Source organism: Oryctolagus cuniculus, chromosome 19, assembly GCF_051225735.1.
Source record: "Oryctolagus cuniculus isolate XC-2025 breed Fujian yellow rabbit chromosome 19, ASM5122573v1, whole genome shotgun sequence".
Classification (NCBI taxonomy): domain Eukaryota; kingdom Metazoa; phylum Chordata; class Mammalia; order Lagomorpha; family Leporidae; genus Oryctolagus; species Oryctolagus cuniculus.
Window position 1 is genome coordinate 32,674,006 of NC_142885.1, and position 59,113 is coordinate 32,733,118.

General features: G+C 41.5%; 1 long non-coding RNA gene across 3 annotated transcripts; it reads right to left on the bottom strand.

Moving 5' to 3' along the window:
* Positions 1-33,569: 33,569 nt before the first annotated feature.
* On the bottom strand, positions 33,570-54,017 carry LOC149120470 (uncharacterized). Of its 3 annotated transcripts, none has more exons than XR_016225638.1 (3): positions 53,751-54,017; positions 40,185-40,296; positions 33,570-33,807 (listed from the first exon to the last, which is right to left on the bottom strand). It is a non-coding gene; the product is annotated as an uncharacterized LOC149120470 (long non-coding RNA). The 3 variants fall into 3 exon arrangements; XR_016225637.1 differs by having other exon boundaries at positions 33,570-33,989; positions 53,751-54,016; XR_016225636.1 differs by lacking the exon at positions 33,570-33,807 and adding an exon at positions 35,314-35,855 and having other exon boundaries at positions 53,751-54,016.
* Between the last annotated feature and the right edge of the window lie 5,096 nt (positions 54,018-59,113).

Here is a 59,113-nt window from a genome sequence, read left to right on the forward strand (position 1 = left end):
AGCTCCTGGGACCTGGATGGAGCTCCTGGCTCCTGGGTGCAGCCTGGCCCCGCCCCCGCCATGATGGCCATCTGGGGAGTGACCCAGAGAGCAGAGGACCCCTCTCTCTCTCCCTCCCTCCCTCTCTTGTTATCTCATTAAATAGATAAATAAACCTTAAAAAAGTTTATATTTGTCATAATCACCAATATCTTTGGAAAACTTTTTAAGTATTGGGAAGCTGTCAAGATTATAATGATGGATAGGGGCTGGCGCCATGGCTCACTTGGTTAATCCTCCATCCGTGGTGCCTGCATCCCATATGGGCACCAGGTTCTAGTCCCGGTTGTTCCTCTTCCAGTCTGGCTCTCTGCTGTGGCCCAGGAGGGCAGTGGAGGATGGCCCGAGTGCTTGGACGCTGCACCCGCCTGGGAGACCAGGAGGAAGCACCTGGCTCCTGGCTTCGGATCTGCGCAGTGCTGGCTGTAGCAGCCATTTGGGGAGTGAACCAACAGAAGGAAGACCTTTCTCTCTGTCTCTCACTGTCTATAACTCTATCAGTCAAATAAATAAAAAAAAAATGGATAAAATTCTCCAAAAACTCAAACTTTAGCTTTAAAGCTCAAATTTAATCAGTTACAGAATATATTTTCAGTTATTTTATTACATTTTAAAAATTTATTTGAGGGTCAGAGGGTCAGAGAGAGATTTGGAGAGAGAGAGAGAGAGAGAGAGAGTAGGCTGAAGCTAGACTGGTCCAAAGCCACAAGCCAGGAATTCAGATCTGAGTCCCTCATGTGGATAGCAGGAAGCTAATCATTTCAGTCACCTCCGCTGTCTTTCAGGGTCCTCACTAGCATGATGCTGGAGTCAGGAGCCAGAACTGGGTATAGAACTCAGGTACTCCGACACAGAATATGGGTATCTTAACTGGCATCTTAACCACTGGGCCAAAAGTCGACCCCTTGGTTATTTTTCTTGATGTTTTATATCACACTTCATTTATTTCCCAGAAATTGTCTTGAGATATCCAAACCCAAATACCAGTGTTTGTCAGTTTTTCTTACAATTGACAATGTTTCATAAAAAAGAAATAACTATCTCTTGCCACTCACAGAATCTGTTGTTCTTGGTAGCTTTGGGAGCCACAAGGAGGGAAGGACTATACTTCCAGGGAAGAAAAGTCCTTGTCAAGGTCCCGCGGGTACCTAAAGGTCAACCAATGAGGATCAGACCCGCCTCAACCTTTAACCCCCATACCCCGAATCTATAAAAGGAGCACTCCCAATCCCTGACCCGGGACTTCCCCTGCCCCAGCTCTGTTGCTTTGTTGGGGCCATGGAACCTCGCCTGGGAGCAGAACTCCAATAAAAGCCTGTGAATTAATTGACTCATCTGCCTGGGGAGATTTGTTATGCGCCAGACACCTTGCAGTTCTCAAGACAACCAACATGTCTATGTACAACATAAGTGCTTTATAAGGGCTCGTTCTACATTTTTTTCTGTTGTTATTGTGAATGTGTGTGGGAAATAGCACAATGAGCAATAATACAATTTCGTGACACTGCCGAGCTGAAGACCAGCAGGTGTCTTTATCCACCATTGCTTTTCAACCATCACTGTAAGTGTTATCACAGTGGGAAAGGCAAATTACACCTTGGTATTGTTAAAAAAAAAAAAAAGAGCATTTTTACCTCCTGGGCCCCGTCAAAGTCTCAGGGATTCTCAGGGGCTCAGGGACCATATTTGGAGAACTTTTACTCTAGTCTTTTTTTTTTTTTTTTTACTTGAGACATAGAAATAGAGTGACAAAGAGAAAGGTCTTCCATCCGCTGGTTCACTCCCCAAGTGGCTGTAATGGCTGGAGCTGGGCAGATCCAATTCCAGGAGCCAGGAGCTTCTTCAGAGTCTCCTATATGGGTACAGCAGCCCAAGAACTCAGGCCATCTTCTACTGCTTTCCCAGGCCATAGCAGAGAGCTGGATCAGAAGTGGAGCAGCTGGGACTTGAACCAGCACCCATGTGGGATTCTGGTGCCACAGACCACAGCCTTACCTACTCTGGCACAGTGCTAGCTCCTCAACCAGTCTCTTAATTGCAAGGCCAAAAGGTCCGAGTTACCGAGAGAGGGATAGAGATATTCTGTCTGCTGCTCCATTCCCCAGATGATCACATAGGCAGGGACTGGGATGCCGGCATTGCAGGTGGCGGCTTTTCCTGCTATGCCACAATGCTGGTCTCCTGCAATTCATTTATAACTGGGTTTTGAAATACACGCCAACCAATGTCTGGTTTTCAAACTAGACTTGGACATGTGTGCCAAAAATATACAGAAACAGATACTCTTGAATTTGTAGTAACTTACTTACATTCTTAGTGAATAAGAAGTTAGGGAGCAACCTTTTCCCAGTAACTTAAATATTTATTACCAGTTGTAATTAAATGACTAGAAGTTACTGTGATGCCCAACATCAGCAAATATAGCACCGTCATATAGTCTATGTTAGAGTAAACCATGCCATAGAACAGAATGTTATCTATAGAAGAGAACCCATCTAATGTTAGGGAAATTGAGAGAATTTATATATTCTAAAGGGTAGCAATTTTCAGAGTAGATCCAGGGAAGAGACCACCACAAAGAGTCATTTTTTGATTTAGTTAATTTTTGTTTTTTTTTATGTTACCCATATATAATATTTCCTCTTAAAATAAGCCTCCTATTCTTCATATCTTTGTGCTATTGTTCTCAAAAGTAGGGCAGCAGGGCCATCGCAGGCGGTCCTGCTGGGAAATCAGCACACAGGACTCCCTTGTATCCTCCCCACCTTTTTTGCAACTGTTGCAAACACAGGAAATGGTGATTTGGTCCACTAGTGTGGCCAGTAGGAAGAACACCAGCTTTGGGACCAGTTCAGACCTGCTGGACCTCTGGGCAAGTAAGTTCCTTCAGCTTTCTGTGTCTTTTTTCCACCTGGCAGATGGCAATGAAAATCTGTCCACCTCAGGGCTCCTAGGAGCACTAAATAAGGTAAAGCACAAGGCTCCGGGCACAATGCTGGATGCATAGTAGGTGCTTTGTGAGAATTATCATTATGTTAGTTCAGTGTCCAAGGGACCCGTTTATATTCTATAAGCTCTGTCTTTCTAATTCTCCTTCAGTTGTTGTACTCTAATGCCCCAGACTCCCCTGGTAAGCTGTTCTGGAAAGATAAGCAATTATGCAGGCTTCTTGGTTGGTTTAGCATGGATTAAAACAAAAGTCTCTAGTTTCTCATGACTGTAGAGTCCTTTAATGAAGAGTGAGTGCTCTTTGTCCTCTTGATTTCAAAAAGGAAGTTACCTTTCCTAGAATGCTTTTGTGTTATGGTTACATGCATTACCACGTATCTTGAATGTATATTATTTATTGTGTAGAAGCCTCTGTAGCAAGACAGCTACAATTCAAAACAGGTCCGTGGTGTTATAAAGCAGGAATGTAACCTTTGTAAGAACATTTTTAAAGACTTTATTTCTTCATTTTCAGTTCTTTCTCTCTGACATGGCAGAAAAACCAACATGTATGCCTACAAAGAAACCTAATGATGAAGAAACAGTTAAGTATATCTTCCCAATAGAACTCTCTGGGCTTCAGTAAGATTGGAAACTATTGACTGAGTACACTGGTACAGACCCAGATGTTGAGGGCTTGCTTTTTATGGTTGCATATGAATTAACTTTTCTTAACTTTTATATTCCTTGCAGTTAAATGTCAATGACAGTTTAAATCATGATTACATTTTTTGAGTCTCCTGACTTTGTTAGTAATTCAGAAGACTATTCCTATTTAACAGCAAAGGAAAACACATTAAAATTCCAGAACTTACCAATAGGTGAGAAGAAAAATGCTATCTTGAGGAGTATATTTGTACAGTTTATGCACCAAAAATGAATACCTTTTATTTTTAAAGTTTTATTTTATTTATCTGAAAGAATGGCAGAAAGAGAAAAAGAGGAAGTAAAAGAAAAGAGAGAGGTTTTGCTCATAGCTGGTTCACTCCCCAAATGACCACAACAGCCAGAGCTGGGCCAGGCCAAAATCAGGAGCCGGGAATTCCATCTCCCCACTTGGGTGGCAGGGACCCAGGGACTCAAGCCACTACCTGATGCCTTACCAGGTGCATTAGCAGAAAGCTGAATCTGAAAAAGTGCTGTAGGGACTAGAACTGGCATTTCCATATAAGATGTGAGCACCCTAACCAGCAGCTTAACTCACTGTGCCATGCCCATGACAATGAGAACTTTTTAATTTTATTTATTTATTTATTTTTTGACAGGCAGAGTGGACAGTGAGAGAGAGAGAGACAGAGAGAAAGGTCTTCCTTTGCCATTGGTTTACCCTCCAATGGCCGCTGCGGCTGGCGCGCTGCAACTGGTGCACTGCACTGATCCGGTGGCAGGAGCCAGGTACTTATCCTGGTCTCCCATGCAGGGAGGTGCAGGGTCCAAGCAGTTGGGCCATCCTCCAATGCACTCCCTGGCCACAGCAGAGAGCTGGCCTGGAAGGGGGGCAACCGGGACAGAATCTGGTGCCTTGACTGGGACTAGAACCCGGTGTGCCAGTGCCGCAAGGTGGAAGATTAGCCTAGTGAGCCACAGCGCCGGTCCCAATGAGAACTTTTTAAATGAAGTTATGTTAGGAAGTGGTTGGGTCGATGCTTGCTGATTGCTTTATTGAGTGTCAGTTTGAATCAAGTTCCATTTTAAGATGAGCCTCTGTACTAGGGAAAGGTAATTCATATTAAAATTTATATTAAAAATAGAGTAGTATGTCCAAAAGAGTGAAACTTGAGTTTCAGAACTCTTTATGATGGAGAATGTCAAATTTATACATGGATATTCAGTTATGTTAAATAGTGTTTGTTTATGTCTTAATTACTAATGGCATTCCTGTTGGTGTTTTCTCTTTTTTCAAATTCTATATCTAAGTTTGAGCTGCCAAACCACCAATTTTTTTCCCTTTTCCTTCTCTCTGAGAGAATGATCTGTTTCACCTTTATTTTTCTATCAGCCACACTTTTTCTTTTAAAAAAAAAAAACATTTATTTATTTATTTTCCAGTCAGAGTTAGAGAGAGAGAGAGAGAGAGGCCTTTCATCCTCTGGTTCACTCCCCAATTGGCCGCAATGGCTGGAACTGCACCAATCCAAAGGTAGGAGCCAGGAGCTTCCTCTGGGTCTCCCAAGTGGATACAGGAGCCTAAGGACTTGAGCCTTCTTCCACTACTTTCCCAGGCCACAGCAGAGAGCTGGGTCAGAAGTGGAGCAGCCAGGTCTTGAACCGGCAGCCATATGGGATGCCAGCACTTCAGGCCGGGGCGTTAACCTGCTGTGCTACAGCACCAGGCCCCTCAGTGTATCCTTACATGGCAGAAGAAACAGTTTCCATCAAGCCTTTTTCACGAGGGCAGAACTCTCACAGTCTAATCACCTCCCAGTGGCCTACCCCTTGACACCTTGCTTTGGTGATTGGGGTTCAACATACAAATTTTGGGGGGAACCCAATATTTCAGACTACAGCAGTGAGTAATCTTCCAACCTTTTATTGAATGCTTTTACAACTGGACAACATAGTTTTAAGTATTACAAGATACCATTCTCACATTACTAAAGAATTTAAAGAATAGGAGAGAGAAAACATCTTTTCAACTCAGTAATAACTAATCTTTGGCTGACTTTTTGTATCAGCAAATACAGGTCAACCTATTCATTTTTAGTTCTGTATTTTCTCAGTGCATAGATGTCTTGTTCTTCAGTAGCCAGTCCCCTCTGGGTAGTTGAAAGGTGATATTTTCTCTATTTCTTATAATGCCGCAGCACTGAACAGACCTATCTTTTCATGTATATTTTGTGCTATTTTCTTATAAATGGAATTGTTGGGTCAGAAAGTGTACAAGGTTTTAAAATTGGGTAATCATTGTAGATACTGTGCCAAGATACACTCTCATCATTAGTGACAATGCCCGTTTTTCATTCCTTTCCTATGTGAATTTAAGGCTTAGGTGGACACACTTAATTTATAAATTTAGGATTTTTTTAATTATGAATTTTAGAAGGGGAGAGAGAGAGAGAGAGAGAGAGAGAGAGAGAGCACTCTATCTGCTGGTTCATTCTCCAAATGCCTGTAGTGGCCAGGACTGGGGCTAGGAGCCAGGGATATAATCCAGGTCTTCCAGCTGAGTGGCAGGAGCCCAATCATTTGAGCCATCAGAGCTGACTTCTAGGGTCTGGGTTCCAGGAAGCTGGAGTTAGGAGCCAAAACAGCATCAAATGTAGGCACTCTAATGTGGGATAACCACTAGGCTAAATGCTCATTCCTCCATCACTATTCAATTACTGAATGACTTTATGATAAAGTCCCTTTCATATGTCATAGAAAATTAGTTCTTTGGAACTTGCTCTCCTTTTGCCATTCTTTTGGGCATCCCACAATAAATGTAATACCTTTCCCATATGATGATCTTCATGCATTTTCAGGCTTTATTCCTCTAAAATGCTTGTTTTACTCCCTCTCCACATCTTCACTTTGCATATACAAGGTTCTGTTATGCAGCTAAGCACTCCACTTTGGGTTCTTTCCATCATTTTCCTGTCCCTCCTCCCTCTTCCTCTTCTTCTTTTCCTTTCTTCCTCTCTTGATGCCTTTATTCCTGGTTATTTAATAAACAACACTGTATCAGGAACTCTGCAAAGCATGGGATGACACGCAGTGTTCCAGTGTGCCCCTCAGAGTTGAACTTGAATTTCCTAAAATTTTGTAAAGCAGAGACAAGTTAAGCTGGCTGCATCCTTTTATCTCATTACATGGACTATCATAGTTTTTTTGAAATTATATTACACTATTAATTCTTTCTTGCACTTGTAGTATTTTAGTTTCTTGCCTCCTCCCTTTATGCTTTTATTAGATTTAATTTGCCATTAAGCTACAGGTTACATATGCAACATGTTATGTTTAATTCTTTTGTATTTCACCCAGTTTTCTCATTTGTTATAATATATTAAAAAAATATTTGAAAGGCAGAGTGAAGGAGAGAAAAGGAAGGAAGGAAGAGAGAGAGAGAGAGAAGAATCTTTCATCCACTGGTTCACTCCCCAGATGGCCAGGGCTGGGCCAAACTGGGTCTCCCATGTTGGTGTCAGGGGGCCCAAGCACTCAGGCTGCCTTCTGCTGCTTTCCCAGGAGCACTAGCAGGGAGCTGGATGGGAAGCAGAGCAGGCAGGATTTGAATAGGCACTCAAGCCTTCACTGTGCTCAGTCATCTTTAGGGTGTTTCTATAATTTCCTTAAAATTGAAACTCAAACTTATGTTTCTCTCACACCAAAAATACCCTGCTTCTTCTGACCTTTTATTACTGATCCCAACATTTAGTTGGCTGTCAAGTTTTTTTGACTCTTTATTTCCCAGAAAACTTGTCTCCTTTTCCTTCCATTCGCAAGATCATATTTGTTACCCCTTCATCTAATTAGGCAGTGGCTCCACACTCCTACTGTTCTTTGTATAAAAGGCTGCAGTCCCTGACCATTATCACGTAGACAACATCCATATTCTTTAGCTTCATAGTTTCAGCTCCCTGTTGTTGGGATCTGTCTTATCTTTCCAATTTCCTTCTTCTTTTGCTTGCAAATTTAATTCTTTAAATCCATAAGCTAGGCAATTTACTCACTGCCCAAGGACACAGGGCCCACCATTCTACCTCTAAGCCCATTGTCCTGTTTGCCTTTTATTGACAATACTCATCTCCTCCATGCAAATGTTGCCCTATCTTCAGGGGTCAATCTGCTCTATTTTTGAATTATCATTAACTACTCCATAGCACTATCTATGGGTTTACCTACAATTTTGGTAATTAGTACAATAGTAAGCTATTGTTAGCATTTTCTGCCATGATATATATTATCCTTGAAATTGTAGGCTCTTGACTTACAGAGATTAGAGTGTGAAAGACTTTTAAGATCATCTGACCAAATGCTCTACAGAAGAGAAAGCAAAAGCACCAGCAATGGTTCCTATGACTTCCCAAGGCTGGTATCTTGTCTTTTTCACCTACCTTTGCCCAGTGCCACTGGGAAACAGGCATCAGTGAGTGCAGACTACACATCAGGGCTTATCAGGGTGTGGAGTGCTTTATAATTTACAGCCTTTATAATGTACACTATTCCATTTTCTAGTGCAGTCTACATATACTTGGTATCATAGATATTAAAATCAACCATGATTAGCACTTAGGTTTCATGTGAATACTTATGAAATAATCCTTTAATTTATTATTGTAGGTTAAAACTGATTTTTCACATCTAACCATCTTTGCTTCTTAATTTGCTTTATTTGGGGCCATGGCATGAAGGGTTAAGCTGCCACTGGAAATGATGGCATCCTATATGGGTGCCAATTCAAATCCTGGCTGCCCCACTTCCAACCCTGCCCCCTAGTAATGCACCTTGGGAAAGCAGTAGAAGATGGTCCAAAGCTTTGGACCCCTGCACCCATGTGAGAGACCTGGAGGAAGCTCCTGGCTCCTCACTTTGGCCTGGCTGAGCCCTGGCCATTGCAAGCCATTTGGGGAGTGAATCGGTGGTTGGAAGATCTCTCTCTCTCTCTTTCCCTCTCTCTCGCTCCCTTTCTCTCTCTGTAACTCTTTCAAATAAATAAAAAATAAATCTTTAAAAAAATTGCTTTATTTGTAGATGCTACAAAGGCAAATTTAAGAGCAATATTTGAATGATCACAAATTCCAAGTCATTAGAATTTGAAATATGTATGCTTTCCACGTGGATACTAGCATATATGTGAAAGAACTTAGATCCACCAGAAGCTATTGTCAAATAATGATAGTGACACTATTGAAACTTTTGCTTGCTCTAACAATCACTCTGTGGGTGAGAACTGAGTGCTGATGAAGCCAAGGTTTCTGCTCTTTCCTGATAAGACAGTGGGCACAAAAGGCACTTTATCAGGTACCTCCCTGGGCTACAGTTTTAAAAATAAGAGAAAGGAATCTAGGCCAGAGAGGACAGAGGAGTGTTTGAATCCCTCGTTGCTCCATTAACATAATCTCCAGAGTATATCCAGAAATCTCCAGCATGTTCTTTTCCTAAATGAGAAGAGCTCAGCATTTTCCATTGTTATGAAACTCTGTCTTCTAAGAGAACAATCAGTAAGGAACTGAATGTATTATACTTATTTCTTACTGGTTGTATTTTCAGTTTAGTAGTGAACATTCTCTCTTTTTTTAACTTTTATTTAATGAATATAAATTTCCAAAGTACAGCTTATGGATTACAATGGCTTCCCCCCCATAATGTCCCTCCCACCCGCAACCCTACCCTCTCCCACTCCCTCTCCCCTTCCATTCACATCAAGATTCATTTTTGATTCTCTTTATATACAGAAGATCAGTTTAGCATACATTAAGTAAAGATTTCAACAGTTTGCTCCCACACAGAAACATAAAGTGAAAAATAATAGATGATTTTTTAAATGATGAAATCAGATCAGACCTATTGTCATGTTTAATCCCAGTGAGAGTCAAGTTGGGAATTGATAATTTCTTTTTTTTTTAACAGAAGATCAGTTTAGTATACATTAAGTAAAGATTTCAACAGTTTGCACCCCCATAGAAACACAGAGTGAAATATACTGCTTGAGTACTCGTTATAGCATTAAGTCTCAATGTACAGCATGCTAAGGACAGAGATCCTACATGAGGAGTAAGTGCACAGTGACTCCTGTTGTTGACTTTACAAATTGACACTCTTGTTTATGGCCTCAGTAATCTCCCCATGCTCCACTCATGAGTTTCCAAGGCTATGGAAGCCCCTTGAGTTCTCCAACTCTTATCTTGTTTAGACAAGGTCATAGTCAAAGTGGAGGTTCTCTCCTCCCTTCAGAGAAAGGTACCTCCTTCTTTGAAGACCTGTTCTTTCCACTGGGATCTCACTCACAGAGATCTTTCATTTAGGGTTTTTTTGTTTTGTTTTGTTTTTTTTTTGCCAGAGTGTCTTGGCTTTCCATGCCTGAAATACTCTCATGGGCTTTTCAGCCAGATCTGAATGCCTTTAGGGCTGATTCTGAGGCCAGAGTGCTGTTTAGGAAATCCGCCATTCTATGAGTCTGCTGAGTATCTCTCTTCTCATATTGGATTACTCTCCCCTTTATTTATTCTATCGGTTAGTATTAGCAGGTACTAGACTTGTTTATGTGCTCCCTTTGACTCTTAGTCCTTTCATTATGATCAATTGTGAATTGAAATTGATCACTTGGACTAGTGAGATGGCATTGGTACATGCCACCTTGATGGGATTGAATTGGAGTCCCCTGGTATGTTTCTAACTCTACCATTTGGGGCAAGTCAGCCTGAGCATGTCCCAAATTGTACATCTCTTTCCTCTCTTATTCTCACTCTTATGTTTAACAGGGATCACATTTCAGTTAATTTTCAACACTTAAGAATCACTGTGTATTAATTACAGAATTAAACCAGTCATATTAAGTAGAGCAGACAAAAAAAAACTACTAAGAGGGATAATGTATTAAGTTGTTCATTAACAGTCAGGGCTATGCTGATCAAGTCACCATTTCTCATAGTGTCCATTTCACTTCAACAGGTTTCCTTTTTGGTGTTCAGTCAGTTGTCACCAATCAGGGAGAACATATGGTATTTGTCCCTTTGGGACTGGCTTACTTCACTCAGCATGATGTGTTCCAGATTCCTCCATGTTGTTGCAAATGACTGGATTTCGTTGTTTCTTACTGCGGTATAGTATTCTAAAGAGTTCATATCCCATAATTTCTTTATCCAGTCTACCGTTGATGGGCATTTAGGTTGGTTCCAGGTCTTAGCTATTGTGAATTGTGCTGCAATAAACATTAGGGTGCAGACCACTTTTTTGTTTGCCAATTTAAATTCCTTTGGGTAAATCCCAAGGAGTGGGATGGCTGGGTCGAACAGTAGGGTTATATTCAGGTTTCTGAGGAATCTCCAGACTGACTTCCATAGTGGCTTGACCAGTTTGCATTCCCACCAACAGTGGGTTAGTGTCCCTTTTTCCCCACATCCTCGCCAGCATCTGTTGTTGGTAGATTTCTGTATGTGAGCCATTCTAACCGGGGTGAGGTAAAACCTCATTGTGGTTTTGATTTGCATTTCCCTGATTGCTAGTGACCTTTAACATTTTTTCACATGAATGTTGGCTATTTGGATTTCCTCTTTTGAAAAATGTCTATTGAGGTCCTTGGCCCATCTCTTAAGTGGGTTGTTGGTTTTGTTTTTGTGGAGTTTCTTGATCTTTTTGTAGATTCTTGTTATTAACCCTTTATCTGTTGCATAGTTTGCAAATATTTTTTCCCATTCTGTCGGTTGCCTCTTCACTCTCCTGACTGTTTCTTTTGCAGTGCAGAAACTTCTCAATTTGATGCAATCCCAATAGTTGATTTTGGCTTTGACTGCCTGTGCCTCCCGGGTCTTTTCCAGAAATTCTTTGCCTGTGCCAATATCTTGAAGGGTTTCTCCAATGTTCTCTAATAACTTGATGGTGTCAGGTCGTAGATTTAGGTCTTTAATCCACGTTGAGTGGATTTTTGTGTAAGGTGTAAGGTAGGGATCTTGCTTCATGCTTCTGCACGTGGAAATCCAGTTTTCCCAACACCATTTATTGAATAGACTGTCCTCTCTCCAGGAATTGGTTTTAGATCCTTGATCAAAAATAAGTTGGCTGTAGATGTTTGGGTTGATTTCTGGTGTTTCAATTCTGTTCCATTGGTCTATCCATCTGTTTCTGTACCAGTACCATGCTGTTTTGATTACAACTGCCCTGTAGTATGTCCTGAAATCCGGTATTGTGATGCCTCCGGCTTTGTTTTTGTTGTACAAGATTGCTTTAGCTATTCGAGGTCTCTTGTGCCTCCATATGAATTTCAGCATCATTTTTTCTAGATCTGAGAAGAATGTCTTTGGTATCTTGATTGGGATTGCATTGAATCTATAAATTGCTTTTGGGAGAATGGACATTTTGATGATGTTGATTCTTCCAATCCATGAGCATGGAAGATTTTTCCATTTTTTGGTATCCTCTTCTATTTCTTTCTTTAAGATTTTGTAATTCTCATTGAAGAGATCTTTAACGTCCTTGGTTAAGTTTATTCCAAGATATTTGATTGTTTTTGTAGCTATTGTGAATGGGAATGATCTTAGCAGTTCTTTCTCAGCCATGGCATTGTTTGTGTATACAAAGGCTGTTGATTTTTGTGCATTGATTTTATATCCTGCCACTTTGCCAAACTCCTCTATGAGTTCCAATAGTCTCTTAGTAGAGTTCTTTGGATCCCCTAAGTAAAGAATCATATCGTCTGTAAAGAGGGATAGTTTGACTTCTTCCTTCTCAATTTGTATTCCTTTAATTTCTTTTTCTTGTCTGATGGCTCTGGCTAAAACTTCCAGAACTATGTTAAATAGAAGTGGTGAGAGTGGGCATCCCTGTCTGGTGCCAGATCTCAGTGGAAATGCTTCCAACTTTTCCCCATTCAATAGGATGCTAGCTGTGGGCTTTTCATAAATTGCTTTTATTATATTGAGGAATGTTCCTTCTATACCCAGTTTGCTTAGAGTTTTCATCATGAAAGGGTGTTGAATCTTATCGAATGCTTTCTCGGCATCTATTGAGATAATCATATGGTTTTTCTTTTGCAGTCTGTTAATGTGGTGAATCACATTGATTGATTTGCGAATGTTGAACCATCCCTGCATACCAGGGATGAATCCCACTTGGTCTGGGTGGATGATTTTCCTGATGTGTTGTTGTATTCTATTGGCGAGAATTTTATTGAGGATTTTTGCGTCTATGTTCATCAGGGATATTGGTCTATAATTTTCTTTCAGTGCTGCATCTTTCTCTGGCTTAGGGATTAAGGTGATGCTGCCTTCATAGAAAGAATTTGGGAGGATTCCATCTTTTTCGAATGTTCTGAATAATTTGAGAAGAAATGGAATTAGTTCTTCTTTAAATGTCTGGTAGAATTCAGCAGTGAATCCATCTGGTCCTGGGCTTTTCTTTGTTGGGAGGGCCTTTATTACTGTTTCAATTTCTGTTTCAGTTATGGGTCTATTTAGGTTTTCTATGTCTTCATGGTTCAATTTAGGTAGATTGCATGTGTCCAGGAATCTATCCATTTCTGATAGATTTTCTTGTTTGCTGCCATACAAGTCCTTGTAGTAATTTCTGATGATTCTTTTTATTTCTGTGGTGTCTGTTGTTACGTTTCCTTTTTCATCTCTGATTTTATTGATTTGGGTCTTTTCTCTTCTTATTTTAGTTAGTTGGGCCAATGGGGTGTTTATTTTTTCAAAAAACCAGTTCCTCATTTGGCTGATTTTTTGTAATTTTTTTTGGATTCAATCCTGTTAATTTCTTCTCTGGTTTTAATTATTTCTCTTCTCCTACTAGATTTGGGTGTGGTTTGCTGCAAATTTTCTAGGTCCTTGAGATGCGCTGAAAGCTCATTTATTTGGTATCTTTCCAATTTCTTGATATAGGCCCCTATTGCTATAAACTTGCTTCTCAATACTGCTTTTGCCGTATCCCATAAGTTTTGATATGTTGTGTTGTTATCCTCATTTACTTCCAGAAAGTTTCTGATTTCTCTTTTGATTTCTTGAATGACCCAGTGTTCATTCAGGAGTATGTTGTTCAGTCTCCATGTGTTTGCATACTTTCTGGGGTTTCCTGAGTTGCTAATTTCCAGCTTCATTCCTTTATGGTCTGAGAAGCTTCATGGTATGATTCTAATTCTTTTAAATTTGCTGAGACTTGCTTTATGGCCTAGTATGTGATCAATCCTAGAGAAGGTTCCATGCACTGCTGAGAAGAATGTAAAGTCTTTAGATGTAGGATTGAAAGTTCTGTAGATATCTGTTAGATCCATTTGGGCAATAGTGTCGATTAAATCTGCTGTTTCCTTGTTGATCTTCTGTCTGGATGATCTATCTATTTCTGAGAGTGGAGTATTGAAGTCCCCCAGTACTATTGTATTGGAATCTAAGTCTCCCTTTAATATCCTTAACATATCTTTTAAATAGACCAGTGCCCTGTAATTAGGTGCATATACATTGATAATTGTTATATCTTCCTGTTGAATTGAACCCTTAATCATTATATAGTGCCCCTCTTTGTCTCTCTTAACAGTTTTTGTATTAAAGTTTATTTTGTCTGATATTAATATGGCTACACCTGCTTTTTTTTTTTGTTTTTGTTGGCATGGAATATCTTTTTCCAAACTTTCACTTTCAGACTGCATGCATCTTTATTAGAGAGATGTGTTTCTTGTAGGCAACAAATAGTTGGGTGTTGTTCCTTAAGCCAGTCAGCCAATCTGTGTCTTTTAACTGGACAGTTCAGGCCATTCACGTTTAATGTGACTATTGATACATAGTGACTTTGCCCTGCCATTTTCCCGGAGATATTTTCTAGTATATGCTTTGAGCTTCCCATGCTCTTTTATTGGTAGGTGTTTTTCCTTTCCCTTCTTTCATATTGATGGCCGTGTTTCTGAGTCTAGCACATCTTTAAGCATCTTTTGCAGGGCCGGACGAGTGGCCACGAAATCTTTCAATTTCTGTTTGCTATGAAAGGTCTTTATTTCCCCTTCATTCACAAATGAGAGCTTAGCAGGATATAATATTCTGGGCTGGCAGTTTTTCTCTCTTAGCACCTGTGCTATGTCTCGCCATTCCCTCCTAGCCTGTAGTGTTTCTGATGAGAAGTCTGCTGTGAGTCCGATTGGAGATCCTCTGAGAGTAATCTGAGATTTCTCTCTTGCACATTTTAGGATCTTTTCTTTATGTTTCACTGTGGTGAGTTTAATTACAACGTGTCGTGGTGAGGATTTCTTTTGGTCATCTTTACTGGGGGTTCTATGAGCTTCCTGTACTAGGATGTCTCTGTCCTTCTCCAGACCCGGAACGTTCACTGCTAGTATCTCACTAAAAAGGCCTTCTAATCCTTTCTCTCTCTCCATGCTTTCAGGAACTCCTAGAACCCAAATGTTGGTTTTTTTAATAGTATCCTGTAGATTCCAACAGTATTTTTTAGATTTCTAATTTCCTCTTCTTTTCTTTGGTTTGACTGTACATTTTCCTGTGCTCTGTCTTCTAAGTCTGATATTCTCTCTTCTGCTTCACCCATTCTGTTTTTAAGGCTTTCTAATGTGTTTGTCATTTGATCTATTGAGCTCTTCATTTCATTTTGATTTCTCTTCACGATCACACTTTCCTGCTCTACTAGTTTCTGCGTTTCATTTTGATTCTTCCTTAAAATTTCATTTTCACGAGAGAGATTCTCAATCCTGTCCAATATGGATTTCTGTAGTTCAAGGATTTGCTTTTGAAAACTTCTAAATGTTCTTATCATAAATTTTTTGAAATCCGTATCTTGCATTTCTTCTATCTCATCATCTTCATAATCTTGGCTTGGGGTGTTTTGTTTATTTGGAGGCATCATAATGTCATCGTTGATCTTGTGCCCTCGATTTCTGTGTTTATTGCTTGGCATGGTTAATTCTGTTTCCCTCACTGTGAGTTTTTTTTTTAATTATACTATGTCCATGTTAAGTGCACTGCCTGCTGATGGAGGAGCCTTGGAGGCTTGAGATGGGTGTGGCCTGAGAGCTCTGCTTGGTTCTTCAGGGTTACAGGTGTGCAAAGGTGACACCCTCAGGTTATGCATGGTAAATCTCTCTTTATTTATTTTATTTTATTTTATTTTATTTTATTTTATTTTATTTTATTTTATTTTTTGTTCAGGAGGTAAGTAATACTGCAAGGCTGAGCAGAATGGATGGTATTTAGCTTCGCTGGCTTCTACCCAAAGAGTCCTGCGGACTCCCACTGGGTTGCCTAGGCTACTGAATTGTAGTCTTAACTCTCCCCTTTTATTATGTATATCCCAGCTCTTTGTCTCTTGCTTGCCTTTGCAAGGTTGGTGGAGAGTGGAACTTTTCTGTACCAGTATGCCCCCACCTATTTATTTATTTATTTATTTATTTATTTTTCCTTCTCTCCTGTAGTCTGTTGGACTTTCCCACTTCAAAACCCGCGTCCCTCTAAAATTCTGTCTGCCGTTTCCCCGCCAATGTCTCCGGTTACTAAGCTCACCTCTGCTTCCAGCGCCGATGTGTGGACTTGGAGCCCTGGGCGTCTCTCCTCTCCCCGCTGGTTTCTTTGTCACATAGACTCCCCTTCCCCGAACATTCTCTTTTTAAAATTTATAATTGAGTAATCATGCCTCATACACTTATGGGATATTGTGTGATAATCTGATGTTTTTATATGATTTTAGTGATAAAATCAGGGTAAGCAGCATTTCCATCTCCTGATGCAGTTATCATTTCTTTGTCCTTGCAGTCAACAAGTTCTTCTCTTCTAGTTCTTTATAAGACCTATAAGAGGTTCTAAATATTTCAAATACTACAGTAATATAGAACACTAGAATTTATTCCTCATATCTAACTGTATTTTGGTACTCCCCCTCCCCTTCTAGCAATCCCTGTTCTGTTGATTATTTTCTACTTCTTGTGGGGTTTACATGTTCATGTTTTCATGATGGTAGTTTTCTTCCCTTTGTGTCTGCAGGACTCCCTGAAGCAGCCTTTGTAAGGGTGGTCTGGTGGTGATAAACGTTCTGTTTTTTCATGCAAAGTATTTCTCTTTCACTTATGGAGGACATCTCTGCTGGATATATTATTCTTGTTTGGAAGTTTTCTTTCAGAACTTGGGATGTGTCATTCCATTCCCTGAGGGCCTGGAAGGTTTCTGCTGAAGAAACTTGTTTATTCTAATACAGTTTCCCTTAAACATGAGTTGGCACTTTTCTCAGGCAGTTTTTAAAATTCTCTTTGCTTTGTATTTTTGGTCATTTGACTATAATATGTCACGAGGAGGATCTTTTCTGGCCATGTCTATTTGGGGCATAATATACCTTGATGTTTATATCTTCCCCAAGATGGGGGCCATTTTCAGCTATGATTATTTTTTTGCATGGTTATTTCTACTCCTTTCTCTCTTTTGTCTTCAGGTATCCCCAAACTCATATATTTGATAATTTAATGGCATTCCCAGAATCTTGGAGGTTGTCTATTTTTTTCTTTTTCTTTTTATCTGAGTGGAATATTTCAAAGATATGTGATAAGATGTTGGTTTGGCAGGCTATGTTGGTTTTGGTTCCAGTTGGGCACCTTAGTATAGTCTCGCTATAGTTTCTTCAGAGAGAGAGACAGATCTTCCATTCACTGGCTCACTCCCCAGGTGTCCACAATGGCTGAGACTGGGCCAGGCCAAAGCCAGGAGCCAGGAGTTTCTCTCAGGTCCCCCATATGGATAGCAGGGACTTGTTATCCATCTTCTGCTGATTTTTCCCAGGGTACTAGCAGGGAGCTGTATCAGAAGTGGGGTAGCTGGCAGCCCCCATATGGGATGCTGGCATTGAAGGTGGTGGCTTTAACCACTATGATACAATACCAGTTCCAGTTAGAACTTTCAAATTGAGAGTAACCCTTTGACTGGGTCCACCACCCTTACTCCTATTACATGCCCTTTACAGGGTTTAAATGGAAACCCAGTGTATTAACCATAACTTGGGATAAAACTAATCTCCAAACTCTATCTCCCCAGGAACACTGCTGAACTATTTGTTTGACACCTTCAGAATGCTAGCTCTTCTTTAAATTGCCACTGAGAACACACAGAATTCAAAGGTCAACCAGGAGTTTTTAAGTTTGAATATCTGAGACTCCTTTCTATTGCATTGTCTTAGAGAATTTTGACAATCTAGTCTCTGACTTTCTACTCCCTGGTCTACGATTGTCTCTCTCTGTGCCCTATGCCCTAAACACATCTTCTCTAGTGACTGGCCATAGGAGACTATATAGATAAATGTGATTCCACTCAGTATACTTCTCTTACTTACAGGAATTGACCCCTTCCTGTTTCTGCCTGCTTTTATCTCCCATCCAGTGCCTTCAAACACTTGTTTCTATCATTACTGTGAGAAGACATGGGATGCTCCAAGTTCCTCAGATATTAACAGAAGTTAGGCAGATATTCACAACTTTGTATCTTGATTCCTTTTACTTTATATTTCTGGTATATATTTCCCAATTCCTTAAAGCATTCTTAATAAATACCTTTCATGGCCCAAGACTCTCTCATTGTGTGAGCGAATATACCAACATTAATTGGGTATTCACCTATTTCAGGAAGTCAGATATTTGGATGTGAAGTCAAGAGCTACACTGAACATGTCTGTATCAAGCTTTTTCACAACTTTCTAGGTGCTTGGAAAAGATTTCCAGGGGTGAAATTAATATCTATTGTTAAGCTTTTTTTGAATCACTTTTTCACCTTTTAAAAAATCTATGATTGGTTTTATGTGTAATATTGATGGATTTCTAGTTTTTTAGAGTGGTGTTGCAGGTAGTTGTTTCAGTTAATAATTTATTATAGCACAAATTCTCATGGTCTATGACAAATCTGAAGCAAAATTACTTGCTTTTTAAGAAAATTTCAAATTGATTTTGGTTACTTCACATGTATTATCATTCACTGGGTTTTCTCAATATATTAACACATTGAAACAGAATGAAAGAGTTTTCTTTTTTTAAAGATTTATTTATTTGAAAAGCATAATTACAGAGAGGGAGAGACAGAAAGAAAGAGAGAGGGCTTCTATCCACTGGTTCACTTCCCAAATGACCACAATGGCCTAGGCTGGGCCAGGCAGGAGCCAGGAGCCAGGAGCTTCTTCTGGGCCTCTCACATGGGTGTAGGGGCCTAAACATTGGGCCATCTTCTGCAGCTTTCCCAGGCACATTAACAGGGATCTGGAGTGGAAGTGGAACAGCAGGGACTTGAACTGGTGCCCATATGGCACCAGTTGCAGGTGGCAGCTTTACCTGCTTTGACACAACACTGTGCCCATCTTTTCTTTTTCTTTTTTTTAATTTTTTTAACTGAAGAATAGTTTATTGTTGTAGAGCAATACTCTGGAATTTCTTATAGTATTTCCTTAATGTTTACCTCTTTTATGCTTCATTTTTATAATTTATATCTTTGAAAGGGGGGTTCCTCCCTTCTGTTGGTTCACTCCCCAAATGCCCACAACAGCTGGAATTGGACCAGGGTGAAGTCAGAAGCTCAAAACTCAACCCTGGTCTCTCACATGGGTGACAGGGACCCCACTACTTGGGATATCACCTGCTGACTCCTAAGGGGCTCATAAGCAGGAAGGTAGAATCAAGAGCAGGTACAGGCTGGCACTGTGGTGTAGCAGGTAAAGCCACCACCTGCAGTTCTGGCTTCCTATATGGGTGCTGGTTTGAGTCCTGGCTACTTCACTTCCAATCCAGCTCTCTGCTATGGCCTGGGAATGCAGTGGAAGATGGCCCAAATCCTTGGGCACTTACTCCCCACGTAGGACCTCTGTTCTCAATGAGATATGAGACTTAACAGTTTCTTTCTTTCTTTCTTTCTTTTTTTTTTTTTTGACAGGCAGAGTTAGAGAGAGAGAGAGAGAGAGAAAGGCCTTCCTTTTGTTGGTTCACCCCCAAATGGGCACTGCACTGTGCCGATCTGAAGACAGGAGCCAGGTGCTTCCTCCCAGTCTTCCATGTGGGGGCAGGGCCCAAGCACTTGGGCCATCCTGCACTGCCTTCCTGGGCCACAGCAGAGAGATGGACTGGAAGAGGAGCAACTGGGACAGAATCCAGTTCCCCAACCGGTACTAGAACCTGGGGTGCCAGCGCCGCAGGCAGAGGATTAGCCTAGTGAGCCGTGGCACCGGCCTATGCGACTTAAGTGTAAAACCAGTTCTCAAACAGTTCTTTGTGTGTGTGTGTGTGTGTGTGCAAATTGTTGAAATCTTTATTATTATAGAGTTGATCTTCTGTGTACAAAGTTAATTGAAAATGAATCTTAATGGAGAATGGGACTGTGAATGGGAGAGAGAGAAGGAGGAGTGGTGGGAGTGTGGCTGGAAGGGTAGGTATGGTGGGAATAATAACTATATTCCTAAAGTTGTACTTGTGAAATTTGTATTCCTTAAAAATAATTTAAAAAATGCTAGTAACAGAATCTCTTTGAGTGTGATGAGACCAATTCATTTTTGTTTATAGACAATGATCACATAATGTATATATCTGGTCCCAAAACTTTTTTTGTATAACTGTGCTTACTACATTTGCATCTTGTCTGAGGTATGATAACTCTAATTTCTTTGGCATATTATCATTGTCTTTTCAAATGACTTCAACTCCTATTCTAATACAACCTTTTCCCTTTCTTTCCTTTAAGCAAAAAGAAGAGAATATCCATTGCTTAACCACACTTGGCCATTTTGGTTTTGAATGTTTGCCCTACCAGTTGGTAAATAGGGCTCTCCATCAAGGATTCTCTTTTAATATTCTCTGTGTGGGTAAGCGCCAAACATCTCATCTGAATTTCTCAATGTTATGCTCATTTCAATTTTTCTTTTTTTATTTATTTTGACAGATAGAATTATAGACAGTGAAAGAGAGACAGAGAGACAGAGAGAGAGAGAGACAGAGACATTTCAATTTATCTTAAGCCCTGTCACATTGGTGCTGTTAGTTTAAGACCATGTCTTAATGCTTATGTTGGGTTTCTTCTTTTTAGTTATATTACTTAAATACATTTGAATTTAAACACTTCAGTGATGTTCAAAGCCTATTGCAGCTTAGTGTCCAATTTCTTTCTACACCTCATTAATGACTGAGGGAGTCCTGGTCAGCATGTATGTTTTCAAGGACATCCCAGTCTCTGATGTATTTGGGACCCAAAATTTATTTATTTTTTAAAATAATATTTTCCAATGAACAAATCTTAACTGTATACACTTATTAGCTACAACAATGTTTTGATTTGTGTATACAATGTAGACTTATTAAATCAAGGTAATTAGCATACTCATTGCCTCCTTTACCTATCATTTTTTATGGTGAGACATTCGGATTTTACTCATTTAGTTCTTTTTCAATATAAAGTATATTATTACTGATTCTGGTGCTCCTGTTATACAACTTATTCTCCTTATCTATTTGAAAATTTATGTCCCTACTTCATCCCCACTCTCTAGCATCTGGTAACCATCATTCTACACTAATCTATGAGTTAAACTTTTTTAGATTTTGGGGGCCCTTTAAATCACTGTAGAGATCTAGTGTTACTTCTCAGCCGTCTTCTGCTCCTGTGGTGATCCAGCCATGTTTATTACAGGGGAGACTGGAATTGGAAAATCAATGCTGATTGAAACATTGTTTAATACCCATTTGAGAGATAACAAATCCTCACATTTTTACCCAAATGTTGGACTTAAAATTCAGACACATAAGCTGCAGGAGAGCAATGTTCAATTGAAACTGACTGTTGTGAAAACAGTGGGATATGGAGAGCAAATAAACAAAGAAGCCAGGTTGGTGTTTTCTTATTTCAATTCAGCATTTTCTTATTTTACGAGTTTTTCCTTATTTTTCCATAGATGAAATTGTAATATTTTCCTAAAGTGATTGATGCATTGGCTTCCATGTTTTAATTCTTTCCTAATTAAGTAACATTCTCTTCTTATGAAATTGATAGTTTTCTATCCTGTTGTCTGATTTCCTTACAATATATTTTTAAAAGATGTATTTATTTGAAAGACAGAGAGAGAGAGAGATTCCCTACCCTGATTCACTCCTCAAATGGCTGCAACAGCTGAGACTGGACCAGGCCAACGACAGTGGCCAAGAGCTCCATGCAGTCCCTGTGTGAGTGGGAGGGACTCAAGTATCTGAGCTGCCTTCTGCTGCTCCTCAGGTGCACTGGTAGGGAGCTGGATTAGGATCAGATTAGCTGGGATTCAAACCAGGCACTCCGATATAGAATGCAGGCATCCCCAGTGGTGGTGGTTTAACCCACCCTGCCACCACATTGGACTCTCCTTATATTTTGAATTAAACAATGACAGCAGTAATGCAATGTAGTTTTTAATGTTCTACTTTATTTCCTTGTTTCTCTTGCTATTGTGGAGACTTTTTATAGTCATGTGCCATATTTAAACTGTGAATGAGGGAAATAAATGATGGCATAGCAATCTTTTCAGATTCATATCCTACTTAGAGTTAGCTTTTGAATCAAAATGTGGTTCACATATTGCTTTGTGGGGGATGCTCCTAAGCTGGCTGGCACCTAGAACTTAGCACTTAGAGCTCTGTATTCAAGGGCATTATGCAGGTGGCTTGAAATCAACAACAGGCCAGTGTTAACCATCACTTAGGACATAGACTAGCCACAAATGCGGTACTTAGTGAATATTTTTCAAAATGAAAAAGATCAAAGAAATATGAAGGACCTTCAAAGTTCATACAAATATGTATTCTGAAAATTTATCAATTGATTTCATTTTTTGCACCATAATTATCTTTTAATTCCATTTTCTATGAACTTTTTAAAGTACCCTCTCATGTCTTTACACATTATTTTCCATGCAGGCATGATTGACTTTTGAAAATGACAATCCAGAGAAATAGTGCCATTAGTAACTTGTAAGTAGCTCTATCAGCAATGTCTTTAATATATATGTCTTTAAATTATGTTTGTGAAATTTTCTGTGATGAACACACATCTGTCACTGAAATGGCACTGCTCAACCCAGTGAAATCTTACAAATGTGTACTATGTATGTGTATTTAACATTTTTTTTTGACAGGCAGAGTGGACAGTGAGAGAGAGACAGAGAGAAAGGTCTTCCTTTTGCCGTTGGTTCACCCTCCAATGGCTGCCGTGGCCGGCACGCTGCAGCCGGCGCACCACGCTGATCTGATGGCAGGAGCCAGGTGCTTCTCCTGGTCTCCCATGGGGTGCAGGGACCAAGCACTTGGGTCATCCTCCACTGCCTTTCCTTGCCACAGCAGAGAGCTGGCCTGGAAGAGGGGCAACCGGGACAGAATCCGGCGCCTCGACCGTGACTAGAACCCAGTGTGCCGGTGCTGCAAGGCGGAGGATTAGCCTAGTGAGCCGCAGCGCCAGCCTGTATTTAACACTTTTAAACATATATTACAGTATTGTTAACCAGCCCATCCATCCAAATAGTACTGCTCTCAATTGCTTTATTATTTCCACTATTAATAATTTAATACATGTCTTTCAATATTAATAGAATCTTCGACTAACAAATCGTATTGCATACAATTATGAGATACAATTGATGCTTTTGTATCTTTAAACAATGTGGAATGATTAAACTGAGTGAATTAATATGCCCATCACCTTGTCAACTTATTTGTTTTTTGGGATGAGACATTTGAAATGAACCCTTAGCAATTTCAAAATAGGTGATATGTTGTTGTTGACTGTAATCACTGCAAGGTGTAAAGATTTCAAATTTATTGCTCCAGCATATCTGAAACTGTGTATGCATTGAGTAACAACTTGCTATTCCTTCCTTTCCTCCATGCCAGCCTTTGTAGGCCATCATTCTCCTCTCTGAGGTAAGTTTGTAAACATTCCACGTGGGTTCTGAGACTGTGTGGTATTTGTCTTTCTCTGACTCAGTTAACTCAGCCTGATATCCTCCAGGTTCATCCATGTTGTCCAAAGTATCAGCCTTATCTTTCTAACAGCTGAATGGTATCCCACTGACCACATTTTATTTCTTTATCCTAAATGGAAATGTAGGTTGATTTCATAGTTTGGCTCTTGTGAAAACTGCTGCAGTGAACATGGGAGCAAGTATTTCTTCAACACACTTTACTTCATTTCTTCTGTGCATGCACCTGGTCGTGGTAATTCTGTTTTAGTTTGTTGAGGGATGGCCACGGTGTTTCTCACACTGTCTGTACAATTACACTTCCAGCAGTGATACGCAAGTTCTCTTTAGACTGTATCCACAAAAACATGTTATTTTTCATCTGTGAAAAAAGCCATTCTAACGGATGTGATGCTGGCAGCTCACTGTGGTGTGAATTTGCATTTCCCTGATTTTTTGGGGTGGTGTCCAGCCATTTCCCATGTGCATGATGTTCACGTGCATGTTTTCATTTCAGATATGTATGTTGAGGTCCTTTGTCTGTCTTGTCTCTACCTTGTTGTTTCCTTTGTTGTGCAAAAACTTTCATTTTGTGTAGTCACATTTGTCTGTTTTGTTTTGTTGCTTTCAGGTTACTATCAAAAACATTATCACCCATGCCTATGTTGTAGAGCTTTTCTCTTATGCTTTTATCTGGTAGTTTTACACCTTTAGGTCTTATATTTAAGATTTTAATGTATTTTGCGTTTATGTGTGTCTATGGTATGAAATAAGGATCTAATTTAATTCTTCTGAATGTGGATACAACTTTCCCCCAGACCATTTGCTGAAAAGATTGTATTTTTCCCATTGTATGTATTTGGGCCCTTTGCCCCAAAGCCGTTTTTTTTTTTTTTCTGTTCTGTTAGTTTATACATCTGTGTCTATGTCATTATCTGACAGTATTTTTTAAGTGATAGTATTAATTTTTTATTGCTGCTTTAAAACATTACCAGGAACTTAATGCTTAAAACAGTAAAATTGTCTGATCTTAGTGTTTGGGAAGTCAGAGGACCAACAAAGGTCTCATTGGGTCAAAATCAAGGTGTCAGCTGGGCCGTGTTCTTTCTGGACTCCATAGGGAAAAATTAATTTTCTTTACAAAAATAAGTTTTTACACTTGATCTTAGCCTAAAGGCTGAGAAGTGATATATGACAATAATTAAAACAAATTTTAAAAGGCACGTAAAATTGTACCTATGTGTGGGGTAGCATTGATGTATCGGGGTGGGGGATAGCTAGCAGGAAGATTGACTGCTGCAGCACCAAACACGCCAGATTCCATGCAGTGGAAAATGGAAGCTCCTGCAGTTTAGGCACTTACAACAGGTGCCAGCTGGAAATAACCAACAGGGCTGCCAACTGTGTCTCCATGATGGCCTTTAGCTCATTATAAAGTCATTGTAATAAACTCACCATGGTTGGCACCCTACTCTCATCATGCACCTGAAGCCATGACACTTCTGAGATTTCCCAAAAAGGTCAAGGAAATGAGTGGTACTCAGGTCCCTCCCCCAACCCTGCCCCCTTTGAATATTTAATTAAGTTCTGCCCCAGACAACACCCCATGCCTCCAGTTCACATTAAGTGGTGGGCTCAAACCTTGTTGGTACAGTTCTTTCTTGAGTGTGCTCGCACACCTTCCTGAATGTATTGAAAATATCTTTATATTTTGAATCCATGGAAAAATTACTCTTGCTTTGTCCTTTTTACTTATGTCTGTTTTGGCTGAGGTCCTTTGTGGCACCATACAAATATTTTTCTTTCTAAGTGAATAAAGACACTGGCAGTTTTCTACATATTTCCACATCTCTGTCACAGAATTCCCACACTCATGGTGTACATGGATCCCAAACTCACAAGGGGCAGGGGGTCCCCTCTCAGCCCACGAACTTGCCCCCTGCAAAGAAAGAGACAAGGTGTTCCCAGAGCCAGCTGCCTGTCAGTATCCCACCCTGGCAGTCTGATTCCTGGCACCTGTGATACAGTGAGGGGGGGAGCACCACCCAGGCCAGGCCAGCTCAGATTCAGTGGGGACCACAGATTTATTCCTCTCACATAGTAATGTGGTTGCACACAGGTATGAGCCACAGCAGCCTCTACTCACCTTGTTAAGATGGTGCTTCCTCCCTGATAGTCACTGAGATGGCTTGGAATTCAGCAAGCATGCAACACCAGGAAGTGCTGCACACTGCAGAGTTCACCTGGGCCTGTTTGGGGGACACTAGGGTGGTTAAGCTGCCTGAGGGGTGTCTTTGGGTGACAGCTGGTGGCTTCAGTTCCACTTCACCAGGGGAGGGGAGGAGGTAGGACAACTCCTGGGCAGTGGGCTCCATGGTGCCCCCTTCTGGGGATGCATCCCTTGCTTTCAGATCTGCAGGGGGCAGGTTTGACCTCAGAGGCTCAATGAGGAGCCTGGATCCTGACTGGTCTGGCAGGCCTTTGGGCTGTAAGGGCCACAGACCCTTCTGGTGAGGCCTGGGCACTGGGTCCAGGGGCTCAGACAGGGGCCGCCCAGCCAGACAACGGCCATGCAGTGCTCCGTTTGTGACCATGAAGGGCGCAGCAGCCCCGAGCCCCTTTCTTCCTCTCCACTCCCTGCGTTTCACAGCCCTCTTCAGGGCACATCCTCATTCCACAGTCCAGGGCTGCCCTCGCCCCCCAGTTTCCACTGGACCCTCCTGCTGACCCGGCTGTGTAGCTTTGTCCCCGCGCCCCTGCCCTTGACCTGTGCCTCCCCTTGCTGCACCCATGCCCCCTGGAGTATAATTTTGGCAACCACTTGGACTTTTCACAAAAGCACCCTTTGAAACACCTTTCTCCCCAGCACTGGTCTGATAGAAGATGCCTGTTGTGGAAGCTGCTTTGACTTGCTTGCGCCTGACACTGTAATCTCAGGAGCACTGAGCAACCCCAACCGGGAGCCCCCCACCCAGGAGGAGCAGGGCTGTGCATTTGCATCTGGTTCCCTCCCTGCAGATGTCCCCAGCCTGGCTTCCCTTAGAGAAAGGATTCATTCTTGCTGCACATTCATGTTTGCAGGGTGGAGTGTAGCTTTCTCTTTACAAAGCCCTTGCTCCTGGTGGGAGCTGGTGGGGGTGGATTGGAGGAGCGCCCCTCTCTTTCCCCTCCAGCCTAGTGAAATAGAAATCAACAGGAAGAGAGAAGCCAGTTAGGGAGTTTGATTGAAACTGTTTAACTTTTGCTCTGCCTGTGGAATGCACGTTCTCATGTGTGAAAACTTAACCCAGATGGTAGACTACTGAATTATAGGATGACAATTTTTAATTTTAGACTCCACTTTTAAACATTCCTCTAGAAAGAAAATATGTCCTTAAAATACAGCTGTCATAGTTTAGGTCACATAATGTGCAAGCATGTCACAGGAAGACTAGCACAGAATCTTACTTTCCCTGCTGGAAGATTTTCTGCTGTCTTCCTTCTGGTTGCCATTGCACAAGTCTGCAAGGGAATCACAGGTTTTGCTCATGTGTTTCCTAGCAAAGAAGTAGCTGAGGGCACTGCTTATGGATTAAAGGATCTCACTAGCATGCTTCAGAGTGTTTTAAACAATTGAATCCTGTGCTGCAGTCTCTCTAATGGAGGGACCGATCATGATGCAGAGCAGCAGTGCCAGGTAAACCGTGTGAGTACGGGCTGTAGTTTATACAGTGTGAACACACCTTAGTCATGCAAGTATATTGCTGTTTATACTACGTTCACCTGCATGATCCCTTTAAAATATTGTTTACAATTTTTACACCACATTTTATATTACAGTATATATATATATATATTTTATGCTGCACACTTATCTTCAAATCTCTGACAACCTAAAACTGGCAATAGATATGACATTATTTCTTTACTGACAAAGTGCTTTTATTTTTATTGAAAATATGAATATTTTAGGAACAGTTGATCATCTTTTGTGTTATTTAAATTCTTATTGCTTATTTTGATGCTACCTAAGATGAAATACTACTCATGAAATTAAAAAAATCAGAATGATATTTTCAAGATTTTGTTTTAATTTTACATTTTTGTCTTCACTGGCATTAAATTTTGGCCTGTTTCTCAGTAACATAAACAGCTCAGTAATAAAGGGAAGTAGTCTTCAGTATGATGTGTGCTGCACTACCATATATATGGAATGGGTGCACAAAGACAGTGCTAGGGCAGCTATGGTAGAAGATTTATGAAAATTGATGAAACTGCACCTATAATTGCATTCGTAATGTCTCTAAGCCACAATTCTGATGTATTGTACTTGATCAATGAATGTGTTTACTATAATCATAGTTTGGTTTAAATATGTAAATAATATCTGTAGGATTTTTATGTGTTTGGGATTTATAGTATTGATGGGGAATATTCTTGAACCTCAAGAGTTATTACCAATGTGTTATTTTTGTTTTTATAGAATAATTTAAAACAAGATACTAATTTTATAGGTAATATTTAGAGATTTTATAATTATATATTTCACAACCTATTAAAATGTTTTTATATTGGAGCTTTTTTTACATTGTTGTAACATGCAACAGACACTTGTTTGTTTCAAAATAATTCATTCATTCAATAAATGCTTCATGTTATGGACCAGAAACCACAAGACTCTATGGATTCACAGAAAATGCACAGTGTTTGTTGATAGGCACCTAAACATTAGAAATGGAAAAATGTGAATTATCTTCTATAAATATTTCTTCTTTTAATTATTTGAACAAAATCTTTGGATTCAACCTAGAGCAGAGAAACAAAATGACTAAGAATAATTACTATATATACTATAATTTAACAACTGAAGAAGTAGACCAGTGGGTGATGGAGACAACTGGTGAGTTCACGGACATGAAGAGTCTCCTTGGGATAAGGACACACTGGTGGCTGTCCTGAGCAGACACTGTGGAAGTGCAGTCCTTGGAGACACTGGACACTGTGGGCTCAGTTCCTGGGCAAGCTGTGAACTCACAGGAGGTCAGCACAAGCAGGACCATGAGGGGATGATGGAGAATAGAATTGTCAGGCAGGAGTGTAGCAGCCTAAGAGAGGGTGGGGTCCAAGACTAAGCACAGGTTAGGTGAGGCCTGAATGACTGTCCTGGCAGGAGCAGGGCTGGGAGGCTTCAGGCTCCTCTGTGTGGGAGGAGCTGTGTCATTTCCTTAACCCTGATGGTCACATGCCCTGGCCAGGCCAGCAATGGTGTGGGGTTATCACAGTGTGAGTCAGGGTTAAGGAGCAGAGAGTGGGACCCTGTGGGGCCTCAGGAGGGTAGGACAGGCTGCAGGGACATGTTTGCCATGACTTCACCCTGTTTAGTCTCCAATGATGAGGGCGGATGGCAGAGGGGGGATGACAGATGGGAGGTGCCCCCATATGACCCTCTGAGTGACAGAAGCAATGTCCCTGAAGTGAGTTCTCCCACCTTTCTTCTTGTATTACTCAACCCATGGCCTGGTCAGCAGCACCTGGTAACCCAGCTGCCTGAGACCTTGGGAAGTGGTTCATCCTTGGAGCCCCTGAATGTGGTGATGTCTGGGGCAGTGTGTGGATCCCTGCCCTGCAGAACACACCCAGCACCACACCACAGTCACCTCCACCAGCCAGGGCCCAGCTTCCTCACAGGACCCTGCCCTTGGCCTTCCTCCATCCTCACCTCCAGGGGAGACCAGACAAGGGTTATGAGGAGACTGGTGAATACAACAGCAGCAATGGAACCTGTATACCTAGGAACACACATGGGCTTGTGCACACACACACACACACAGGCTCACACTTGTCCCCAGTGGGATATTACAGCTCAGGTCCCCTGGGACAGGGAGAGTAGTGAGGAGCTTGCCACAGCAGGACCCAGGAGGCTCCACAAATCCTGCAAGGCATTCACTGTCCCTGCAGGAGCCAGAGGCAACCATGCCCGGCCGAGGAGCTGGAAGGGGCCTAATGGTGCTGACAGTGAAGGTGTCCCCCAGATGTGGATGTCTTATCTGGGAGCCCTAAGGATTGTGGGTGCTCCTGACCCCATATGCTTATTGTCAACATCAGTGTCTGTGTGGTCAGCACCAGTGTCAGGGGCTGGTGGTGAAGTCACAGTGACTCAATACTTCACCTCTTGCCTGTGTCAAGGACAGAGTCTCTGTTCCTCCTGCAGAAAGTCTGGTCCCTGATGGCTCAAGGTCCCAGGCAGGTGGCAGGCAGCCTTCCTCACCCCTCCACCTAGTCTCTGGATTCTGATATCCAACAGCAACAGCAGCAGCAAGGAGAAACTGGGAGGCGGGCAAGAGGCACAGCCTGGATCAGCAGTGCTAGGGTAAGCCTGTCATGTGGCAGGAGGTTGTGCCACATGGATTCCCCAGTTCTGGTCATTGCAAGGGTAGGCAAAGTACGGGGACCTCAGGTATTGTATGTTAATTGTGAGGGCACACATTGCACTCATATTAATCCAAAATGCAAGTGCTCAAAAGTCAATACAAAATATAATTGTAGAGTAGGAAAAGGAGGATGGAGGGTGGAGGGTGGCAGTGACCTGGGACATTGTCCAGAGAGTGACAGAGGGAACCGGGTCTGAGCCCATGACGTATCTCCTGCACATCTGCCCTTTTCTCTTGATTCCAGGAGAGACCACAGGCCCCCTGCTAGCGGATTCTTATTCCTCAGGAGGTTGGGAACCCTGACCCTGAGACCTGCTGATCTAGGAGGGTGCCATTGTGACTGCGCTCCATGATGTCATCATTGCCAAGCACTGCTCCTTCCATATTCTACAGCAGTTAGAGGCCACTCCTGTGTCAAGTGACCGGCTGAGCTGGAGTTTGTTTTCTAGGCAGCAAGCAAGTTCAGGACACAGGGATGGATTCAGGTCCAGGTGAGTGGGACTTGCACTCTTCATGTCATGATGATTTGGGGACAGGTTGTCCCAGCTGTGTGGGCCTGGCCTCTCCTGGCTACGGCAAAGGGCCATGCTGCCTGAGTGTCTCTCTCTCTCTCTCTCTCTCTCTCTCTCTCTCTCTCTTTCTAGCATGTTTTCCAGCTTAAAAACATGAAAAATTTGATTCTTTCTGAATACTCACAATGGAGATGTAGAACCTGAAATTAACTATGCCACTTTCAACTAATCTGAGAAAATGAAATGCTTATGTATAGCATTAACAAAATATGTGTAATATTGTACACTCCAAATAACAAAATACTGATTTTAAAAAAGGTGAAGTACATCTAAAGAACTGGAAACTGTACTGTGCCCGCGGATTACAGGATAAATGTAATAAAGGTGCTGGTTTCCCCAAATTAGTAAATAACTCTAAAGCAATTCCATCATTATCCCAGCAAGATTTTGTAGGTCTAGGTGAACTTATTCTAAAATTCATACGGAGAGTTAAGACAGTCTTGGGAGAGTGGGAAGAACAAAGTGGGAAGATTCACTGCAGTCAATGTCAAGTCTCACTCTGTAGATGCAGTAATCAAGAATTTGTGACACTGGGAAAAGGACAGACTTAGACAAACAGAACAGAGAACCTAAATAGACCACACAAATATACTCAATTGAAATTTTTTACTCAGTACCACAGGGAATTCAAAACAGAAAGGATAACTTATTGAAAAAGTGGAGTTCCCCTGCCTCTGTTACACATCAGAGTGCCTGTGTTTGATGCCCAGCTCTGCTCCTGACTCCAGCTTCCTGCTACTGCAGACCCTGGGAGGCAACGCCAAGGGCTCAAGTAATTGGATTCCTGCCCCTCACATGGGAGAGCTGGAATGAGGCCCTGGCTCACTGCTCTAGCCTGGCCCTGCCCCATCTGCTGCAAGGATTTCAGGAGTCTATCCGTGGATGGAACATATCTCTGTCTCTCCCTCCTGTGCTGTCACTCTGCTTTTCAAATAAATATATAGATCTTTAAAATATCTTTTAAAGGAAAAATACAGGACTCCAAGATGAATTTTCTCAACAGTTTATTTAATATTCTATGCAATATTTAGATGCATTTGCATTTCTGATCAACGAGATTAATTCACATGTCAGATGAATGGAAAAAAAAACATAACAAATATATTGCATTCCATGGAACATTTGGGATATGATTACACTAAGAGGACTTTCAATGTTTATGTAGCATGCAAATGGAACTGGGCATTTGCTACTATTGTTTCAGGTACTTCTGTTTTTTTCTTGGCTAAATGTGGCAGCCCTATCAGGCTAAACTTGGAAGTAGGGCCTTCTCTATACCTATTTCACCTATGGCAAGTTTTAGACTGTCTTTTTTCCTCTCTGTAAAGTGGGGGTGATGACTTTTATTTTGCAAGGCTGCAAGCTTCCCAAATCACACAGCTCCACTAGCTGTTGGTGGTGGTGAATGCTTAGCAATCAACATGCATGTCTGGGGATGATGGGTGGATCACTGAATCTTTTTTTAAAAAGATTACTTATTTAAAATGGAGAGAGAGGGAGAAAGAAGGAGATGAGGGGGGAGAGAGAGAGAGAGTGAGAGAATGATCTTCCATTTGTTGGTTCACTCCTCAAATGGCTAAAACAGGGCTGTACTAGGTCTTGAGCCAGGAACTCCACTGGGGTTTCCCATGTGGGTGGTAGGGAGCCAAGCATTCAGGCCATACCTCACTTCTCTCCCAGATATACACCAGCTGGATCAGGCACAGAGCATCAGAACTTGAACCAGTGCTCTGACATGGGATGCTGGCATCACAGGTGGTGCTTTAACGTGCTGCTTCACAACACAAGTCCCTAATTAAATACATCTTGCTTGTTACTGTATCCCTGGGTTAAAGCAAGTGAATACTAGCAATATTATGGGCAAATTTATTTTTCACTTAAATTTTGCATGTAGACATTTATTTGAACAGCAGAGAGCCAGCAAGCTTTCATCTGATGGTTCACTCTCCAAATACCCACCACAACCAGGGCTCGGCCAGGCCAAAGCCAGGAGCCAACAACTCTGTTCAAGGATCCAATCACTTGAGCCATCACTGTTGGTTCCCAGGCTGTGTATTGGCAGGAAGCTGGAGTCAAGAGCCATTTGCAGGACTTTACTCAAGCACTCCAGAGTGGGACATGGGCTTCTTAAATTCCAATTAAACATCTGCCCCACAGGTAAACCTAAATGGCCTGTGGAGTTGGCAGGGCCAGTGTGATCACACCCTGTGTGACATGACAAGTGATAGAAGTGGAGGAAGCAGCTCCAACATCCTGGCTTTGCCTTCACTTTAACCACCCAGCTGGCTTTTCTGGGATCAACTGGGTGCTCATTTCCTCCACTAACTGAGCTGGGACATTTCCCAGATGCCTCCAGGCTGGTTTTAAAAGAGATGACAATGTAAGCATAGGTGTCATTGCCTGTGTCTGCGGTAACTGTTTACTGAAATTCTAGGAATGAACTTTTGCCAACACCTGCTCAGTGTCAGGGTTTAGGCTTTTTATTATGTTATTCATTTATTATTATTATTATAAGAAAGAGAGACATAGATATCTTCCAACTGCCGGCTCAATCTCCAATGCCTGTAAGAGCCAGGCCATGGCAGGCAACACCCAGGAGCCTGGAACTCTATCTGGGTCTCCCACATTGTTGAGCCATCAACTGCTGCTTGCCAGGGTGTGCACTAGCAGGAACCTACGGTTGAAGGCAGAGCCAGGATTCAAACCAAGGCAAGAATGCTCTCAGGCTTATTAATATGAAAGATTTTTAAATAAGCATTTAGTGATAACATATGGCACCTCAAATTTCAATACCATATGTGGCATCCCAGATGGTGCTTCTGGGGAACTTAAAAGGGCCACATTTTGATATAATTTTAGGGGGTCATTTCCAGTATCAGCAGCACCTGAGCTGCAGCAAGCCATCATGTGGTGTACACAGACTCACCATCCCATGGCACACAAGGCTCTGGAACCCCCAGATGGAGGTACCCATGTCTGAAATGAGCACATGAGATCAATCACATTTCTTGTTTTAAAAAAAAATTTTATTTATTTATTTTGACAGGTAGAGTTACAGACAGTGAGAGAGAGAGAGACAGAGAGAAAGGTCTTCCTTCCTTGGTTCACTCCCCAAATGGCCACTACAGCTGCGCTGATCTGAAGCCAGGAGCCAAGTGATTTTTCATCTCCCATGTGGGTGCAGGAGACCAAGCACTTGGGCCATCCTCCACTGCCCTCCTAGGCCACAGCAGAGAGCTGGACTGGAAGAGGAACAACAGGGACTAGAACCCGGCACCCATGTGTGATGCTGGCACCACAGGCGGAGGATTAACCAAGTGAGCCACGGCACTAGCCCCAATCATGTTTCTTATATGCAGCTGCCAGCAACACACAACAGGCATCTGTCAGTGTAGGCCATCCCTTAAGAAGTCTCCTGGGGAGTCTGTGTAGGGAGATAGCAGTGATACACCAATGGGTGAATCAGTGGACTCCTTTAGCAGTGCTAGTCCATAAGTCTACTAGATGTTATTCTAATTCCCACATGGCAAACAGCAGATACTTTCTGCAGGTAAGCTTTATCTTTGCCTTTTTCATATGATCTTGTATGTGGAGAACACTCAAGATTCCTCAATAAAGCTGGTACAAAAACAATCCAGCAAAGCTGTACAATACAAAATAAACATAGAAAAAGCAGTTGTGTTTATATACAAAACTGAACAACCTTGAAGGGAAATATAGAGAACAGCTGGATTTGCAATAGCATCAACAGGGTAAATTACTTAGGAATAAACTTAACCGAAGAAATAAAATATTTAAACACCAAAAACTATAGTGTTAATGAAATGAATTAAAGATGACACAAATAAAAAGCATTTTAAGAAGTTAGTACCACACTAAATGATCTACATATTCAAAGCAATCCTTCTAAACACATCAACATTTCATTTTAGCAGAAAATGTTAAAAACAACTTAGAATTCATATAGAATGTAAGAGGACCCCAAACAACCAAAATAAGTTTGAAAATGAAGTACAATGTTAGAGGTCTCACATTTCCTGAATTCAAAACTCTCTACAAATCAACAGCAATCAAAATAGGATGATACTGACATAACATCAGATACACAGACTAGAGGCATAGAATAAAGAGAGAACCGGTGGGCATTTAGTCTAGCAGTTAAGATGCTGGTTAAGATTCCCACAATTAAATCTCAGCCTGGGCTCCTGACTCCAGCTCCCTGCCAATGCACACCCCTGGAGGCAGTGGTGATAGCTCAAATAATTGGGTTCCTGCCACCAACATTGGGAATGTGGATTCTGTTTCTGGGGGCGTGGTATTGTGCAAGCTCAGATTTGGCCATTGTAGGCATCTGGGCAGTAAGCATGCATGTAGGAGCTCTCAGTCCCCACCTCTCAAATTAAAAAATTTAAAATTTAAAAATTCAGTTAATATTATACTCACTAGTAAAATAAAGGAAAGTCAAGATATGATAACCCCATAAATACAAGTTTTGTGGTTTTTTTTTTTTTTTCTAAATCTATCTTATAGTAAAACCCTAAACAAATTAGGAATTGAAGAGAACTTCTGTCAGGGAAAGGCCACCCATGGAAAAATCTACAAATGCTGGGGCTGGGAACAAGAAACAAATACTTTTACCACTTTTATTCAACATGGTAATGGAAAACTTTACTAAATAAATCATGAAAAGAAAAAGAAAAGTCTTCAGATTTCAAATGGAAACAGTAAAATTGGTTTGCATTGTTCAAGACATAATCCTACATATAAAAGAAATACTGATGAATTTACTATATATTCAAAGTAAAATTCAGTAATCTTTCAGGGCATAGAACAGATGTAAAAGTATCAATTGTATTTCTGTGCAATAATGAATATTCTGAAAAAACAGCAGCATTCAAAATGGCATCAGAAGGAAGAAAAATACAAATAAAAATTTTAAGAATACCCTAATACTACACAAAAAATACAAAATACAATGGAGATAAACAATGTTCAAGTCACTTAATGAATTAAATTATGCATTTTTTCCAGTAACCATGTAAAAATATGCTTACTATTAGTCATTAGGAAATCACAAATCAAAACCTCAAGAAGATACCACTTCCCAGCCAGTAAAATGACTATGGCTCAGCAAGAGATGAATGCTGACAGATCTGACTGAGGATCATGAGAGCTTCATGCAATTCCACTACAATGGTGCAGACACTTTGAAAAACAGTTGAGTAGTTTCTCAGAGTGTTTTAGATGAAGTTACTGTTATTGATCTGCAATTACACTGGCAGTTATGCCCCTAAAATATAAAATGACATGAACACAATGGACCACGCTGGCACTATTCATGAAAGCCAAATGGGAAAACATCAAATGTCTATGTGAAAGGAAAAAAACTGAGTTGTGTATCTTCACAATTAACTCTATGTGGCAGTCAAAAATGAAGTTAAGAAAAAACATGTCACTAAAGAAACAAACTAAAAGAAACACATAAAGAAATCAGAATCAGGGGCCCGTGCTATGGCATAGCAGGTAAAGCCACTGACTGCAGTGCCAGCATCCCATATGGGAGCCAGTTCAAGTCCTGGCTGTTCCACTTCCTATCCAGCTCTCTGCTATGGCCTAGGAAAGCAGTAGAAGAAGGCCCAAGTCCTTGAGCCCCTGCACTCGCATGTGAGACCTGGAAGAAACTCCTGGCTCCTGGCTTCGGATCAGTGCAGCTACAACTGTTGTGGCCAACTAGGGAGTAAACCAGTGGATGGAAGACCTTTCTCTCTACCTCTCCTTCTCTCTCTGTGTAACTCTGACTTTCAAATAAAATAAATAAATCTTTAAAAAAAAGAAATCAGAATCAAAAGACTAAACACTGTTCTACCATAGGAATCCAATTATACAGACATGTAAGAAAAGGCAAATCTCTTAAGAAAAGTTTAAATCAACAGTTGTCTCTGTTGGTGGAGAATGAGGAATTGCATAAAATACCTTTTCATCAATGCAAATATGCTGATTTTATTCTGTGGTGATCACATAACTCTCCAAAGCATGAAATAAACATTAAAACATGTGACAATTACAGCTGGGCAGACACTCCCGGGTACATAATTTCTGAGAGGAGCCTGAAAACTGCTAATTTATTGTGGATGACTATAGTTGATATTTTTAAATTTGATTACTCTTTATTGTCCTGGCATATATTCTTCCTTTCTAACTCTACTGTGTTTTTGTGAACATTAAGCCTTTAAGTATAAGATAAATTAAAAACATGTTCTCTTCAAAATAAAATAATAGCAAATTTAAAAAGAATGAAAATTCATGACTTTTTAAGATTTTTGGTCTGTATGTTAAGAATTATGTACACATCAAAATGTGTATTGATTCTCAACACCAGTAAAATCTCAATTTTTAAAAAATAGTCTATCATTTGATTTCACATTTTTGCATTGGTCTAATTCCATTTTTCTTAACTGAAGGCAACAATAAAATAAACCATGGTAGCCTTTCCACTCGTCTTGGTAAGACCAATTACTTCCAGATTATGTTTGTCTCAATATTAATGAAATGTTTCTAAATACTGCAATATTAGTTGTGATAGTAAACATTTTAACATCTCTTAACTTTATACACCAAATAAAATGTTGGTATTTTCATTTTTTTGTTAACAACAGCTGTAATATTTATGGGCTACAGTGTGGCATTTCAATCCACGTATACAAATTGAACTGATCAAATGCACATTTATCTTGTGACACTATTTTATGGTTGGAACCCTGAGCTCTTTTCTTCCATTTTCTCATAAAATACATAATAGATTCTGTGAACAATTGTCACCCAATCGTATTGTGTGACACCAGGAAATCTAATTGATCTAACTGATTGGGCACCAATTGTCCATAACATTTTCCCACAGGTTCAAAGGTGAAATATATATATATATATATATATATATATATATATATATATATATATATAATGTTTCCATGGGTTTATTAAGAATCTCATCCTGTCATACTCAGCTCAGTGCTCTTAGACTACATTTGTTGTCTTTGTAAACTAATAAAATATAGGCCATTATCTTCCAAAGTTCAGCAATAACCACTGCTGTGGAAGATAGATAACGTGGTCCCTCCTCTTTTAGAACCAAACTAGTATTCTGAAAGACCAAAATTCCCAAGGAAAGGTGTTTCAGGTTGGCAGACATTGTTTTATCTTCATTTGCCTCCTGCTCAGCTCCTCCAGCTGTGTGTATGGGGGGGCTGCAGCTCAGCAACGCAGGGTGACCCAGGCTGCTGAGTCGACTGGGTCAGTGGCGATCACTGACCTGCAGTGCCGCCAGCTCCCGGCATGGTTCAAGTTGCTGAATTTCTTGATCAAGCTATTAATTAAGCCATTCTCCCATTAAACATTTACCGACAACATATTGTGTTCTAAGTAGTAAGTTAGGCTCTGGAGATTCGATAACAAATGTGAGATTAGGAAGGATAAAGGGAGAAAACTTGACTACTTTTGTAGGAAATTGACAGGAACAGCCTTGAGGATGCTAAGATCTCAGGGAGCTGTTTCTACCTCCCTCACCTCCTCCTCCTTTCTGTCTAGAGCAGGTGGAACAGGAGGTTGGAATCAAATCTGCTGTTCACTACCACCTCTTCCTCATCCCTGTATGCTGGTTTATCTCCAACAGGCTCCCAGGAAATGCCCCGTAGTTATGTGACACCTGACTGGGGCCAGAGGGACAGTGAGTGTGGAACTTGCCAGCTCCATGACAGTTGTATGGACTGACATGGCAGCATGGGTCCCAACATGGGATCCCACTGCAAGAACACCCCCAAGCCCAGGGACCCAATGCCCACACCTCTAGAGTCATCAGACTCTGTGCACAGAGATGGAAATCTGCCTAGAACCTTTTGTAGACACACTGCATCATGGGTCTAATCCAATGTATATGAAAACAGGAAATAGAGGAGTTTAAAATGCCTTGGCAATTGGGAGAGCATAATGTCCTTAGCTAAGATCTGAGGTCACATAAGGCATTAGGGGCAAAGTTCATAACTCCATCAGTCAGTGTCCATGTCCCATTGTGGTCTGATCAATTTGTCATCATTTTCTGTGGGGTAAAGCCCACAGCACTGACCTCTTACTCAGCCTGAGGAAGACCTAGGAGCAGAGAAGGGGCAGCTCTGCTGTGATTGATTTGAAGGAATGTTGTACACTTACTCATCCCTGCTCTGGGGTTCATTTAAAACTAGGTCACATTGGTCATGAGCCCCGTAAGAGCCCATCTACACCTGCCACCCCATGATGGGATGGGAAGTGGACCAATATGGAGAGTGCCCAGTGCACAAGAGCGAGTGTGCTCCATATGTGGCTCACAGACCCAGTGAGGGTGATGATGTCACCTGCACAGAATGTTGGCACAGGCCAGACCTCTGTGATGTCATCCTGCATAGCAGTTATTAGGCCTTGCTGCCAGCACAGTGGCACAGGGACAGGTGCCAAGGGCAGGGACAGAGCAGGGAGAGCAGTTGGTGGGGAGAGGGCCTGGGGAGCAAGGGAGTGGTGGACATGGGTGAGGGAAGGGAGAAGGCAGGATGGGGGTATGGGCACAGGCAAGGGTAACAAAGGGTGTGGACAAGCTGAGGGTGGGCCAAGGGAGGGCAAGGGAGGGCGTGGGTGGGCTGAGGGAGGGTGCGGGTGGGCCAAGAGTGGGACAAGTGAGGGTCAGGGTGGGCTGAGGGAGGACGCTGGTGGGCCGAGGGTGGGTGAGAGAAGGCAAGGGAGGGTGAGGTGGGCTGAGCATGGAATGGGAAGGGAGAAGGGGAGCCCAGTGTGATGGTGGTGGCAGGCATGGAATGGGGCACTGGATCCAGGGCAATGGGGAGAGCAGTAGAAGCAGAGACTTTGGGGGGGGGCAATGGAGGAGCTCCCTGTGGCATTCCTGCTATATCCCAGGTGTGTGGGGGAGAGTGGTGGGTATTTCTCAGCCTGACCTGGCCTTTTCTCCCTTGTTATGTGGCAAGGGTTTGGATCATTGGAACCAGATCCAACTCATTGCCTGTGTTTATAAATAAAGTTTCCACATTTGTCCAAAAATTACCATGTGATGTATAATTTTTAACAAAGATTTATGTATTGGAAATGCAAATGAGGGAAAGAGGGGGTGAGAGAGAGGTCTTCCTTCCTCTGGTTCACTTCCCACGGGGCCACAACCATCAGGTATGGTCCAGGATGGAGCCTGGAGCAGGGAACTCCTACTGCTCTGCTTAGTGGGTGGTAGGGGCCTAAGTACTTGTGCCTGGATCTGCTATTTTCCTTGGTACATGAGCAGGAGACTGGATGGGAAGTGGAGCAGCTGGAACTTGAAATAGTGCTGCAATATGGGAGCTCAGCTTGAGCAGAAGCCCCACAAAGGCCAGCTCCCTTGTGAAGTGTCATTTTGTCTCACAGTTACCACACCCTATGCATTGATGGTGGAGTTCCATCTGCTAGGTCATGTGTACACTACGCTGGGTTTTACTGCCTGAGATGGTGTTGCGCAGCCATGCAGGAAAACCTAAAACTTTGGGACCTCCCCTTGCCAGCTGAGGGAGGCCTGGCTTTGAGTGGAGAGCTTCACTTAAGAGGGTCGACTCACCTCTTGGGACTCGAGATGGGAGGGGAGGTCCTGATCCCAGCCATATCCTAGGCTGTGTCCAGTGCTGAAGGAGGTATGAATGTCTGGCTTTCCCTGGCAATGTGTCCGATAGCTATGAAACAAAACAAAATCAACAATCTTTATGGCCTCTGGGAAGCAGCCAAAAACAAACCAACCAACCAAAAAACAGACAGAACTAATTGATTGAGAAATGGTGACCACCCAGGAAAGAAGAGTGGGAGAAGCTGGTGTGTTGGCCTGGAGCTGTGTCACTTTCCTCCCCACCCTGAGCTTACAGTGCTCCCAGGGTGGGTGAGGCTGTGAAAACCAGCAGCCCTGTTGGACCTGATATGGAGTGGAAGGAGAGGAACCCATGCTTATGTTCTCACCAGTAAATAGAAGAAATGTAGGATATAAATGGAGATCAGCAGCTCTGCTGGCCTGAGGTTGAAAGTCCTTTTGGGATAGGGGTACACCAGTGGACCAAACAATTTTTACTTTTATGATATATTTATTTATTTGAAAGTCCAAAGTAAGGGAGAGAGGAAGAGAAAGAGAGATCTACCCACTGGGTTACTCCCCAGATGGCTGTCACAATCAACAATGGCCAGGCTGATGCCAGGAGCAGGCGCTTCTTCCAAGTCTCTCATGAGAGTATCTGGGGCCCAAGCACTTGGGCCATCTTCCACTGATTTTCTCAGGCCATTAGTAGGGGGCTGGATCAGAGGTGCTGCAGCCAGGAAACAAATCAGCACCCATATGGGACGCTGGAATCACAAGCAGCCGCTCAACCTTCTACACTAGAATGCCAGGCCCCAAATTATTTTTATTCATTGATCTGAAAGACAGGGACACACAATAGGCTAAGTACAACTCCCATAGCTGGGCCAAGCTGAAGCCAGGAGCCAGGAATTCAACCTGGGTCCATGTGGGTGGCAAGGACCCAACAACCTGAGCTGCTGCCTCCCAGGGTGCATATTAGCAGGAAGCTGGAACTGGAAGTGGAGCTGGGACTTGATCTCAGGCACTCTGATACGGGATGTGGTGTCCCAGTGGTGTCAGTGCTAGGCCAAACACAGGCATTCCCCAAAGAGAAGTTTATCAAGGAAACAGCCAGAGATGGGCAGTAGATGTTTTCATTTTAATTTACATTTAGTTTTAAGATTTAACTTTTTTTTGCATTTGACTTCATTCACCTTATATATAGATATGCACATCTTTTCTTGAAATGAGGGCTATTAATGTCACAAAATGGGGGATTCATGACAATGATCAATGTGTGGGAAGGGTGTAATTCAGTTAAGCAATATTTATAACTATATATCAAATAATACGATTCTCTACAATTTTTCAAAAGGATTTTTTTGAAAGTGAGTTACTGAACAAGGGAGAGACACAGATGGATGGAGGAATGGAGGGAGTGAAGGGCAGAGAGAGTGAGTGCTTTCACCTACTGGTTCACTACCCAGATGGCTGAAGTTGCTGTGGCTGTGCTACACCAACTAGGGGCCAGGAGCTTCATTCAGATCTCCTACGTGGGTGGCAGGGCCTCAAGCACTTGGTCTATCTTCCACTGCTTTCCCAGGCCATTCCCAAAGAGTTTGATCAGTAGTGCAGCAGCCAGGACTGAAACTGGTGGCCATATGGAATGGGCTTTGGATGTGTTAGCTTTACTTGTTATGTCACAATGCTGGCCCCATCCACACAATTTTAAATATTTTTATTTATTTGAAAGGCAGAGTGACATTTAGTGACAGATTCATACCAAGAGATACATCTTCCCTCTCTACTGGTTCAGTCCCCACATGGCCATACCAGCTAGGGCTGGGCCAAGCTGCAGCCAGAGCCTGGAACTCCATCCAGGTCTCCCCTACCTACATTAACAGGAAGCTGGATCAGAAGTGGAGCAGTGAAACTTGAACCGGGGCTGTAATATGGCATGCTGGTGTCACAGGCGGTGGTTTAACATGCTGCACCAAAATGCCAGTCCCCATCTGCACATTTATTTTCCTCTCTGTATATTAACTTCCACAAATAATACAAAGCCTGAGATATTTTTCTTTGTGGGTTTGGGTTAACTCACTTAGCAGATGAAATCTATTCCATCCATTTTGTTACAAATGTCAGGATTTCATTCCTTTTTTAATGGCTGACTTAAGTATTTGATTTGCTGATCTTTTGTATTTTTTTGTTTCAATATTGGTATTTTTAAATTTTAATATTCCTTTCCTCCTACTCATTTTGGGTTTGATTTGTTGTTGCTCTGAGCTGCGTTGATATCTCATTTATTTGGTGTCTTCTGATTTTTTGATGTATGCTATTAACTTCCTTCTTAACACTGCTTATGCCATATCCTATAATTTTTGGTATGTTATATTGATGTCTTCATTTGTTTCCTAAGTTTTTTGACTAGTTTTCTGTCTAGTTAATATGTTCACTGATGAAAGTGAGGTGTTGAAGTTCTTGTTACTATTGTATTAGAGTCTATGTCTTCCCTTAGATCCATACACATTTATTTTGAATTGCCTGTTGCCATGGCATTGGCTGCATATATATTTATTATAGTCACATCTTCCTATTGAATTAATCCCTTAATCATTACAGTTTCTTTCTTTGTCTCTTTTAACAGTTTTTATGTTAACGTCAATTTGGTTTGCTATTAGGATGGTTATCCATGCTTGTTTTTGCTTTCTGTTAGTTTGGACATTTTTCCATCCTTTCATTTTCATCCATCTGTATCTTTGTTGGTGAGATGTGTTTCTTGTAAGCACCAAATGATGGGTCTTGCTTTTTAATCCATTCAACTACCCTGTATCTTTTAGTTGAAGCATTTAGGCCATTTACATTCCAGGTGACTATTCACGAGTAACTACTTGTCCGTCATTTTCCTATAAATATTCCTACTTTTTGTTTGCATTTCCTTTGTACTTTTACTGGGAGATTTTCTGCCTTCACATTCTTTCACAGTGATGACTATATTTCCACGCTTCTGTGTGTAGCACATCCTTAAGCATCATTGTAAGGCTGAATGGTGACAAATTCTTTCAATTTTGATTTGTTATGGAAGGTCTTAAAATCACCTTTCTGAATCAGTTTCATAGGGTACAATATTCTAGGTTGGGGGCGGAGCCAAGATGGCAGAATAGTGAGGGTGCACACCGATAGTCCGGGAAAATTTAGTTTAATAAAAGCGGAGGTATGGTAGCCTCAGAAAAAGGATCAGGAAAAAAACTGCAGAGGAAACTCTTCCGGAGCTAGAGGTGGTGACTCAGAGGACCTACTGGGAGAGCAGGGTCGCCCACCGTGCAGAAGCTGAACCGCAGAAGCTGCAGAGTCTGAACACCAGTGTGGGAACGGGAGTCGATGTGACACAGACACCAGCAGGGAGAGGAGGGACGCCCAGGGCTCCGAGTCCACACATTGGTGCTGGAAGCGGAGGTGAGCTCAGTAACCAGAGACATTGGCAGGAAATGGCAGACAGAATTTTAGAGGGAAGCAGGCTTTGAAGCGGGAAAGTTCAACAGACTACAGGAGAGAAGGGGAAAAAAAAAGGTGGGGGCATACTGGTACAGACAAGTTCCTCTCTCCGCCAACCTTGCAAAGGCGAGCAATAGACAAAGAGCTGGGATATACATAATAAAAGGGGAGAGTTAAGGCTACAATTCAGTAGCCTAGGCAATCCAGTGGGAGTCCACAGGAGAAACGGAGCCTGCACAGACTCTTTGGGTAGAAGCCAGAGATCTGAAGCTAAATAACATCCATTCTGCTCAGCCTTGCTGTATTACTTACCTCCTGAATAAAAAATGAAATAAAATAAATAAATGAATAAATAAATAAATAGAGATTTACCACTCATAACCTTTGCACACCTGTAACCCTGAAGAACCAAGCAGAGCTCTCAGGCCACACCCATCTCAAGCCTCCAAGGCTCCTCCAACAGCAGGCAGTCCACTTAACACAGACATAGTATATATAAAAAAAAAAACCTCACAGTGAGGGAAAAAGAATTAACCATGCCAAGCAATAAACACAGAAATCGAGGGAACAAGATCAACGATGACACTATGACGCCTCCAAATAAACAAAACACCCCAAGCCAAGATTATGAAGATGATGAGATAGAAGAAATGCAAGATATGGATTTCAAAAAATTTATGATAAGAACATTTAGAAGTTTTCAAAAGCAAATCCTTGAACTACAGAAATCCTTATTGGACAGGATTGAAAATCTCTCTCATGAAAATGAAATTTTAAGGAAGAATCAAAATGAAACGCAGAAACTAGTATAACAGGAAAGTGTGATAGTGAAGAGAAATCAAAATGAAATGAAGAGCTCAATAGATCAAATGACAAACACATTAGAGAGCCTTAAAAACAGAATGGGTGAAGCAGAAGAGAGAATATCGGACTTAGAAGACAGAGAAAAGGAAAGGATACAGTCAGACCAAAGAAAAGAAGAGGAAATTAGAAATCTAAAAAATATTGTTGGGAATCTACAGGATACTATTAAAAAAAAACAACATTCGGGTTCTAGGAGCTCCTGAAGGCATGGAGAGATAGAAAGGATTAGAAGGCCTTTTTAGTGAGATACTAGCAGAGAACTTTCCGGGTCTGGAGAAGGACAGAGACATCCTAGTACAGGAAGCTCATAGAACCCCCAGTAAACATGACCAAAAGAGATCCTCACCATGACACGTTGTAATTAAACTCACCACAGTGAAACATAAAGAAAAGATCCTAAAATGTGCAAGAGAGAAACATCAGATTACTCTCAGAGGATCTCTAATCAGACTCACAGCAGACTTCTCATCAGAAACACTACAGGCTAGGAGGGAATGGCGAGACATAGCACAGGTGCTAAGAGAGAAAAATTGCCAGCCCAGAATATTATATCCTGCTAAGCTCTCATTTGTGAATGAAGGTGAAATAAAGACCTTTCATAGCAAACAGAAATTGAAAGACTTTGCCGCCACTCATCCAGCCCTGCAAAAGATACTTAAAGATGTGCTACACTCAGAAACACATAAACATGGCCATCAATATGAAAGAAGGTAAAGGAAGAACACCTACCAGTAAAAGAGCATGGGAAGCTCAAAGCATATATTAGAACTTATCTTTGGCAAATGGCAGGGCAAAGTCACTATGTATCAATAGTCACATTAAACGTGAATGGACTTAACTCTTCAGTTAAAAGACACCAATTGGCTGACTGGCTTAAGGAACAACACCCAACTATTTGTTGCCTACAAGAAACACATCTCTCTAACAAAGATGCATGCAGACTGAAAGTGAAAGGTTGGAAAAAGATATTCCATGCAAACAAAAACCAAAAGCTGTATTAATGTCAGACAAAATAAACTTTAATACAAAAACTGTTAAGAGAGACAAAGAGGGGCACTAAGCAAACTGGGTTTGGAAGGAATATTCCTCAATACAATCAAAGCAATCTATGAAAAACCCACGGCCAGCATCCTATTGAATGGGGAAAAGTTGGAAGCATTTCCACTGAAATCTGGCACCAGGCAGGGATGCCCACCTCACCACTGCTATTTAACATAGTTCTGGAAGTTTTAGCCAGAGCCATCAGACAAGAAAAAGAAATTAAAGGAATACAAATTGAGAAGGAAGAAGTCAAACTATCCCTCTTTGCAGACGATATGATTCTTTACCTAGAGGATCCAAAGAACTCTACTAAGAGACTATTGGAACTCATAGAGGAGTTTGGCAAAGTGGCAGGATATAAAATCAATGCACAAAAATCAACAGCCTTTGTATACACAATCAATGCCATGGCTGAGAAAGAACTGCTAAGATCATTCCCATTCACAATAGCTACAAAAACAATCAAATACCTTGGAATAAACTTAACCAAGGACGTTAAAGATCTCTACAATGAGAATTACAAAATCTTAAAGAAAGAAATAGAAGAGGATACCAAAAAATGGAAAAATCTTCCATGCTCATGGATTGGAAGAATCAACATCATCAAAATGTCCATTCTCCCAAAAGCAATTGATAGATTCAATATAATCCGAATCAAGATACCAAAGACATTCTTCGCAGATCTAGAAAAAATGATGCTGAAATTCATATGGAGGCACAAGAGACCTCGAATAGCTAAAGCAATCTTGTACAACAAAAACAAAGCCGGAGGCATCACAATACCAGATTTCAGGACATACTACAGGGCAGTTGTAATCAAAACAGCATGGTACTGGTACAGAAACAGATGGATAGACCAATGGAACAGAATTGAAACACCAGAAATCAACCCAAACATCTACAGCCAACTTATTTTTGATCAAGGATCTAAAACCAATTCCTGGAGCAAGGACAGTCTATTCAATAAATGGTGTTGGGAAAACTGGATTTCCACATGCAGAAGCATGAAGCAAGACCCCTACCTTACACCTTACACAAAAATCCACTCAACATGGTTTAAAGACCTAAATCTACGACCTGACACCTCAAGTTATTAGAGAACATTGGAGATACCCTTCAAGATATTGGCACAGGCAAAGAGTTTCTGGAAAAGACCCGGGAGGCACAGGCAGTCAAAGCCAAAATCAACTATTGGGATTGCATCAAATTGAGAAGTTTCTGTACTGCAAAAGAAACAGGAGAGTGAAGAGACAACCGACAGAATGGGAAAAAATATTTGCAAACTATGCAACAGATAAAGGGTTAATAACCAGAATCTACAAAAAGATCAAGAAACTCCACAAAAACAAAACAAACAACCCAATTAAGAGATGGGCCAAGGACCTCAATAGACATTTTTCAAAAGAGGAAATCCAAATGGCCAACAGGCATATGAAAAAAATGTTCAAGGTCACTAGCAATCAGGGAAATGCAAATCAAAAGCACAATGAGGTTTCACCTCACCCCGGTTAGAATGGCTCACATTCAGAAATCTACCAACAACAGATGCTGGCAAGGATGTGGGGAAAAAGGGACACTAACCCATTGTTGGTGGGAATGCAAACTGGTCAAGCCACTATGGAAGTCAGTCTGGAGATTCCTCAGAAACCTGAAGATAACCCTACCGTTCGACCCAGCCATCCCACTCCTTGGAATTTACCCAAAGGAATTTAAATTGGCAAACAAAAAAGCGGTCTGCACCCTAATGTTTATTGCAGCTCAATTCACAATAGCTAAGACCTGGAACCAACCTAAATGCCCATCAACAGTAGACTGGATAAAGAAATTATGGGATATGTACTCTTTAGAATACTATACCGCAGTAAGAAACAATGAAATCCAGTCATTTGCAACAAAATGGAGGAATCTGGAACACATCATGCTGAGTGAAATAAGCCAGTCCCAAAGGGACAAATACCATATGTTCTCCCTGATCGGTGACAACTGACTGAACACCAAAAAGGAAACCTGTTGAAGTGAAATGGACACTATGGGAAATGGTGACTTGATCAGCATAGCCCTGACTGTTAATGAACAACTTAATTCATTATCCCTTTAGTAGTTTTTTTGGTCTGTTCTACTTAATATGACTGGTTTAATTCTGTAATTAATACACAGTTATTCTTAAGTGTTGAAAATTAACTGAAATGTGATCCCTGTTAAACATAAGAGTGGGAATACGAGAGGGAAGAGATGTACAGTTTAGTACATGCTCAAGCTGACTTGCCCCAAATGGTAGAGTTAGAAACATACCAGGGGACTCCAATTCAATCCCATCAATGTGGTATGTACCAATGCCATCTCACTAGTCCAAGTGATCAATTTCAGTTCACAACTGATCATAATGAAAGGACTAAGAGTCAAAGGGAGCACATAAACAAGTCTAGTACCTGCTAATACTAACCGATAGAATAAATAAAGGGGAGAGTGATCCAACATGGAAAGCAAGACACTCAGCAGACTCATAGAATGGCGGATGTCCTAAACAGCACTCTGGCCTCAGAATCAGTCCTAAAGGCATTCTGATCTGGCTGAAAAGCCCATGAGAGTATTTCAGGCATGGAAAGCCAAGACACTCTGGCAAAAAACAAAAACAAAACAAAACAAAACAAAACAAACAAAAAACAAAAACAAAACCTAAATGAAAGATCTCTGTGAGTGAGATCCCAGTGGAAAGACCAGGTCTTCAAAGAAGGAGGTACCTTTCTCTGAAGGGAGGAGAGAACCTCCACTTTGACTATGACCTTGTCTAAACAAGATAAGAGTTGGAGAACTCAAGGGGCTTCCATAACCTTGGAAACTCATGACTGGAGCATAGGGAGATTACTTACTCCTCATGTAGGATCTCTGTCCTTAATGTGCTGTACATTGAGACTTAATGCTATAACGAGTACTCAAACAGTATATTTCACTTTTTGTTTCTATGTGGGTGCAAACTGTTGAAATATTTACTTAATGTATACTAAACTGATCTTTTGTAAAAAAAGAAGAAGAAGAAGAAGAAGAAGAAGGAGGAGGAGGAGGAGGAGGAGGAGGAGGAGGAGGAGGAGAAGAAATTATCAATTCCCAACTTGACTCTCACTGGGATTAAACATGACAATAGGTCTGATCTGATTTCATCATCATTTAAAAAATCATCTATTATTTTTCACTTTATGTTTCTGTGTGGGAGCAAACTGTTGAAATCTTTACTTAATGTATGCTAAACTGATCTTCTGTATATAAAGAGAATCGAAAATGAATCTTGATGTGATTGGAAGGGGAGAGGGAGTGGGAAATGGGAGGGTTGCGGGTGGGAGGCACGTTATGGGGGGAAGCCATTGTAATCCATCAGCCGTACTTTGGAAATTTATATTCATTAAATAAAAGTTAAAAAAATTAAAGAATAAAATGAAAGAAAGACCAAAAAAAAATTCTAGGTTGACAGTTGTTTTTTCTCTACAATACTGTTTTTAATTTTTATAATATCTTCAATTTTTTTGGTGTGAGAAATTTCCAAAGATTTGTCTTCTAGCTCTTTCTCCTGCCTCACCAAATCTGTTGTTATGGCTTTATACGTATGCAATATGTGAAAAACATACTGAATTATTCAGTTTTAATATTTCAGTTTGATTTCTCCTCAAAATCTCAATTTCATGGAAGAATTTGTCATTCATGGCATGTATGGATTTCTTTAATTCATGAATATACTTCTCATTGCTTTTGAGTAATCCTATGATTAATCTTTTGAATTCCACTTGAGGAATTTAATCAATCTCTTCCATATTCACTTTCAAATATGGAAGTATTGTTGTGTCCATTTGGGGGATTCCTGTTGTCTTCCTTTTTCTGTTTCTTGAATTTCTGCATTTTTAAGCATTTGTGGAAAAATACTTGTTGGTTTTTGCTCTGATGGCTTTTATCTTTGAATTATGCCTCTGTGGCTTAGTGGGGGTATCTGCTCTTTCAGTGAAACCCCAGAGGCATGTGCCGAGTGTGGCCAGGGAGCTCTGGTCACTGCTGCAGGATGGGTCCATATTCATGATGATATCCAAGTTGGGCGAGGTAGATCTCTTTTTAGCAGAAAGGTCACCTCTGTTGATGTAATCACACCCTCACCTCCTCTCTTCCAAGTGAACTATAACCTAGGTTTTAGTTCACAGTGGGTGAAAATTTTATCCACATTGCCATATGAACCACACAAAGGATCTGTGCAGTTCTCATTATGAGCACAGATCCCATTGCAATCCCACCCCAGGCAATCAGGGAGCTCTGAGCATATGGAATCACACACAATAATTGTCCAGAGATCTAGCTACACCTTGAGCTCTCTTGTGCAGTCACAGAATTGCCACAGTCTCAGCACACTACTCCTGCCATCATGGGGTCCAGAGGACCCACCCTTCCCTGGTAACCTGTCATGACTGCAGAAAGTCAAAGATGTTTCCAGAGCCAGCTGCCTGTGGGTTTTCTGCCTAGGAGGCTTGAGCCCCAGAGCCTGTGATATGTTGAACAAATGGGGGCAACTCATATTGCTGCTTGCATGCTCATCCCCCTATCAATCCCCCCAGACAGACTTAAAGTCAGTGGAGAACTTGCTTCTCCCCTCTGCTATAATCTCTGGATCACAGCTGTGCACAAGAGTGCCAACCAACTTTTCCCTTCTCTCCACTGGTTGCTGATTGTGTGCACCTGAGTTGTTGCCATCGGTACTGCTGACATGATGTGTTGTCCCAGCTGGCTGCTGGGCTCAAGCACAAGAGCTTTCACAACGGCTGCTTTTGCCCAAAATGGCACCGCCCTCTCTCAGCTGGTTGTCTGGTGCCATTGTGGGTGAGATGAGGAGAGAAAAACATGCTCCTTTTTTTTTTTCCCCACTGGGTAGGTGGGTACACTATCCACCCATCTGCAGTCACAGAACAAAAATCAAGGTCATGGCAATGGTGAGCTTCCCTACAGATATACTCTGACAAATCCAATGTCCTCCATACCCTCTGTTCAGCTCCCAGCTGAAATCTCTCTCCAAGCCTGTGGTCAGACACAGGTGTGTGTCTCTACTGTGGAAATAGCAAATTGTGGTTCAGATGGATTAAGTGCCTGCCTGCAGTTACACAAAGAGATCTGGGAAGTGAACTCCACTCATCAAAGGTTGGCATTTGTGATTTCTATGTGCATTGATCTGATATTTCATATCTGAACCTAACAATGGGGTTTGACTCTCCCAATATGCTACGCATAACTGACAAAATTGTAAATTTGTCATTTGTGGGGCTTGCATTTGACCTGGTCATGTAGACACCAGTCAGGATTCCAGCATCCCAGATTGGAGTGTCTGCGTTTGAGTCCTGAGTCTGCTCTTGATTCCATCTTCCCACTAATGCATACCCTGGGATGCAGCAGGTGATGGCTCAGTAGTTGTGTTTTTCTCACCCAGCAGGGTGACCTAGATTACATTCCTGACTCCTGGCTCCTGGCTTCAGTCCCTGACCAACCCTTGGCTGTTTTAGGCATTTGAGAATGAACCAGTGGGTGGAGTATCTGCCTGTCTTTAGCTCTATCTCTGTCTTCATGTCTCTCTGCCTCAGAAATAAAATAATTTAAAAACAAAGATCAGGAGGAATAAAACCCAATGTGCCATATGACTTTTAGTCATGTCATCAAGTTCTCTCTGTGCAGGAACTCTTGAGAAAATCATGGGAAAAACATTAAAAGACATTTGCAGTAAGCTCACAAGGAGGGCTGAGCACTGAGAAGAGTTGTCATGATGGAATGAAGGCAGCAGGCCTTGTTGGCAGGACAATGAGTGTGAGTGTGTGTGGGGATGGGGTCCTTCCTAGCCCAGATAGGTTCTGGACTCCAAAATGCCTTCTGTGCAGTACCTGCAGGGTCTGCTCCAGGCACTTCCATTCCCTTCTCACACCCACTTGTTGGTTGTCTGCTGCTACCTGAATGCACTTTAGCTGAACTGCAGGTTGTAGGCCCATGAGCCAACCAGGTCCATGTCCAAGTATCTACTAGGTTGTGCCCTGCCTGGCAGCTCCAAGGAGATTCCAGTTTTCAGCTGATGCTGAGTGTGGGGCAAACTGTGTCCCATGTACCTACAGGACTGAGGCTCCAGTCCCCTTCCACTGCCCCTCCTGCCACATCACTTCCAGGTGATAACAATGGGCCCACAAGTAGAACCCTGGAAAACCTCCCACTGTCACAACTGTGAAGTCTTTTGTCAACTGTCATGGAACCACCTAGAAGCCAGGGAGGGATTCAGGGCCTGGTCTTGGGGACAGGGATTTTCATACCCACTTGGCAGGGAGACATTCTCTAAATGAGTTGAATAGCCTCTCTGGAAACATGACAGGCAGCTGAACTGGGCCCTGGACACAGCCCTCTGCAAGGGAAGCCATGACCTCAAAGTAGAAAGATAAGGACAAAATGGTGGGAATGATGGTAACTTAGGCATGTGTGTTTTCATTTCAAAAGGCACTTCAAGTATCCAGCCCAACACTTGTGCCATAAACCAATGATTCAAATGTTTGGAAATTTCAGTGGAATGATAGGTCCTGAAAGCTCCCAGGACAGAACAAACCCACAGGGAAGAATTGAACCATCATGGGTTTCTCATGGAACACAAAATGCTCAGCCTTAGAATCTGGTTCCAAAGTTCTAGAAGGAATTAGCATTCAGCCCAGAACTCCAGGCACAGTTGCTGCCAGCAGGCAAGGGAGTTTATCACCAAGACGATGGTGTTTGTACACATTCCTACTCTAAATGACATGGAGAATGGTGACTGAGGGTCCCTGGTTGACCGAACTTCCTAGGACAGTCATAGTACTAGATTCTTGTGTGTTACCTGCTGGCCTGGGTACAAAGAGGATTACAACTGGGAGGAGACCAGGTATGGAAGGGTGCAGTGCCTTTTTGCTTTTCATTACTTCCTACTCACTGCCACCTACTTCCCAATCTAGCACACTACAGCAAGTAGGGCTGTGATCCTTAGACAGATGTGCATTCAAATTACATCAATGACTTCCTGTGACTTTACATTACTTCTTAAAATAAAAGTGAGTCTGCATGCTGTTTTAAGCTAGAAGTCACTTGGGATCACTTTTGCAAAATCTAAACCATTTAAACCAATGAGGTCCAAGGTGGCAGAATAGTGATACTCTGCCTTGTCAAACTAGTGGATCCAAAAGGCTTCCAAGGCCAAGACAACTCATGTTAAGAGCTTTGGATGATCACTGATATCATACTTAAGAGTCCTATTTGTTAAATAAATAACAAGAGTCACTGTGCATTAACTTCTCATGCAGGACCTCTGTCCCCAGAGTTGCATCATGAGACTTAATAGTAAAATGTATTATCAAGAATCACTTCCTTTTAGTGTATTAAATGGAGGATATTATTATGTCCTGTAAGTTATCATTATGTCTAAGGGCTCCCAAAAGATGAAACATTCTTGGGTTCTTCTTTAAAGACAATTAAATTACTAAATGGATTGTTTCTCACTCTTTTTTTCCTTTCTTTTTCTTTCTTAGAATAAACAGGAGAAGGAGGATGAAGGGGGGAGAGTGAGTGGGAAGAATTACTATGTTCCTAGTGTTGGATTTATGATATACAGAAATAACAAAAAATAACAAAGTCTATTAATATTAAAAACACAAAGTAATATTTTTCTTTGTTTTTGATCTGTATTTCACAGTGAAGCTTAAGAGTCATTTGCCCTTATATTAAAATGGAGTTTTGTAAAAAAAAAAAAAAATCCTGCTCAACCGGTGTGCAAAATGCACACAAAACAAAAAATGTTGCTACTTTATCTGCATGAAAAAAGAAACACAATTCAGGTGAGTAGGTATCTAACTAAAGCACATAACAAAGTAACTTCAGTTCATATTTTTTTCCAGAAGTTGCCTGGGTAGAAATTATTCTGAACGTCACTCAAATATTCTTCCAGTGCTTAGTACCATGCTCAAGTATTGCCGTCAACACAGAGGACACCCGCACACTGACGTCAGCACAGCCGTGGTCACACTCTGGTACCTGCTCCATTTGGCCCTGCACAGTGAGCGCCTTGCCAGCAGCCACGTCACTTTCTATTTGTAGGCTGGCTGCCTGGTGCTGACGTTCACTTAGCGCCCCCAAGGATAATGAATGAAATTGAAATCGTTTTACCTTGACGGAGTGAAGCCGTCCTCCCTCCTGAGGTTTGGCCCGTATTGCATATTTTTTTCTAGGCGGCGCTCAAATAAGCCTCCAAAGTGCCCGCCACTGGACGCCATCTTGCCCGGAAGTAGGATAGATCAAGGCGTGCCAGGATTGGCTGGAGAATCGACAGCATCGGTCATCATTTCCTGAGAGCACGGACTGAAGAGACGTGGTGCCGCCCCCTGGCAGCCCCGCAGAGAGGATGTGAGAGACTTGCTCCCGCCTCCCCACCACAGGGCACCTGGCGGGACGCAGGGCGGGGAGAGGGGGCGGGACCTCAGGGGGCGGGGCGATCTATCTTCTCCGTTGGAGTCAGACAACCGCTAGGGCGGCCATTTCCCAGGCGGCGGGGCCACACTGCAGTGTGAGGCTGCGATCGCCGCGCGGGGCTGGGGAGGCGGCCCGGCCATTCACCCGTGCTTGAGACTGCGTCCTCCGCTTGCCGCGGCGCCTCGTGGCCCAGCTGCTGTGGGAGATGCGCCGGTCCCGGGAAACCTGGACGGCGGTCTGGGGTGGGATGTGGCGGAGTCCCTCCGGGTCTTGTGCGCAGTTGGGCGCCGGGCCGTGCAGAGGCCAGGCCGCGGCTCCCAGGAGGGCAGGCTGTTTCTCGGTGGTCTTTGCAGGTCTGGGTCGGCCCTGTCTTTACTGTCCCATACCATACCTTCCCACTCTGATAAGGAAGAAATAAATGCGGAGTGGGTATTGCATTTGGTTGGCAGTTTAGAATCCTAAATCTATAATCTTTAGAGCTCATGATATATGCTTCTAATCATGTTACTAAAATAATAAGTTTATATTTTACTTAACTATAATCTCGCTGTTGATAGGCTTTAAGACAGCCTTAAGATTTCACTGTTAGAAATTCTGCAGAAAATTTTCTGGTGTGATCTTTCAGTCATGAATTTGGAATACCATGCTGACTTATTTACTTATCCAAGATTGTGTAAATTTATGGGCAACCTGTTACCATTTTGAATTCTGAGATGGTTGAATCAATTTGTATGTGGTCATAGGAATATGAGGGCATTGGTTTCATCTGTGTCATCACCAGCACTGACTGTTGGAAATGAAAATAAGTTTCTGAATGTTATGACAAATATGGATAAGAGAGATCTTCAGTTCTGCAGAACTCATCTTGTATGTGTGGAGTACAATAGTTTTATATTTGTGTGGATAAAAAAAAACAGGTTACAAACTTTTAAAACCTTTTTCCTTCTCATTTTTACATGAATCAAGTCAAGCTCTGGAAGTAGCCTGGATTTGAGAGCTGGATGGAAGGCAGGCATTGTAGTGATCATGGTGAAAATGTGGCTGCAACTGACACAAGTTGGTCTAAACTGGGACTCCCAAATAGAGGCCCAGGTAAGCACAAAGTGTAATGGGAATGAATTTCTTCTGATGTCACAATATAGCAAAGAGAGTGAAAAGTTCAGATGTTTTTTAAATGAGGTGAGATGATACCCAACTTATGTATTGTCATACCCAGACAAGGATATTCAAGTGATTAAGTCATTATCTTGTAGTTTACCATACTTGATTTATTTGTGTTCTATTTTTTTTTACACACTGCTTAGGTTTACTAATTCTGTTTTTGTGAAATTCCTCTTCCTTTATGAATTACTGGGTTTTACTGTTATTGAACTTTATTTTCTAGCTTTCCATGGTCTTGACTAAAAATGCCAATTCCATAATGGGTTATTTTCCTACTTTAGTCTTGCCTATTAATTTTTTAAAAGAGTTATTTTATTTATTTGAAAGGAGGTGCTATGGAGAGAATGACAGACACAGAGAGAAATTTTCCATCTGCTGGTCACTTCTCAGATGGCTGCAACCAGAGCTAGGAGCTTCTTATGGGTCACCAATCTGTGCAGGAACCTAAGGGCTTGTGCCAAATCTGCTGCTTTCCCGGGCACATTAGCAGAGACCTGGATTGGAAGTGGAGCAGCGAGGACTCCAACTAGTGCACATATGGGATGCTGGCATTACAGGCACTGGCTTTACCTGGTATGCCACAATATTGGTTCCTTGCCTAGGAATTTAATGGGCATGATTGCAAGCCTCAAAGCTAAGGAATTGTGTCTGTTTTTAATTCTTTTTTTTTTTTTTTTTTTTTTTTTTTGCCAATTGAATCCTTTAAACAGATTTTAAACTATAGGAGTAACATGCATTTATTATATTTTACAATTGAAAGCAAAAACTGGGATTTTCCCATATCCCCATTCCCAGTCTTGGTGTGAATTTTTCCTGTTGTTTGGGGGTCTCACTAGACCCTTTGGATTTTAAGAAGAGATCATAAAGAATGTTCTCAATGTTTTTCCCTACTAAATATATCAAAGAAGCCGGCGCCGCGGCTCACTAGGCTAATCCTCTGCCTTGCGGCAGTGGCACACCAGGTTCTAGTCCCAGTCGGGGTGCCGGATTCTGTCCCAGTTGCCCCTCTTCCAGTCCAGCTCTCTGCTGTGGCCAGGGAGTACAGTGGAGGATGGCCCAAGTACTTGGGCCCTGCACCCCATGGGAGACCAGGATAAGTACCTGGCTCCTGCCATCGGACCAGCGTGGTGCGCCAGCTGCAGCGTGCCAGCTGTGGCAGCCATTGGAGGGTGAACCAATGTTTCATGTATCTTTAAGATTATAATGGGGGTGCTTATTATCTAAATTATTGATTCTGATCTCAGCTCAATGTGTTCACTTTCCTGGAAGCAGCATGGTTTAACAACTAACCGTTGGTAAACTTACAGAGGTAATATGTATTTGTGAGTTAGATCAAGCATGACTTGATGACTTTATCATTTTGTCTTGCATGCTCATACTTATTTTTTGAAAAAAAAATATTTTTATAAAATGCAGCAATACTGAGACTGAAGAGATGTATTTCCCTTATTCTTTAGTTGGTTGTGAAATAATTTTTCCCAGAATGCTAAGTATGTCAAGGGTAGCTAATAACAGATACATAATAAATATTGTCACACAAAAGACTACACATAAGATTATATAAGCACCGATTTTCTGAAGATACAGAAGTTTTTTTCAAAATAGCTTCAGATTTTAAACTTTTGGAGCATTTCTCAAGCTTTGCTCCTGTGTAGTGTCCTGTCAACAAATTGAGGTGAAGCTGCTCCTGGCAGAGGACTGGAAATTACTGGCCAATGAAACAAACTTCTTCTAGATACCAGTGTTTTCAGATTTTTCTTCTCTGAGTTTTGTTATATATTCTGAGTTGGTTTGAGTTATGAGAATAGTGAATAAACATGAGGAATACAGGTAAAAAATGAACTGGAATTGAAATTCATTATATGCAACACTGTGACCTGTCTCTGGGTTAGTTTTTGGTTTAAGCAAATGCTTGATCTTCTGTTCAGATCATGGAAACTTTCTTCCTATCAGCAGTAAGGCTGGCTTATACTCATTCCATTGTGTGTTCACAAGCATAGCATTTTAATTTCTTTGAAGTACTTTTCCTTTTCTTCACAACATGGATGATTGGTGCAAGAGGCTCAGCCCTAGGCATATCTGCACTTTCCACGTGTCTTCCTCAAGAAGCTTAGTATTCCAGCTTTTGATTTACAGGGATATAATGCATGACTCTTCCTTTCACTTGAACACTTAGAAGGCATTTAAGGAATATTAGTTAGTGTAGTTTCTATATTATTGTGTCTTGGGGAAGAGAGAAGCCTGAAAAGAAAGGAGAGAGTTGGAGAGTCAGTAGATAAAGTAGTCAGTAAATGCACAATATTCATCTGATAAATTTGCTGTCTTGTATGAACACAACTTATGGCATCCTGAAACAAACAGAATACTGACATACTGATTTAAGTCCTAGCTACTCTGTTTCTGATGCAGCTCCCTGCTAATGTGCCTGGGCAGCATGAGATGATGGCTCAAGTACTTGAGTCCCCACCCACCCAGGTTGGAGAAATTGATGGAGTTCCTGGCTCTTGGCTTCAGTCTGACTCTGTCAAAGATCTTTTGGGCATTAGGGGAGTTACCTAGCAGATAGAAGAGATCTCTCTCTCTGTCACTCTGCCTTTCAAATAAATAAACAACTCTTTTCAAAACAAGTTCACTAGTTATATATAATGATTTTTAAAATTTTGGAATATTTGGAATAGTGCTGTGACTCATCAGATTAAGCCACAATCAGCAGAGTCAGTGTCCCATGTGGGTGCTGGTTTGAATTCCAGTTACTCCACTTTGAATCCAGCTCTCTGCTATGGCCTTGGAAAGCAGCACAAGATGACCCAAGTACTTGAGCCCCTGCACCCGCATGGGAGACCTGGAGGAAGCTCCTGTCTCCTAGCTTTGGCCAGGTCCAGCTCTGGCCATTGAAGCCATTTGGGGAGTGAACTAGCAAATGGAAAGTCTCTCTTTCTCTCTCTCTCTCTCTCCCTACCTCCTTTCCTCCCTCCCTCCATCCCTCTCTTTCTCTCTCTGTAATTCTTATTTTCAAATAAATAAATAAATCTATTTTAAAAACTTTGTAATATTGCTAGAATTAACAAAGTGTTAAACAGAGTCATGAACTGAGCACGTGATTTTTGAAGGAAAAAAATGGAACCACAGACTTGTGAAGCAGAGTTTCCATAAATCTTCAATTTGTGAAAAATACAATATCTGTGAAACACAATAAAGTAAATAAAGCACAATAAAAGGAGGGAAAAAAAAAGAAATTCATTATAAATAAGTAGATTCTGGCTGCTTTTGCCATACAAACAAAAAACCCTGGGTCTCTATGTTAGAGGATGGATATGTTAATTTGCTTGAATATATTAATTTTAACTATGTGTATCCTATGACATCATGTTATATCCCTTGAATGTACATAATAAACCCACAAAGGGAAGGGGCAGAATGTAAAGTGAGCTGTGTGTTTGTTTATTATAGATGCTACACATTACTTCCCTTAAACAGCATCTTCTGAAACAAATTCAGAAAGTTTTCCCAAAAGCCATTTTTCTTGTTTCAGTCTGTCCACAACAGTATAAATTTATCCAAATTGCCAGTTACTGTTGTAAGATTTACCTTCATACACTCCAGCATAGCACTGAATTCAGAGCCTAGACGAACATGCAGTTAGAACTGTGTATTCTACACAGCTGCACTGATGCCAGCAGCCTCTTACAGAAGGCTCAACACTGATATCAGACTCCTGATTCAGCCAAACACATGGCTAGCCAAAAAGAATACACTTTCAAAAGCAGATGATATACATGGGGGAATTTCACAGTTTTGGAAGAGAACACAGGGAATGAGAGAAGGATTTCAACCCAAGCAATTTCAGTTATATACTGTGGGAGTTTCTGGGTCTTATGAAACATACTGTGAGATTTCAG